The sequence below is a fragment of the Rhincodon typus genome, chromosome 39 (genome assembly GCF_021869965.1).
Source record: "Rhincodon typus isolate 14 chromosome 39, sRhiTyp1.1, whole genome shotgun sequence".
Classification (NCBI taxonomy): domain Eukaryota; kingdom Metazoa; phylum Chordata; class Chondrichthyes; order Orectolobiformes; family Rhincodontidae; genus Rhincodon; species Rhincodon typus.
The window spans coordinates 17,492,432-17,564,520 of NC_063370.1; the positions used below are offsets into that span (position 1 = coordinate 17,492,432).

General features: G+C 42.6%; 1 protein-coding gene across 1 annotated transcript; it reads right to left on the bottom strand.

The window, feature by feature from the left end:
• Nucleotides 1-20,789: 20,789 nt before the first annotated feature.
• LOC109914345 (complement C1s subcomponent) lies at nt 20,790-52,923 on the bottom strand. Its single transcript, XM_020513928.2, has 11 exons — nt 52,824-52,923; nt 51,728-51,944; nt 47,597-47,771; nt 42,911-43,030; nt 40,542-40,738; nt 36,730-36,877; nt 34,588-34,700; nt 29,540-29,627; nt 28,005-28,124; nt 22,826-22,903; nt 20,790-21,853 (listed from the first exon to the last, which is right to left on the bottom strand). Exons 1-11 carry the CDS (start codon nt 52,838-52,840, stop codon nt 21,096-21,098), a joined length of 2,031 nt encoding a protein of 676 aa, XP_020369517.1. The 5' UTR covers nt 52,841-52,923; the 3' UTR covers nt 20,790-21,095.
• Between the last annotated feature and the right edge of the window lie 19,166 nt (nt 52,924-72,089).

A 72,089-nucleotide genomic window follows, 5' to 3' on the forward strand; every position in this document is an offset into this window, starting at 1 on the left:
CTCAACAGGATGAAAGTATGAGCGATATCATTGACAGCTGCTTCTTGCTATCTTTGGGGTTTTTGTTGAGCTGCTCCGTTTCTCTTGAGTCGCTGTGAGCACTCCAGGCGCAGTAATAAACAGCCGAGTGATGCGCCTGCAGGCTGCGAGACTCCAGGTTAAAGTCAGAGCCACTCGTTCGCTTAGCGGTGAAACCGTCCGCAGCTCCTTCTTCATTCACATTTTCTGCAGCTGCAGAATAAAACATAAGCTGCAGCTCCTTTCCCGGGTATTGTCTGTACCGGTACATGTAACCGCTACTCTCACCCTCCATCGTGCATTTCAACTCGACTGCCTTCCCGAGGGACCTGGAGACACAGCTGGGCGTCTGTTTGACCCTCGCTGTCTTCACATCTGAGAAAGGGAACAGGTCAGTAAACAGGGCAATTGTTACCGAGAAGGAGAAAGAAAGTGTTTTTTTCTCTAAAAGAAAATAAAGCGTAAATGATGGCTGTTCCCTCAATTTATTGGATGAATAATCACTTACATTGAAATAACATCATGAGGCTCATTAAGAGATACATCTTTTTACGTTAAGCTTTTCCTGTCGTGGGGGACTAAACGTGAACAGCAGAGTCCAGCCTTGTTTGGAACTGGAACTACCTTTTTGCAAATCAATGAGAAACCTGAAGGATTCAGGAAATGACTTGTGTGTACACATGCCCCTCCCATCCGGACTGAAAGCCCCGCTCTCCCTGTGATTTGTTGTATGTGGAACCTCCGGTGGAACAGTGTCCAAAACACTGGCAGTTACAGCTTAAAAAAGTGGGAATCTGTTGATTTGTGCAATTGTGTTGTAGCAATTTCTGCTATTTTGTTGAATTTGTGAAGCAGCAGTTTCATTAGATAAAGAAAATATACAATCGTGACAGATGAGAAACATTTCACCGATCCCGAAACAGTTCTGTTTCAGAATGGGGGAGCCTGAGCGGCGGTTTTGGGTTTTGCCTGAAGTCATGGACTCGTTGGTGATAGTCTTTGATTATAATAAACTTATTCTATCCTCGGGCTGATGTAGAGTAACTCCTGGTCTTCTCCCAATTTAGATGGGGCCTCATTTCCTTGGACCCTCCCGTTTTTCTCTCAAAGATTCTTTCAATAGGTGAACTTGTGAAGTTCTCTACTACAGAAGACCGTGGAGGCCTAGTCACTGAATGTATTCAAGAAAGAGATAGTTTAATTTTAATTTCAAAGGCGTCAGGGTTTGGCGGCGGGTGGGGGGAGAAAGCAGGAATTTGGTATTGAAACAGAGGATCAGCCATGATGGTATTGAATCGCAGAATAGGCTTAAAGATCTGAATGGCGTACTCTATTCCTAGTAATTATATTTCTACGTTAAACCGTTAAAGCTAAACGAACCCCAGGTGAAGTTCATGTTGCTAGAACGCCCTCTGTTGCGCCAATAGAAAAATAATTTTAAATCTTCCTGGTATTTTCCCTTCCATTTTCTGTCAGTCGCTTATTTTCAATGCCTTGTTCCGAATCCATTCTGTGATTCTGCGAATTCCACATTCTTACTACTATCTCGGTAAAAAAAATGTTTCTGTTGACTTTTTCCAGTTGGATTTACTCTTAGAAAGGACTGCCGTGACTACGAGTTTAGAAGTTCCGCAGAGCCTAAACTATTGAACCCACTTCAGAATTTTAAACAGCTTCCGGCTTTTCAACCGATACGAACCTGTTCAAACTTTCTTGGTAGTTGAGAGCTTTATCGTTTTCAATTTCATATTCACCCTCAACGCTACCACACTACCAACAAGGATGTAGAGACTTTGAGAGGATGTGGAAATGATTCACTGGCCTGCTTTGGAGGGTATTGAACGTCGAAGGATGAAGGGCCATCTGATATAAGTTTACAAAATTGACAGGCATGAATAGAACGGATAGTTCTCCCCGGGCCAGAAATGTCAATCACTAGGGGGCATAAGTTTAAGGCAAAAGGGGTAAGTTTAAAGGAAATGTGAGAGGCAAGCTTTTTTATTTAAAACACAGGATGGTTAGTGCTGGAATGCGCTACTAGAGAACGTGGCGGAGGCGGATGCAACAGCAACTTTTGACAGTCATCTTGACGCATACACAAATAAGCAGGGGACAGAGGGGTACAGACGGCGTAGAGCAAAAGGTTTTAGCTATAAAGGCATCGAGTGTCGGCTCAGAATTGAAGGGCCTGTTCCTGTGCTGTACTGTTCTTTGTTCTGACAGTAGCTCTATACGTAATTACTTTCTATCCTCTTCCTTGTTGCCCATGATTCTACAAAACCAGGAAAAAAATGCGAAACCATCAGGTTTTGACGATAAAAGTTGCTTCTTGTCGCCTTTGGGGTTTTTGTTGAGCTGCTTCCTCTCTCCGAGTCACTGTGAAGACTCCAGGCGCAGTAATAGACTGCCGAATGATTCGCTCGGAGGCTGGGGGACCTGAGGTTGAATTCGGTGTTACTCGGTCGGTCGGCGGTGAAACCCTCCACCGGCTTCTGTGGATTCACGTATTGTGCTATACTGGAGTAAAACATCAGCTGTAGTTCTTTTCCGGGGGACTGTTTGTACCAGTACAAGTAGAGAGTACTACTGCTGCTCCCCACCACACTGCATTGCAGGTTCACACCCTCTTCGGGAAATTTGGAGACGGCGGCGGGGTTCTGGTGGATATACTGTGATTTCACATCTAAGGAAAAGATGGGGAGAGGAAGAGGTCAGGAAATGGGGACAAAGTCGAGAAAGAAAAAAGAAAGTAACAAATGAAAAAAGATGAATCTAGAGAAATAGAATGAGAGCAGGAGTGAAGGATAGCCAGTTGAAAGAAAATTAGAGGTTGAAATATAATTGTAAATTAGAAAGTCCCTTACGGTAAAATACGATGAACAGAACTAGTTGCAGATACATCTTCCACTTCAAGGTTCGCTTTTTAGCAATCTTTATCACTCGTGAGACAACATTCAAAATACAGTGCACCTCTGATTGAGAGCCTAGCCCTTACCCTTTACTCACATTGATAGCCCCGCCCCAACCAAATACCCTCCCTGCCCCTCACTCCCTGATTGGATGCTGCCGGCAGTCCGAAGTTGCCAAGATACCTTGAAGGTTGGTGGAGCTGACAATACAGTGGAGGGTGTAGAGCTGGATGAACATAGTAGGCCAAGCAGCGGAGGAGCAGGAAAGTTGACGTTTCGGGTCTGGATCCTTCTCCAGAAAAGTTTCAGAAAAATTTCTGAAGAAGGTTCTAGGCCCGAAACGTCAGCTTTCCTGCTCCTCTGATGGTGCTTGGCCTGCTGTGTTCATCCAGCTCTGCACCTTGTTATCTCAGATTCTCCAGCATCTGCAGTTCCTACTGTCTCTAATACAGTGGAGGGGTCGGCTCAAATTCACTAAAACAATAACCGAAAGCCATGTAGGTAGAACTCAGGAATAGGAAGGGTGCAATCACTTAGATGGGATTGTACTACATACCTCTCAATAGCTAGCGGGTGATAGAGGAACAGATATGTGGACAGATTGTGGAAAAAAGCGTGGTAACAGGATTGCTCTGGCGAGTGATTTTAACTTCTATATTGACTGGGACTGACTTAGTGCCGGGGCTTGGATTGGGGGGGGGGGGGGGGTGGGATTTGTTACGTGTAACCAGGATAGTTGTTTGAAACAACTAGGGAAGGGCCATGCTAAATCTGGTAATGAAGAATGACGCTGGCCATATGATTGAAAATTCAGTGGAGGAGCACTTTGGGAACAGTAACCCTCATTCTGTGAGTTTAAGTGGATATGGATAAGAATAGTTGTCAAGAGAAAGTACTAAATTGGGGGAAGGCTAATTACAACAATATAAGGCAGGAACTGGGGAATATACACTGAGGCAGCTGTTTGAAGGTAAATCTAGCAAATGGGAATCTTTTAAAGGTTATATCAAATAGAGTTCAGGACCAGCACGTTCCTGTGCAAATGAACAATAAGGGTGGTAAGTTTTAGGAACCTTAGATACAAGAGAAATTGAGGGATAAATCAAAGACCCCACAAAGAAGGGAAAGACAGCAAGAAAGAACACAAACAAGGAATTAAGAGGGGTAAAAGGGGCCATAAAATGTCTTTGGCAAACAGGATAAAGGAAAGTCCCAAGATGTTTTATACATATATAAGGAACAAGAGGGTAGCTAGAGTTAGAGTAGGTCCATTCAAGGACAAAGGAGGGAATTTATGTATGGAGCCTTATGTATGGAGCCAACAGAAGTGTGTGAGGTCCTTACCGAATGCTTTGCATTGGTATTCACAAAGGAGAAGCACATGGTGGATGGTGAGCCTCAAGAGGGGTATATTGATCTTCTGGGGCTTGTCAATATGTGTTTTAAAATGCATTAAGATAAACAAGTCCTCAGGACCTAATGGGTTCTATCCCAAATGCCGAGGGAGGCAGGTGAGGAAATTGTTGGGGCCTCGTATGAAATCTTTGTATACTGTTTAATCACAGGAGAGGTCCCAGGGGACTGAAGAATAGCCAGCATAATGTTCCTTTACGTAAGAAGGGCAATAGGGATAATCTGAAAAATTACAGGCCACTGAGCCTTACGTTAGTGACAGGGAAATTATTGGAGAAGATTCTTAGGCATAGGATTTTCTCATTTTGAAAAGTATGGACTTATTAGTGATGTATTTTGTCCTTTTTTGAGGAAAGGTTGAGACAGAGGTGTATAGCTGTCTGCTCAGAGCAAATAAAATAAACAGCTTGTGAGGCCTTGGGTTTTTTTTAAGTTGGAATAATAGAAGGAGCCTGAATATATGGGGTCAAGCTCCCATAGAACCAGGATTTTTAGTTCAGCTTTCAGTAGCTGTTGCTGGGGTCTTGAAACTGGATGTGGAAGATCTTATTCCTCTCTCTATTACAGCTAAAAGTTGGGGTTCTCTTCCTCTGTGAGAATTGCATGTGAGACAATCTATATTACTGAATTTGCCTTTGCAAGGATGTGTTTATGGTATGTTACTATATTGGAGCAGTTAATGAGTAGTTTATTATTTTGTTAAATATTTCAAAAAGTTACAGTTAAGCCAATTCTTTTATTTTATTTAGTCTGTATTTTAATTGTAGTCTATGTATAAAGTGTGTTTTGCTTCAAGCCCGAAGTCTTGACCGATCAAATTTCACCCAAAATACAATGCCTGCCCTTGCTTTTAAAATAAGAGAGTTAGGATCTAGGCTATCTCCTCGACATGTTTTCAGGAGGTTTAGTCTGGTCCGTAACAATAGGCAGCATGGATTTGTGCAGGGAAGTTTGTATCTCACAAATTAAGTTTTTTTGTAGAAGTGACAAAGGTGATTGATGAGTGCAGGGTGGTAGATGTTGTCTATATCGGGTTTAGCAAGATCTTTGATATGAGTTGGCAGGCTGAATCAAAAGGTGAAGTAATATGTGATCTGCATGAGCTGGTGAGAAGGTTACAGAACTGGCTTAGTCATAGCAGACAGAGAATAACAATGGAAGGGTATTTTTCTGGCTGGAAATTTGTTACCATGGTGTTCCACAGGAATCAATGCAGGGACCCCTGTTGTTTGTAATACATGTATAAATGATATGGAGGAAAATGCAGGTTGCCTGATTACTAAGTTTGTGGATCACACAAAGATTGAGGGAACTGTGGATAGGGAAAAGGATTGCTAGAGGATACAGCAGGATATAGATAGGCTGGAGACTTGGGCATTTGGAAAATGTGAGGTGATAGCATTTTGGAAGTTCTAATGCAGGAGGGAACAAAACAATAAATTGCAGAACTCTTAGTAACATCAACATAGAGGGATTTAGCCTTACAGGTCCACAGTTCCCTGAAAGTGGCAATATAAGTGGATAAGGTGGTCAAGAAGGATATGGCATGCTTGCCTTCATCGGTTAGGGCATTGATTATAAAAATTGGCAAGTCATGTTGCTGCTGTATAGAACTTCAGTTTGGCCACATTTTGAATATTGTATACAATTCTAGCCACCATAATACTAGAAGGATGTGAAGGCTTTGGAGAGAGTACAGGAACGGTTTACCAGGATGTTGGTTAGTTTCGACCATATTAACTATGAGGAGATATTGGACAAACTTAATTTGTTTGCACTTGAACAACGAGAGATGCGGTGTAACTTAGTAGAGGTTTACAAAATTGAGAGGTATACATAGTTGGAGTCTTTGATAGGAAAGCAAGCTGTAAATAAGAACTCAAACAGTCTGCAAATAGACAAAGGTAGGTGAAGTGGGTGAGGAAATATTTGGAAGGTAGAATGTGATGTGGAAAAATGTGAGATTTTGGATTTTGTCAAGATAAATAGTGTGGGAGCGACCCGACCAGGAGTAAATTTCAGGAGGATGCAGAGTTCTGGTTGCTAACCATTTTAACTCTCTCTCCCACTCCCTTAGTGACATGCCTGTTCTGGGCCTCCTCCAGTGCCACAACGATGCCACATGCAAACTGAAGGAACAGCACCTCATATTCTGCATCAGGAGCTTACAGCCTGATGGCCTAACCAAAGAATTCACCAGTTTCAAAATCTCCCCACCCCTGGCCTCATCGCATGTCCAACCCTCCCTCTCATCCCCACCTCCTTGACCTGACACTACCTGTCTATCTCCTTCCCCACCTATCTGCCCCACCATTCCCACTGACCAATCCCCATGACCCCTACCTGCATCCACCTTCCCCTAGCCCCACCCTTCTTCCCGTTATTTATTTCCCAGCTCCCTCTCCCTCCCCAGTCCTAATGAAGGCTCTAGGCCTGAAATGTTGACTCTCCTTACTCCTATGCTGCCTGACCTGCTGTGTTCCTCCAGCTCCACACTGTATCAACTGACTCCAGCATCTGCAGTTCTTATTCTTTCAGAGTTCAGGCACATAGCTATTTATTCAAGCATTTACCGCTACCATGCAGGGAGAGGCATTTGAGACATTCCAAACAGGGTTGTGTTGAATGCACTCTACCCTAGTGCAAGCAGATTCTCATTTTATACATTTTCCTTGTCCTGCCCTGAAACCACAGTGTACATCCCCTCCCCCTGTATACTAGTGGTCAATAGCATTGGGTTGTCCAACTGTGAGTGGATCCTTGGTACGTCATTCTATATCAACAAGTTGCTTGCTGCCATGTGTTGAACTGCCAATTAATTAGATTAGGAACTTTTAAATTTCTCATTACAGGGAATACAAAAGAATATTGATTTTGATCAGTTCCAGCAAAGTTGTGCAGTTACATCTAATGTTAGAATTCTTTAGCTAACAAGTTGTGCCTCAATGTGTTCATTCAATTCACATTACAATGTCTGATAATCTCTGTCCTCCCTGTAATGATAAGGGTGGGGGAGAGGGACACTTCTAACAGCTTGAAACTGCTTGAACCTTTTGCTGTAATGCTTTTAGTGACTTCTTTTTTGTATATATGTGGATCGAAAACTACATTGGAATCTACATCTATGATTATCTGAAGGATCTTAACTAAAACATACTCTTAATATTGTAACAGGTTTATTTAAGTAATTCAAGAAAACAACTAATTAGGATGAAACGTTCTTATTATGTATGCCACTGCAGGTGCACGTTCCATCCCAGCTAATAGCCTTGATTTTACAGACCTGCTATTGTTCCACACGTGGAAACTACATTAAGAAAATATTTGCAAAGCTCTCTAACTACTTTCAGCCATGTTCTGCAGAACTAGAGGGGCAGCTGTTGGCCATTTTGTGCTGCTCAGTCATGGGCAGCCCTAACAAATAGAAAAGCAGAATAGTATTAGAGAGACTGAAAAATGCTGCAACACAAATTGTTTTGGGTCTCCTCATGCATGAACATGATCACAAATATCAAAGATTGTATTGTGGGATAACAAGTATTTAAGAAGGCAAATGGAATGTTGCCCTTTATTGTAAGGGATACAAAGTTTAAAGTAGAAAAGTTTTGCTGCAACTGTATAGGACATTGATGAACCCACATCTAGAATATTGTGTGTAGTTTCTCTTCCATTATTTAAGGATGGACGTACTTGATTGGAGAGAAATTGCACTGGGTTGATTCCTGGGATGGCAGAGCTGCATTATGAGGAAAGCTTAGTAGGTTGGTTCTATAACCATTGGAGTTGCAAACAATGAGAGGTGATCTTATTGAAATGTCTAAGATTCTGCAGGGGCTTGAGAGGATGGATACATAGAACACATGTTACCCCTCACCAAGGAATCTAGAACTGGGGGACAGTTTCAAAATAAGGCATGCCTCATTGAGACGAGGACTTGTTTTTTGTCTCTCAGTCATTAAACTTTGGATTCATTTCCCCTGAGAGCAATGATGGCTATCTCATTGAATAGATTTGAGGCTGTCTTGGATATTGGATTCGCAAGGGAGTCAAGGATTATGAGGGCATAGAGGAAACTGGAATTAAAGCCTGACTGATGAAAAACAATGTCTCTATAAATGCTATTGATGCGTCATGGAATGCCAAAAAATTACCGCAAGCAGTTCACCCCTTAAGTGCCATAGCCAAGGGAAAGCAAAGCAGTTTTTGCAAACTGTTTCAGGATTTAATCGTTTATCATAGAAACATAATGACTAGGAGCAGGAGTATGCCATTCAGAACTTTGAACCTGCTCTGCCATTCAATATTCTCATGGCTGATCCTTTCTCTCAATGCCCAATTCCTGGTTTCTCTCTAGAACACTGATGCCTTTAGAATTTAAAAAAAAAATTCTTTCTTGACTATATTAAGTGAGTTAATTTCCACAGCTTTCTGTGGAGAGAACTGTTTGATTTGCTGATTGGTGGGAAGGGGACCCTAGCAGATACAAGAAATGATTATTAGGAATAAACAAAGGCCCATGTGCTGCAGGGTTGTTGTAATGACCTCTCTGAAAAGGTTGATTAGAAAATGTCTTGGGTCAGGCCAGGACAGGATAAGCTTCCACAATGCTGAGCCTCCCAGTGTAACTTGGTATTCTGCACGCTGTCAGACAGAATGAAATTCCTAATGAGTATATTGCTCTCTGTAATCACCTTGAATGCATATTTTTCCAGGGCCCACTTCCCCTTAATTAAGATAACCTATTAGGCTATTCTCCTGCTGAGATTGAAGAACACCTTTATTACAATACATCTTCTAGTCACAAAGACATTACAAGAAATCACATATTTGCTCACCAATCAACTTCCTTCATTTGTACCTTCCAGCACCCGATCAGCTGCCTCAAATCAAAGCATCAAATCAAATAATTATTTACAACAATTTTAAAATCTTTCTTTTCAAATGGTCAGAAGACTTTGCCCTATCTAAATTCACTTCACATTACAAAAATTACATTGATAGCCACATCCCCGTAATCTAAATGTCCAGACCTGTAAACACACAATCAATGATGGACACTTCTATGGACAGCCCTAGATTCTCCCATGATCTCATGATGTTTACCAAGACACCTTTTTCATCTGTTCTTGGACCCTTATAAGGCATCCCACTAACTTACATTCCAATGCTAGCAGTTATACTCCTTCCCAGACATTTGTCAGCTGCATCTTTGCCAATAAATTGGAATCTTGCTTATTTCTAAGGACTCTTCAAGTTCTATTATTCTTAGCATTCCCTACTGTCCTTATTACAGGAGATACAAAAAGATGCTAATTTCTACTGATTGGAACTGATATTATGAATTTTATAACAATATAAAGTTGGTGACTTTCAGTGAGATGGCAGTGGAGAAGGACTCTCCAGCTGGAGCTCCTCCACTACACCTGTTGTTTTTCTTCTTTTTTTTTGGCCTCCCTTTCTTCTCCCTTCTTTCGATTTTGGACACCTGGTCCTGGCTTCTGAAGCAGAGTCATCATTTAGCGGCCCAGAGCAGAGACACCAGTGATCAGAGGCCGAAGGCGGGGATGCCAGCAACTAGTGGTCTGAAGAGAGGACACCAGCGACCAGTGGCCGAAGCGACCCAGTGTAGAGTGTGGCAGCAGTGGTCCAGTGCAGAGCATGGCGGCAGCCTATGGTCAGACCACATGGAGGCCCCCACACCATGGTCTTTGACAGCCCTTGGACAGAGACTCTGATGTTTGTCTTTTTAACCTATGGCTATATTATGTGTAGCTATAATTTAAGTTTTTCTTCATTTTCTCTATTCTGTAACTAAGGATTGTATTTAGGTATTCCGTACCTAAGATGGTACTGTAAGTGGTGACCTATAACCTTCCACTGCACTCATTTGAGTACATGTAATGATAAAGCTAATTCAGTTCAATTATATATAAAGTTACATGGTTAAATTTACTGTCCCTACTCCAAATATTTCTACATTAACTCCTTTTTTTTACTTAGTAAGACAACATCTATTCAAATTCCATCAATAAGACTGAAATTCAATCACTTTCACAACTCAAGAAGCTTGTTTAAATTCCTAAGGTTTTATTGTTTATTTCCCATTGTTTATTTGCCATTGTTTATTTCCTCAAAGTCAAGCTGATACCCTTTAGAGGTAGTAGGAACTGCCGAAGCTGGAGAATCTGAGACAACAAGGTATAGAGCTGGATGAACACAGCAGGCCAAGCAGCATCAGAGGAGCAGGGAAGCTGACGTTTCAGTTCTAGACCCACCCTTCTGAAGAAGAGTCTAGACCCGAAATGCCAGCTTTCCTGCTCCTCTGATAGTGCTTGGCCTGCTGTATTCATCCAGCTCTACACCCTTTAGAGGTTATCTGTTTTCCCCATTTGCCATTCAATTCCCCCTTGCTGATGGGATTGTGGCTCATCTCCACTATTTATAGCCCTTTGTTTGAAAGAATTCAGCCAAATTTCTCATTGTTAGTTGTAGATTGTATTTCCTAATTTCTCAATACTCACTTACCTAAAGAGTTTGTTGTGGGATCATACTTTTCTTTAAAATCTTGCAAACTTCAAACTTCCGGTTGTCTGTTCTCAATATCTCTTATCAGACGGACAATTACAAACTTCTGCAGCTGTAGGTTTTTACAGAACTATTTTTAGATTAATTTGTAAGATCCTTTGTTCTGTTTGGACTTTGTTACTTTGGAATTATCTATTCACAAAACTACAATTGTCCTGACTTATGATCTCACTTAATTACTGAACTGAACAAGCTATTTCTGTTGCTACAGCTAAAAATCTTCTCTGCCATCTTTAGTTAATTAATAATCCTGGGCCAATTAAGAATTTTGTGCCACCTCCAGCCATGGGCTGCTCTAACACTCTGCCTCCACACATAAATTCTGTCCTTTGTACTTGAGTGGACCTATCCTTTTCATAGTTACCCTCTAGCTCCTTGTGCACATGTAAAATGCTTTGGGATTCTCCTTAATCCTCATTGCCAATGACATTTAATGGCCCCTTCTAAACCTCTTAATTTCTTGATTAAATTCTTTTCTACTTCTTTTGTACTCCTTGAGCCTTGTTTGATTTAAGTTTCTTGCACCGTACAATTTCTTCCTTTTTCTTTTTGACTAAACTTTCAACATCTCTATTCATGAAAGATTTCTGAAAGATTCCTGAATCTTGCCATTCTTATCTCTCATCCTCACAGTAGCATGCTGGTCCTGAACTCTGATCAATTGACCTTTAAAAGATTCCCAGATATCAGACGTATATTTGCCCTCTTATCAGCTGCCCTGAATGTAATTTCTCTAGTTCCAGCCTCATACAGTTATAAAAACTGAAAGAAGTGTGGATGCTGTAAATCAGGAACAAAAACAGAAGTTGCTGGAAAAGCTCAGCAGAACAGTTCTGAGGAAGGGTCACTGGACCAGAAGTGTTATCTCCGATTTTTTGCTTCAGAGATGCTGCCAGACTTGCTGAGCTTTTCTAGCAACTTCTGTTTTTGTTCCTCATACAGTTATACTTAGCCTTCCCCCAATTTAGCACTTCCACCCAAAGACCAATCTTATCCTTCTCCATAACTATCTTAAAACTTACAGAATTATGGTCACTGTTCCCCAAATGCTTCCCCACTGAAACTTTGATCATCTGACCAGACACATCCTGCCATACAAGGTCTATTATGGCCCCTCCCTTCATTGGACTATATACATATTGTTTCAAGAAACCCTCCTGGATGCACCTAACAAATTCTGCCCCATCTCAGCCCTTGGCACCAAATGAGTCACAGTCGATACTGGAGAGATTAAAATCATCCACTACAAACAACCCTGTTATTTTTATCAGAGATAGTAGGAACTGCCGATGCTGGAGAATCTGAGATAACAAGGTGTAGAGCTGGATGAACACAGCAGGCCAGGCAACATCAGAGGAGCAGGAAAGCTGATGTTTCGGGTCTGGACCCTTCTTCAGAAATGGGGGAGGGGAAGGGGACTCTGAAATAAATAGAGAGAGGGAGGGAGGCGATGATGGAAGGTGGATAAAGGAGCAGATAAGTGGAGAGAAGACGGACAGGTCAAGGAGGCGGGGATGGAGCCAGTAAAGATGAGTGTAGGTGGGGAGTTGGGATGTCAGTTGGTCAGTTGAGGGAAGATGGACAGGTCAAGGAGGCGGGGATGAGGCTGGTAGGTAGGAGGTGGGTGAGAGGTTGGTCAGTGAGGAGGGAGAAGCGGATAGGTGGGAGAAAAGACAGGCAGGTCAAGGAGGCGGGGATAAGCTGGGCTGGTTTTGATATGAAGTTGGGGGTAGGGAGATTTTGAAGCTTGTGAAGTCCACATTGAGACTATTGGACTGAAGGGTTCCCAAGCAAAATATGAGATGCTGTTCCTGCAGCCTTCGGGTGGCATCGTTGTGGCACTGGAGGAGGACCAGGATGGACATGTCGTCCAAGGAGTGGGAGGGGGAGCTGAAGTGACAGGGAGGTGCAGTCATTTGTCACAAACTGAGCGTAGGTGTTCCACAAAGCAGTCTCCAAGCCTCCGCTTGATTTCCCTTGATGAGGAGGCCACATCGGGAACAGTGGATACAATGTACCACATTAGCAGATGTGCAGGTGAACATCTGTTTAATGTGCAAGATTTTCTTGGGGCCTGGGATGGGGGTGAGGGGGGAGGTGTAGGGCAGGTGTAGCACCTCCTGCGGTTGCAGGGGAAAGTGCCAGGGATGGTGGTACTAGTGGGGAGTGTGGACCGAACAAGGGAGTCACGGAAGGAGCGGTCCCTCTGGAAGGCAGATAAGGGTGGGGAGGGAAAATGTCCCTGGTAGTGGGGTCAGATTGCAGGTGGCGGAAGTGGCGAAGGATGATGCGTTGAATCTGAAGGTTGGTGGGGTGGTACGTGAGCACGAGAGGGATTCTGTCTTTGTTGTTATTGTGAGGAGGGAGTGTGAGGGATGAGTTGCGTGAAATGTGAGAGACGCGGTCAAGGGCGTTTTCGACCACCATGGCGGGGAAATTGCGGTCCTTGAAAAACAAGGACTTCTGGGATGTCCGGGAGTGGAATGCCTCAACTCAGGAGCAGATGCGGTGGAGGTGAAGGAACTGGGAATAGGAGATGGCATTCTTGCAGGAAGGTGGGTGAGAGGAGGTGTATTCTAGATAGCTGTGGGAGTCGGTAGGCTTGAAATAGATATCAATCTCCAGGTGGTTGCCAGAGATGGAAACAGAGGCCCAGGATGGAGACAGAGGTATCGGAGATGGTCCAGATGAACTTAAGATCGGGTTGGTAGGTGTTAGTAAAGTGGATGAACTGTTTGAGCTCCTCGTCAGAGCACAAGACAGTGCTGATACAGTCATCGATATAATGGAGGAAGAGGTGGGGGATGGGGCCAGTGTAGCTGTGGAAGAGGGATTGTTCCACGTATCCTACTAAGAGGCAGGCATAGCTTGGGCCCATGTGGGTACCCATGGCCACCCCCTTTGTCTGTAGAAAGTGGGAGGAGTTGAAGGAGAAGTTGTTGAGGCTGAGGACGAGTTCGGCTAAGCGGATAAGGGTGTCAATGGAGGGGGACTGGTCAGGCCTGCGGGACAGGAAGAAGCGGAGGGCCTTTAGGCATCTGAATGGGGAATGCAAGTATATATGGACTGGACATCCATGGTGAAGATTTTTATGTTTATATTTTTATATCTTTCCATGATCTGCTTACATATCTGTTCCTCTATCTGCTGCTGGCTATTGGGAGGTCTACAGTATAACCCCAGAATAGTGATTGCACCTTTCCTATTCCTAAATTCTCCAATATGGCCTCACTAGATGAACCATCCAAAATGTCCTGTCTTAGTACAGCTATGACATCCCTCTCTGTCTCGCGTGAAACATCTAAATCCTGGAACACTGAACTGCCAATCCTGCCCTTCTCTCAAAGTTTCTGTAATGGCTAACAATATCGTAATCCCATGTACTCCAGGCTTTAAGCTCATCTACCTTATCTGTTGTACTCCTTGTATTAAAATGAATACACTTCAGACCGCCAGTTCTGCCATGTTCTTTAACCTGGAAATGTGTGTTCTTCTGTTAGATTTACTTGACTTAACCTCTGCCTTCTTAATTACTCCACATACTGACCTACTGCTCTGGTCTGGATGCCCTATCATAATGGTCTGAGATCTTCCAAATGGCTCTAGCAAAACTACCTCCAAGGATATTGGTGCTCCTCCAGTTTAGGTGCAACCCATCCTTCTTGTACATCCCACGTTTTGGAATTTCCAGTTTTCAGGCTCTAACCACTTCCTCTTTACCATGCAAGCCCTCTATATGTCCATCCCCCACCAGGATGGTCTTGGAGGTCTCCGCTTCTTCCTGGAACAAAGGCCTGACTCATTCCCACGCACCACCACCACCCTCCTCTGCCAGGCCGAACTCATCCTCACCCTAAACAACTTCCCTTTTAGCTCCTCTCATTTCCTTCAGGTCAGAGGGGTGGCAATGGGTACCTGCATGGACCCTAGTTTTGCCTTTGTCTTTGTGGGGTACGTGTAACATTCCTTGTTGCAGACCTATTCCAGCTCCCACCCACAACTCTTTCTCCGATTATATTGATAATATCATCGATGCCGTTTCCCTCTCACATCCAGAATTGGAAAGGTTTTATCAATTTTCGCTTCCGATTTCCACCCCAGCCTCACTTTCACCTGGTCCATCTCCGACTCCTCCCCTCCCTTCCTCAACATTTCTGTTTCTATTTCTGGGGATCGACTTGCCACTAATATCCAGTACAAAACCACCAACTCCCGGTTACTTAGACTGTACATCCTTGCACCCTGCTTCCTTTAAAGACTTTATTCTATTCTCCCTGTTCCTTCTCTGGCACATATGTTCCGATGATACCAACTTTGACAAGAGAGCCTCTGAAATCTCCACCTTCTTCTTCAATCGAGCATTCCCCAGCATTGCTGTTGTCAGGGCCTTCAACTGGCTCTGACCTGTCTCCTACACTTTGGCCCTCACACCCTGTCCTCCCTCCTGCAACAGCAATAGGGTTCCCTTGGCCTTACCTACCATCCCACCAGCACCCACATCCAGAAGATCATTAGCTGCCATTTCTGCAACCTCCAAAAACAAATTCACCTCCCCTCCTTTTTCTGCTTTCCGTAGGGATCATTCCCTCCGGGACATCAGGTCCACTCTTCCTTCACTACTAACACTTCTCTGCAGCCCCTCAGCATCTTCCTCTGCAATTGCTGAAGGTGTAAAACCTGCCCATTTACCTCCTCCCTCTTCAGTATCCAAGTGCCCAAACATACCTTCCAGGTGAAGGAGTGTTTTACCTGCACTTCATACAATTAGTCTACTGCATTCACTGCTCACAATGTGGTCTCCTCTACATTGGGGAAACAAAGTGTAGACTGGGTGACTGTGCCCACAGAAATGACCCTGAGCTCCCAGTTGCCTGCCACTTCAACTCACCACCCTGTTCTTTGGCCAATATCTCTGTCTCAGGCTTGCTGCAGTGCTCCAGAGAAGCTCAGCACAAGCTGGGAAAACACCATTTTCTGCCTGGGGACCTTGCAGCCTCTTGGACCCAATATTGAGTTCAATAACTTTAGGGCTTGAACTCTCCTATGTCCTAGACCTTACGTCCACACACCAGACCTTGTTATCACATAGTTTGTTATTACACACAACCCATTGTTAGCCACTAACATTCTCCACAAATAGCTATTCACCCTGCTAGCCAGATCATTATGCACTCCTTTTTCTGTCCAACTGTTCTTCTCTCTCTTTGCGCTCTATCCCCACCTATCGGTTATTACTTATGCCCTCCCTCCACCCTATCTTCTGCATAAAAACTGACATTTTCCTAGCTACAATCAGTTTTGAGCAAGGGTTACCAGACCTGAAATATCAACTGTGATTTCTCTTCACAGAAGCAAAAGCTGAACTTTTCCAGCAATTTCTGTTTTTTATACAGGTTCCACTTGCCCTGGAAGACATCCCAATAATCCAGAGAGGAAACAAACAGGTCAAAGAGGCGAGGATGGAGCCAGAAAAGGTGAGTGTAGGTGGGGAGTTAGGGAGGGGATAGGTCAGTCCAGGGAGGACGGACAGGTCAAGGGGGCGGATGAGATTAGTAGGTAGAAGATGGGCGTGTGGCTTGAGGTGGGAGGAGGGGATAGGTGGGAGGAAGAACAGGTTAGGGAGGCGGGGACAAGCTGGGCTGGTTTTGGGATGCGGTAGGGGGAGGGGAGATTTTGAAGTTTTTGAAATCCACATTGATACCATTGGGCTGCAGGGTTCCCAAGTGGAATATGAGTGGCTGTTCCTGCAACCTTCGGGTGGCATCATTGTGAGGCCCAGGATGGACATGTTGTCTGAGGAATGGGAGGGGGAGTTGAAATGGTTCACGACTGGGAGGTGCAGTTGTTTATTGCGAACCAAACATAGGTGTTCTGCAAAGCGGTCCCTGAGCCTCCGCTTGGTTTCCCCGATGTAGAGGAGGCCACAATGAGTACAGCGGATGCAGTATACCATATTAGCAGATGTGCAGGTGAACATCTGCTTGATGTGGAAAGTCTTCTTGCGGCCTGGGATGGGGGTGAGGGAGGAGGTGTGGGGGCAGGTGTAGCACTTCCTGCGGTTGCAGGGAAAAGTGCCGGGTGTGGTGGGGCTGGAGAGGAGTGTGGAGCGGACAAGGGAGTCACGGAGAGAGTGGTCCCTCCGGAAAGCAGATAAGGGTGGGGAGGGAAAAATGTCTTTGGTGGTGGGGTCGGATTGCAGATGGTGGAAGTGTCGGAGGATGATGCGTTGGATCCGGAGGTTGGTGGGGTGGTACATGAGGACAAGAGGGATTCTTTTTTGGTTGTTATTGTGGGGACGGGGTGTGAGGGATTTGCTCTGTCTGCTTCGTTACATTTCTCTTCTTTTTCTTCTCTTTTCTTGTGCGTTTTTTATCTTTTACTTACTTCTTGGCAGTGGCAAGTGATTCCCATGTGAACCCGTGGCAGCGAAGCGTGAACCCAGCACGGTCTCCTGGAAACAGCACGTGACCCCAGCGCAGTCTCGTGGCAGCAACACATGACCCCAGCGCGGACTCATGGTGGCAGTATGTGACCACCGCGCAGACTTAAGTGAGACCCTTACTTTTCTGGGGAAAGCGCAGGACCTGGCATTGGAATCAGCGGCTGCTACATCAGCGGATATGACGTCAGCAAGATAGGCCCAGTGACAAGAGATGGCACCTGAGGATCGACAACTTTGTCATTGATTGGGTCCGGCATTGATGTTGGTGAAGCAGTGGCAGAATGGGCATCATGGTTACATTGATGAGGTGGGCCCAGTAGCAAGAGACAAGACTCCAACTTTGGTGGGTCCGGTGCATGCAGCAGTAAGGCGGTAGTGAAGGAGAATTAGCCCAGCGGCGAAAGGTGGTGCCTGGAGAGTGGCAACTTGAATATTGGTTGGGTCCGGTGTAGATAGCAGCGATGCGATGGAGGAGTAATGGCGACGCAGGCATTGTTGATGATAAGCTGGCTTAGGATGAACTCTATTCAAGCTACATCTTTCTTTTTCTTTTCACTTCCTTGTTCTCAAACTATTTCAAAATGGTGTTGGATCATGGTGACAGTGAAACTTCTCACTGTTTTTCTCACTATAAAATACATGTGACAATAAAATCATCATAAAATGAACTTAACCGTGATAAGTGATACACTAATGAAGAAATAACAAGATAAGGGAGTACTCAATGCATGGCAGGATACTAGGAAGCTCAGAGCAACAGAGAGATCTTGAGGTGCTTGTTTACAGATGCCTGTTGGCAGCAGATCACATTAATAAGGTAGTTAAGAAGGCATATGTGACACTTGCCTTTATCAGTCAAGGCACAGAGTATAAGAAGAAAGAGGTTATGTTGGAGTTGTACAGGACTTTTGCTAGGCCACAGCTGGAATAGTGTATGCAATTCTGGTCACTACGCTATAGGAAGAATGTAATTGCACTTGGGGCTGCAAAAAAGATTCACCAGGTTGTTGCCTGGAATGGAGCAGTTTAGCTGGTTAAGATGGGTTGTTGTATTTGGAACAGAGAAGGTTGACAGGGAACTTGACTGAGGTGTATAAGATTATGAGGGGCATTGGCAGGGTGGATAGAATGCAACTGTTACCCTTAATTAAAGGGGCAATAACAAGGGGGCATCGTTTTAAGGATAGGGAGTTTAAACAGGATTCGAAGAAAGGATTTATTATCTGGGATGGTGGGAATGTGGAATGCACTATCTGGGAGGGTAGTTGAGGTAGGAAACCTCACAACCTTTTAAAAAAAAATGGATAAGCTCTTAAAATATTGGAATATTCAATGCTATGGACCAGCTGCAGGAAAATGGGTCGAGTGTAAATCTAGAATAGTTTTTTTGTTGGTGAATCTCAATAGGCTGAAAGGCCTCTTCTGTACTATATGATTCTATAATCACAGCTAATCCTCTTGCACTTTATTCTCCTTTCAGCATCTTGCCTTGTTCCACCCTCCTCCACTCTTCTTCTCACTCTTCATTCTCTACTGCTCGGCCAGGTAGAATAAAAATTTTATCATAGAGGTATCTTCACTGTTTTCCTCACTCAGCTCCTGCACTAAGAAATTCTCATTCTCAGTGACTTGAAGCTCCAACTCATTATGTTTTCTGAGTTCCCTATCCTCCCTAAATCTCTCCCTCCATGTAAACTTTCCAATCCATATTGGGTTCTCCTTGTCATCTCAAACAGTCTCACTACTCTGTGTTTCAATCACAGATGAAGCCATCTCTGCTCAAACATTCATGCCATTCCCATTAACAATTCCCTTCTGCACCCCAACAATACCTTCTATATCTGTCACTGGAAAAATTATTATAATTTATTTACAACTCAGTGGCAGTACCGAATCTGGATATTACTGAAAAAATACATTTTGTTGACAGTTTTCTCCTGGCACTCATCAGGACAATTTGCAAGAAATACCAATAAAGCGGGAAACCAGAATTTATACTATATGAGAGGAAAATGCTCATTGTTTAGGAAGAGGACTCTGATTGAAGGAGCATTGCCATGGAGAATGCAGCAAATAATGTCATCTCTGCTGCAAATATCTTGCCAAAAGCCTGCATAGCCTAGTTTCTTTCATTGTTCTTCTTTGCCCTATTCCCAAACCCACGTCTTTGTTGTGTTTATCTTCTCTTATGCTCTGTTTGTTCATAAGAACTATTTCCTTTCCTGTTGATGCTGTTCCCATTAAATTGCTGATCATCCAATCTTCTCTCCTGGGTCGCCAATTTTATCTAATATAATAAATGGATTTCTCTCTTAAAGTGTTGCCCGTCTCTCCTTTAAATCTATCATCATCATCCCTCTTCTTCAAAATATCACACCTTGAGCTCTCTTTTCTTGCATATCCAATCTCCCATTCTTCTACAATGTTCTTCAACATACAATGTCTTCCAAATCCATTCTTGTCTTTCCTGGAGCTCCATTATTGAATTCATCCAATCAGGTTTGCCATGGTACAGAAACAATTCTTATCAATGTCATAACTGACACCTTACATTCGTGTGGCATAGGTAAACTTTCCCTCCTTGTGTTTCTCAACCTGTTTGCAGCTTTTGATCCAGTCAACTACATTATCCTCCTCCAGTGTCTCTCCTCTGTTGTCCAGTTAGGTGGGACTACTGTCACTTGGTTCTATTCTGAACTACTACTCATATCTATACATAACCTAGAAATCTTTTCGCCCCTGCACTGGAACCACTGCCACCTGAAGGCACAGTGTTCGTTTTCTCATGTATGCTGATGACATTCAGTTCTACCTCACCAACACCCCTCTTGACTCCTCCAATTTTGTAAATTTATCAGACTACTTATAAAACATTCAGTTCTGGATGAGCAGAAATTTCCTCCAATTGAATGTTAATGAGGATGAATTTATTGTTATCAGTCCCTTCTCTATTACCTGGGGACCAAATCTATCCTTGTCCCTGGTAACAGTCTGAGTCGAGCCAGTCTCTTTACAGTGTTGGTGGGACATTTGATCCTAAGATGAGTTTCTGACCTCAAATTCATGACATCTCAAAGACCACCTTTTTCCACTTTGGAAGCATTGTGCATCTTTGTCCATATCTTTCTCTCTAAATATCTATTTCTCTCCATCTGTCTTGTGTGCATCTCTTTCTCTGTCTTGTGTAGCTGTGTGTGTCTCTCATTCTCTGTCTTGCCTTCCAAATATGTCTCTATCCATACGTCTGTCTGTATATCTTTGTGTGAGAATCTGTGTCTCTATATGTTCCACTATATCCTTCTCTCTCTATATCTCTATCCTTCTATCTTTGACTGATTCTCTATGCCCCTCTGCCTCTCTCTCTGTCTCTCTTATTCTTGTCTCTTAAATCTTCAACAAATAAAAACATGCACATGCAAGAATGTGGTGTCACCATTTTAAATGGGAGGCAGAACTATTTCACAGTTCATTTCAATTAACTTTACATATGTAAAGGGAAAGAGAGAGAGAGAGATGAAGACAGACATTACGTGAGAAAGAAACTGAGAAATACAGAGAAGGGTATGACCTCCACAAAACATCTTGGTTCTTAGGGTGAGAAAAACAGGAACACACAGAGAGAGAGGAAAATGGGGAGAAAGAGGGGAATAGACAAATTCACCATTACACTTTATTGTGATTGATGGCATAATGTATTAATCCAGTTGTCTGTCCTCCTCATTGCTCTCTTATTTCTTCATGGTTGTCTCAATCCAGTCCAGATACTTCTCCACATGAGTGTACACCCCATTTAAACCACAGTTCTTGGGACCAAAAGACACAATGCCCCTGGTCTCATAACGATTCTGGTCCTGGGGTTCCTTGAACACATAGGGTCCCCCACTGTCACCCTGGCAGGAGTCGACACCTGGTTTTCCAGCACAGATCATGTTGGAGGTGAAAATTGGCTTTGGTTCCTCATAGTTTGAATGCTTGCAGTCCTCCATGCTGGCGATAGGTATCTGAGCATACTGCAGGAAAACAGCCTTGGTAACTCTTTCTGTCCTTCCCCACCCTGAAATGTAGCCCAATTTGCCACTCTGCAATGGTGATGCCTTTTCTGGGTTAGGCAGGCACACGGGGGACAAGTGTGAACTAAGTTTGACCTTCTGCCGGAGTTTAACCAGGGCAATGTCATGATTAAAGTTGGGTTGTCCAGTTTTCACTTGCTTCCTATAGTCCGGGTGCACGATGACCTTTTCCACAGGGAGCTGGTTTTGTGGTAACCTATTTCTCATGTCAACAATCCCACCGTAGATAATCACCTGAAGTGAGTTGTCAAAGAGGTGAGCAGCTGTCAGCACCCAACCATCAGATATCAGGGCTCCACCCCCGTAAGAAGTTCCACCAATGATCAAACGCAACTGCCAGGGAAAATCGCCCAGCTCAGCTGGTGTGCCACCAAAGATGCGCCCAGGTTTGGAGAAGAGTCGGCTAATCCCACAGACTGGGAAGAGATGAAAATCAGAGCAGTTGAAAAGTTCTTGCATCAGCCCAATTGCAAGACTTGCAAAAATCAATTACCCAATACCTAAGCCCTGGCAGATGTTTAACTTGGGGGCAGCACACAGTCAGATGGTATTGCACCAACAGTTGAACTACAATCCTCTCTACCCAATAGGTGTTGAATTAAAATGGAACCAAAGAACATTAACCACAAAATAAAACAAAGAACTGCACTTGCTGGAGATCTGAAACAACATCTACAATGTTGGCCAATGTACACAGCCATTCCTGTTTAATGATCTGATGACCTAGCAAAATCTCTGCTGAATCCTCTGGGAAGGAAGCAGCCCTGAAGGACTGATAACCTTTTCTGAAGTTACTGCTAAAATCTCAGCTGGCGAATGATGTCTCGTCCTGGGCTCGATGTTCAAAAGGATATCAAACTCTCTGAGACGGTGTGAAAACAGATTGAACAGTTTTGTGCCAAGGACAAGAGACTTACAGTTACTGCTGAGAGATTGGATAAGCTGGAATTGTTCTCCCTAGAGCTGAGAAAATGAAGCAGAGACTTCATATTGAAGTTCAATATTGAGGGATTTTGATAACTAAGGAGGGAATGTTTCTGCAGCAGAAGGTTTGGTAAATAGCTGAGCAGATATAGGATGTTGACAAAAGAACCTGGGGCAGCAGGAGGAATTTTTTGTTGATGGAAAGTTATTAAGATCGTAGCTGGTTGAACTGTCAGTGGAAGCAGATTCAATACTAACGATCAGGAGGAGATAGAGTACATATTTAGAAGGGAAATACTCTGTTGGATAATGGGGAATGGGCAGAGGAGAATGATGTTAATTCCACATACAGTTCCACATACAAGTTAGTAGAGCCACGACAGGGTGAATGGTGTCCTTGTGGGTGGTATTACTTAATGATTTCATGCTGCTTTTCTGTTCACGACTCTTTGTTAAATACTTACCTGGTTTACACTTTGGCAGGATATTCTGGCCACTCGTAACATCCACCCATTCAGCATCAGCTGAGCATTCAAAGACAGCTGGTGGAGAGAAGAATATAAACAGAGAGGGATATCAATTAGAGAGAAGGCTATGTACTGTTACACCCTTCATCCCAAATGGGCTAATGTGGTCATTGCCCCTGGTTCATCATGGCTGATCTTGATTTTAATGCACATCATTTATATCCTGTAACTAACTTCTACTTACCCTGTAGCATGTTACTGAACATGTCCCCCATTTTTTTCAGGAGACAATGCTATAGTTTCGGCCATGAGTTCTGTTGGTGTGGTTTGTGGGGACTCTCTTATTTTCTTAAATTGGCCTACTCGCACTCACTGCCTGTAAGGGTGGTAGAGGCAGAAACTTTCATAACATTGAAGGAGTATTTGGATGTATATTTGCATACACATACAAATCTATGGGCCAATTGTTGGCAGATATAGAATCATAGAATCCCTTCAGTGAGGAAGCAGGCCATTCAGCCATCAAGTCCACATTGACCCTCTGAAGAGCATCCAATCCAGACCCATCACCCCCCTACCTTATCCTGTAACGCCGCATTTGCCATGGCTGATCTACCTAACCTGCACATCCCTGGACACTATGGGCAATTTAGCATACCCAATTATACCCAGTTTTGTGGGGCTTCATAACCAGTTCCTTCCATTCTGCTTTGCATTGATGCTGACTCACTGCATATTCCTACCAGTCATAAATTCATAGAGTCATATAGCATGGAAACAGACCCTTCAGCCCAAGTCGTCCATATTGACCAGGTTTCCTAAACTGAACTGCTCCCATTTACCTGCAAATGTCTCATATCCCTCTAGACTTTTCCTATCCATGTACCTGTCCAAATGTCTTTTAAATAATTTAATTATTCACCTTTACCACTTCCTCTGGCAGCTTGTTCCATTTATGCACCATCATTTGTGTGAAAACATTGTCCGTCAGGTCCCTTTTAAATCTTTCCCTTCTCACCTTAACCCTATATCCTCTAGTTTTGGGCTGCCCTCCCCTGGAAAACAAAGACCTTGGCTATTCTCCTTATCTATGCACCTCATGATTGTATACACCTGTATAAGGTCACTCCTCAGCTTCCTATGCTCCAGAGAAACATGTCCCAGCCTACCTGCCTCTCTTTATAACTCAAACCCTCCAGTATCAGTAACTTTCCTGTAAATCCTTTTTACAGCCTTCCCAGTTTCAAACATCCTTCCTATAGCAAGGTGACCAGAATTGTAAGCAGCACTCCATATGTTGCCTTACCAATGTTTTTTTTAGCCGTAACATGACACCCCAACTCCCGTACTCAATGGTCTGGCCGATGAAGGCAAGCATGCCAAATGCCTTCTTCTATCTATGACGCTACTTTCAAAGAACTATGTACTTGCACTGCTGGATTTCTCTGTTTGACACCATTCACTAGGGCCCTACCATTAACTGTATAAGTCCTGCTCTGGCTTGTCTTACCAAAATGCAACACCTCGCATTTATCTAAATTTAGGTCCAACTGCCATTCCTCAGCCTACTAGCCCAGTCTTTCAAGGTCCTGTTAAACTCTTAGATAATCTTCTTCACTGTCCACTATACCACCAATACTGGTGTCATCTTCACACTTACTGAACATGCTTCCTACATTCTCATTCAAAATGTTTATATAAATAATGACAACAATGGACCTAGCACTGATCCTTGCGGTGAACAGCTGGTCATAGTCCTTCAGTCCCCTCTACTACAATGCTCTGTCTCCAACCATCAAGCCTCACTGGATCCCATGCGATCTAACCTTGCTAATCAGTCTATCATACAGAAGCTAGTTGAAGGCCTTGCTAAAGTCCATGTTGACAATGTCCCTTGCACTGGTTCCATCTATCTCTTCTAACAACTCAATCAAGTTTGTGAGACACAAATTCCCATGCACAAAGCCATGCTGACTGTTCCTAATCAGTGCTTGCTTTTACAAATGCATGTAGATCCTGTCTCTCAGAATCCCCTCCAATAAGGATTTATCCAACTTTATGCATTTTAAGATGTTCAGCACCTCCTCTTCTGTAATGTGGACTCTTTTCACGACATGATTATTTTCTCCCAAGTTCTCTAGCTTCCATGTCTTTTTCCACAGTAAACACTGACATGAAATATTTGTTTGGGATTTCACCCATTTTATGGCCATACATAGCCTCATTGATTTTTAAGGGGCCCTATTCTCTCCCTGGTTACTCTTTTGCCTTTAATATATACTTGTAGAATGTCTTTGGATTGACTTCACCTTATCAGCCAAAGTTATCTCATGTCCTCTTTTTGCCCTCCTGACTTCCCTCTCAAATGTACTCCTATACCCCCTATATTTGTCAAGAGATTCATTTGATCCTAGCTTTCTATACCCGACAAATGCCTCCTTCTTTTTCTTGACCAGAGCCTCAATATCTCTAGTAATCCAGTATTCCCTATTCTTGCCAGCCTTGCCCTTCACACTAGCAGGAACATGCTGTCCCTGATCTCTCATTATCTTGCTTTTGAAAGCCTCCCACTTGCCAGATGAACTTTACCTGCAAACAACCTCCCCCAACTTTTGAAAGTTCCTGCCTAATACCATCAAAATTGGACTTGCTCCAATTTAGAACTTTTAACTTGTGGACCAAGCCTATCCTTCTCCATAACTATTTTTAAACTAATAGAATTATGGTCACTGTTCCCAAAGTGTTCCCCCGCTGAGACCTCAGTCACTTGCCCTGCCTTGTTTCCCAAAGTGGTCAAGTTGCGCTTCTTCTCTGGTAGGTCCATTTACATATTGGTTGAGAAAGTTTTCTTTAACACACTTAACAAATTCCTCCACATCCAAGCCCTCAGCACTATGGCAGTCTAGTCTTTGTTTGGAAAATTAAATTCCCCATACTATTACACCTCTATTATTCTTACAGCTATATGTGATCTCCCTACCTAAGTGCTCCTCAATTTCTTGCTGACTATCAAGAGGTCCTATACTACAATCCCATCAAAGTTTTCGTCCCCTTCTTATTTCTCAGTTCCACCCATGTATCCATTGGAATATCCCCCAAGAATACTGCTGTGATGTTTTCCCTGATCAAAAACACCACTCCATCTCCTCTCTTGCCTCCCTTTCTATCCTTCCCAAAGCATCTATACCTCAGAGCTTTGAGCTGCCAGTCCTGTCCCTCCCTCAGCCATGGTTCTGTTATCTTTATGATATCCCAGTCCCAATCCCCATCCACTTCACAAGCCACTTCATGATACTGACTGTGTGACTGTTACTGACTGACCACAGGCCTTTTAGCGAGGGAGTTCCAGGATTTGGACCCAGTGACAGTGAAGGAAAGCTGATGTATTTCCAAGTCAGATGATGAGTATCCTGGAGAGGAACTTGCAGGTGGTGGTGTTGTCATGCATCTACTATCCTTGTCCCTCTAGGTGGTTGTGGGTTTGGAAGGTGCTATTAAAGGGTTCTTGTGAGTTGCTGTGGCGAATCCTGTAGACTGTACGTACTGCTGTTTTGTGCAGTAGGGGTGGAGGAAGTGGATGTTTAAATTGATGGATGGGATGCATGTTTTGACTGGGGATGGTGTTAGGCTGTGTTGATGTTAGATCTGCGCTCATTCAGACAAGTGGAGTGTATTGTAGCACACTCCTGACTTGTACTTTGTAGATGATGGATTCAATTTGTCCTGCTTTTTGTGGGACATTAATTGGTAGATTCCAGTGTTGTAATTGTACTAGGCAGCTTATCTTGCGGGTGTCACTAGATCTGGAGTACAAGTATTCCGTATTATTGGGGGAATGTTATCAATGCTCATGACCTTTGCAGAATCCAGTGCCTTCAGCCTTTTCTTGATATCATGTGAAATGAATCAAATTGTCCGAAGATTGGCATCTGTGGTGCTAGACACCTCGGGAGGGGGCCAAAATGGATCATCTACTTGGCAGTTCTGGCTGGAGATTGCTTAAACGCTTCAGCCTTGTCTTTTGCAGTGATGTACTGGGCTCCCCCATTAATGAATATGAGGATATTGCTTAACCCTGGCTATCACATATTATTTCCATTGTATTGTAGCTTCACCAAATTGACATTTCACTTTCAGGTATGCCTGGTACTACTCCTGGTATGCCCTCTTGCATTCTTCACTGTAGCTGGATCGTTCGCCTGAATCTATGGTAACGGTAGAATGCGAAATGTGCTTTGCCATGAAATTACCAATCGTGGTTAAATACAATTCTACTGCTGATGGCCCACTGCCCCTAATGAATGCCCAGTTCTGAGTTTCTAAATCTGTTTAAAGTCTGTCTTGGATTTGAATGTACTTAATGGCCCAGCCGTTAAGCTCAACAGCCCTCTGCAGTAAAGAATTCTACAGATTCACTACCCTCTGAAAGGAAAAATTCCTCCCCATCTCAATCTTAAATTGGCAATCCTTAATTCTGAGACTATGCCCTCTGGTCCTAAACTCTCCTGTCAGCCTTCTCATCCTCTCAGCATTTACCCTGTCAAGTCACTTAAGAATCCAACATGTTCATTGAGATCTCCTTCTTCTAAATTCAGAAGTCACACAACACCAGGTTTCAGTCCAACAGGTTTATTTAAAATCATAATCGAGTGATGAAGGAGCAGCACTCCGAAAACTTGTGATTTCAAATAAACCTGTTGGGCTATAACCTGGTGTTGTGTGACTTCTTTGTTCATGCCAGTCCAATACCGGCACCTCCATATCTTCTAAATTCCAATAAGTAGAGTCCCAACTTGTTTAACCTTTGCTTATAAGATAATCCCTCCACACCAGGGATCATCCTACTGAACCTTCTCTGAGCTGCCTCTAATGAAGTGATATCTTTCCTTAAATAAGGGAACCAAAACTGCTCTCAGTACTCCAGGTGTGGTCTCACAAGTACATTGTATACCTTGGAGTAAGACATTCCTACTCTTAGACTCCAACCCCCTTTAAATAAGGGCCAACATTCCATTAACCTTTCTGCTTACCTGTTGCACCTGTGTGCTACCTTTCTGTGTTTTGTGCACAAGCACTTGATGTTTCATGAACAACAAGCTATGGACCAAGTAAGTCTGAAAATATGATTTAGACTGAATGGATACTTGTTGGCTGCCATGAACACAATGGGTCTCACCGTTTCCTTCAAGTTTATAGTATGGTTCTTCACAGCTGTATGTATTCCGGTATCTGTAAACTGTGGATGTGAAGTTCTCATAGCCATTTGTCAATTTATTGGGAGGACCGCAGTTCACAGCTGTGATTGGGAGACAGTTGAGCAATAAGCCACAATCAAGCATGAGATACATCTTTCAAAATTCATAACTTCAGTAATAATTGTACTTACATATTTATTTATATTTGTTCAACTTACTGATTTAACCATTTTTCCAGTCTATTTTAACCAGCTCTGTCTTCATGCCGTTTTACAATTGTCTTTATTTAAGTTTAACAAACTTGTTTCAGGTGCCAGGTTTCTCAACCTCAAATGTAACATGAAATTCTTGCTCCTCATGATCACTCTTCTCTAGAGGAACTTCACTGAAAGATCATAAATTAATGCTGCTTAATTCATTATTACAAATTTTAAAATAGCCTGTTTTCTGGATTGTTCCACAATATGTTGTCATGTCATCAAGTCTATCTTTGCCTATTTGTTCATGCCAAGCAGTATGAAGATTAACCTACTCTGCTGGTACTTTCCTTACAAGCTCTGACTATTTCTTGATTTATACAAGTCTGGCAGTGTAGCTACAACTAAGGCATTATATGGGAAAATGGAGGCACAGTGGCAATGCCATTTAACCAGTAATCTGAAGGCCAGGCTCTTGAGATGTGGATTCAAATTCCACCATGGCATCTGCTGTAAATAAAAATCAGTAAATAAATCTTGAATTGAAAGTTAGTCCCAACAATGGATAATAACAATAAAAATTAAATTATAGTCAATTATGATTAAAACTTCTCTAGTTCACTCATGGCCTTTAGGGAGAGAAATCTAATCTATTTACCTGGTCTGGCATATCACTCCATACTCACAGCAATGTGGTTGACTCTTAACTGCCCTCTGAACTGGCTGAGGAGTTATTCAGTTCATGATGGGCAACATATGCTGGCTTTTTCAGCAACATTCACACCCAACCTCATCTTTTTCTTCATCTCATCTCTACACAAACTGATTTTCCACTTTAATCTTCTGAGCAACGATCAGCATGCTACCATTCTCACCTTTTATTAACAAAGAGCTGGTTCACTTTTCCTTCCTGTCCTGTTCTGTAAAAATGTCAAGTTCCCTTGTATTCAAGACACTTCATTAGTGTGTAAATCACAACAGCCTGCCACATGAGGAGATATTAGGACAGGCAAGCATAACAGTATTGAATACGGGAACATACTTGAAATTCAGAACAACTGACTCCTGTTGTTATGTTTCTTTATGAACAAATTTTTGATCAAAATGGTAGATATTTAATAATCAACCTGTTCAGAGATGTTATTACACGTCTCTGGAGTAGGCTGGGCCTTGGACCTGTGCCACTTTGTCTTGAGGTAGGGATACTACAGTGCACCAGAAGAGCCCCATTTGATCAACAAGGTAAGACTAGTTAATGGAGGAGAGGTGGTCAGAGGGCCTCCCCAGCCTATTGGGATAGATTGCATTAGTTCACTTACGTCTGCAGGAGTATGGCTCACTGTTCCAGGTCCCATCCTTCTGGCAATGCAGCACGGCGGAACTGATGTGCAGTTTTTGCTTTGAATCCTACAGGGAGTACAGTTAATGGAACTGTATTAAAGCAGTACCAAGGAATTCTTCTGCAAGTTCTCAGGAGTCAGGCATTGGCTGTGGCTCCACCAGAGAGGACACAGCAGGTCAGGCGGCATCAGAGGAGCAGGAAAGTCGACGTTTCGGGTTTACATCCTTCTTCAGGACTGACGACATTCAGTCTGATGAAAGGTGTAAACCTGAAATGTTGACCTTCCTGAGATAGCGGGAACTGCCGATGCTGGAGAATCAGAGATAACAAGGTGTAGAGCTGGATTAACACAGCAGGCCAAGCAGCATCATAGGAGCAGGAAAGCTTCTGAAGAAGGGTCTACACCCAAAACGTCAGCTTTCCTGCTCCTCTGATGCTGCTTGGCCTGCTGTGTTCATCCAACTCTACACCTTGTTATCTCATGTTGACTTTCCTGCTCCTCTGATGCTGTCTGACCTGCTGAGTTCCTCCAGCTCCACAGTATTGACTCTGACTCCAGCATCTACAGTTCTTGCTAGCTCCACCAGAGGGAGGTGGAGAGCAGTGTGAGTGAGTGCTGTGATGACAGAAAAGCCTTAATAATATGTATAGAATCATGGGATCAACAGAGCAGGGAATGGCAGAAAACTTTGAAATATTGTGAACTGGGAAGAGGATATCACAAACATCAAGAGGATTTAAACAGGTTTATGGAATAGGTGGACATATGGCTGCAGAAATTTAATGCAGAGATTTGTGAAATGATTTAATGCAGACAGTTCTGAGGAAGGGTCACCGGACCCAAAACGTTAACTCTGTTTTCTCCTTCACAGGTGCAGCCAGACCTGCTGAGCTTTTCCAGCAACTTGTTTTTGTTCCTGATTTACAGCATCCACAGTTCTTTTGGTTTTTAATGCAGACTAGTGTTTGGTATTAAAATCGGGAGAGACAGCACAAGTTAAAGACTGCAAGTCTAAATGTGAGGGCAGGAGCACAGGAACCTTGGAGTATATGTGCACAAATCATTTAACGTGGTAAGGCAGTTGAGACCGTGGTTAATTATGTATATAATTATATATACGGAACTCTGGGATTCATAAACAGGAGTCTACAGTACCAAAACAAGGACGCAAGAGGCGACATGGTGGCTCACTGGTTAGCACTGCTGTCTCACAGCGCCAGCGGTCTGGATGTGATTCCACCCTAGGGCGACTGTCTGTATGGAGTTTGCACATTCTCCCCGTGTTTGTGTGTGTTTCCTCAGGGTGCTCCGGTTTCCTCCCAAAGTCCAGAAATGCGCAGGCTTGGTGGATTGGCCATGCTAAATTGCCCATAGTGCTCAGAGTGGTAGATGAGTTCAGTGCTAGATGAGGTGGGTTATAGGGGAATGGGTTTGGGTGGAATGTTCTGTGGGTTGGTGTGGACTTGTTGGGCAGAAGGGCCTGTTTCCATACTGTAGGGATTCTATGATTCAATGATAAAACCTCTATAAATCAATAGTTCAACCTTGACTGGAGTGTTGTGACCAGTTCTGGGCACCACACTTTAGGAAAGGATGCGAAGGAATTCGAGATGAGTAGAAAATATTTGTCCTCTTGTCCTTGGAGTGAAGATTAAGAAGCGATCTGATTGAACTGTTCAAAATAATGAGTCGATCAGGAGAAGCTATTCGTATTGTAGAAGGAGCAGGAACTAGAGGAGTCTGGTTTTAAGGCGACTGACAAAGGAATAACAGCAGCATGAGAAAAAAAAACATTTTTCGCACAGTGAGTGGTTTGATCTGGGAGTACTTCCTGACAGAATGGTAAAGGCAGATTCAATTGAGGCCTTTAAAAAAGAATTAGATAATCATCTAATGAGAAAAAGAAACACGAGGCTACAAGGAAAAAGTGGGGAGTGGACCTACATGCTTTGCTCTTGCAGAGATCCAGATTGGACACGATGGGCCAATTGCCTGCCTTCTGTTACATAAACCAATCTATGATTCAGTTACACCATTCAGTCTGTAATGCATGTGTTGGCTGTTTGATAGAAGTGTCCAATTAACTTTACTTCTTACTTCCCTGCTGTTTTCACACTTACTTTAAATTCACTTATTTACCCAAGTTAGTTTGAAATACAAAAATGCATCTGTTCCAACGTTTTTTCTCATGCTGCTGTTATTCTTTCGTCAGTCACCTTAAAACCAGACTCCTCTAGTTCCTGCTTCTTCTACAACTATTTTGACCTTGAATTCCAGATCAAAACCATTCACTGTTTAAAAACAGTGGTTATTCATGTCACCTGTTGTTCTGTTGTCAATTAGCTTTAGTCTGTGTCTTCAGCCACGAGAAATAATTTCTCCTTCATACTCTCTTTAAACTCTTCATGATTTGGAAGACTTCTCTTACACTTCCCAGTACAAAAATAGAATAGTGCATATAATTCACTGACTGTAAAGTACTTTGAATTGTCCAGAGGTGGTGAAGGGTATATTTAATTCCAGTCTTTATTTCATTTCAAAGTGCTGGAGAAACTCAGCAGGTCTGGCAGCATCTGTGGTAAGAGACATGGGGTTAACATTTTGAGTATAAGATGATTTCCAAACAAGAAAGTTCAACATCAGAGTTCCAAACATGAGTCATATTGGAATCAAAATGTTAACTCCATTTTTTGTTCTCCTCAGCAGGAACCAAAAGACTTGGGATATATGCACACAAATCTTTGAAGGTTGCAGTTCAAGTGAAAAAATTAGACTGATCTCTGACTTTAATAATCAAGAGACTGTGTACAAAAGCATGGACAGTATGCTAAACTTTTATAATATGCTATTTGGCTCGCCTTACTAGCCTAACTACATTACCAAGGCCCTTCATCCCTGATGCAATTCTAATAAATGTCTCTGCAAAGCCTTGACTCCTTCCTACAGTATGATGCCCAGAATTAAAAGCAACACCCCAGTAAAGAGCCAAATAGCATATTATAAAAGTTTAGCATACTGTCCATGCTTTTGTACACAGTCTCTTGATTAATAAAGTCAGAGATCAGTCTAATTTTTTCACTTGAACTGCAACCTTCAAAGATTTGTGTGCATATATCCCAAGTCTTTTGGTTCCTGCTGAGGAGAACAAAAAATGGAGTTAACATTTTGATTCCAATATCACTCATGTTTGGAACTCTGATGTTGAACTTTCTTGTTTGGAAATCATCTTATACTCAAAATGTTAACCCCATGTCTCTTACCACAGATGCTGCCAGACCTGCTGAGTTTCTCCAGCACTTTGAAATGAAATAAAGACTGGAATTAAATATACCCTTCACCACCTCTGGACAATTCAAAGTACTTTACAGTCAGTGAATTATATGCACTATTCTATTGTAGGAAAGTGGCAGCCAAATTGCAAAGAGAATGCTCCCACAAAGAGAATTGGGATAATGACCACTTTTTTTTTGTGATCGGAATTGGAGAATAAACATTGGCCAGAATGTAGGGGAAAATATCCTTCCTCTTCCTCAAAATACTGATCATGGCATCTTTGCATCCTCTGAGAGAACTATAGGGCCTCCATTTCATGTCTGAAATACAGTACAGCACTCAATCAACACTACAGTGATGTTTTGAGTGAGATTCTTTCACTCATACCTCTTGTTATGGTCCCATGTAATAGTAGTATTAAACACATCAGATTCCCACAATGAAACATACCTTGATAGTTCATATGTTTAACTTTTGTGGTAGGTCACCCTGGTGGTCAGTCATTGAAACATATTCACATGAGGTGACAGATGTTCTTTAACAATAGAACATATGTTCATTATGCAAAAGAAAGAGAACCAAATAAAACAATATGTATACCAAGATAGTTAGAAAAACCTCAATGCAAACTGCAAAAAAAACTCAATGTTTCCCAACACTATCCTTTTATAGACATTCAATCCCAGAGAAATATCACTCCTATCTCAACTCTTTAATTTTTACTGACTCTTAGCAGTTTCTTTTCCTTGGACTGCTGAGCCAGTTTGTTGATTCTTTCCCAAGTTGATGGCATAATTTTTTCTTAATTCTAATGGCCTAAACGTTTTTTCAGTTCTAACAACTTGAAGACTTCAATACAAATGCTCCAAAATGAAACTTTACAAACTAAAACTTGGACAGCACGATGGCTCAGTGGTTAGCACTCTCCTCACAGTGCTAGGGACCTTGGTTCAAACCAGCCTCAGACAACTGTCTGTGTGGAGTTTGCACATTCTCCCTGTGTCTGCATGGGTTTCCTCCGGGCACTCCAGTTTCCTCCCACACTCCAAAGATGTGGAGGTTAGATGGATTGGCCATGTGAAATTGCCCATAATGTCCATGGATATGCAGGTGGGTTAACTGTGGGAAATGCAGGATTATAGGATAGGGGTGTAGGTCTGGGTGGGATGCTTTTTGGAAGTGTGGACTTTATGGGCTGAATGGCCTGCATTGTAGGGATTCTATTACTCTTTCCTGATTCTATGAATACACTTCAGATAGGGTGAGTGGGTCCCTGAACTTGATTCCCCTGCTAGGAGGAAACTGCTCTGTCTTCTGTACTAAACTGATTTGTAGGAACTGAAGTCAAAACCTAAAATAATGGCCTATGGTTTGTGCAAACTCAACAATACAAACATTCTGTCCATTGACATCGCAGGTGTATTGTCACACAATTGACTGAAGCCTGCTTGGCTATAACGTATTCAGGTCACTATTCTCAAATGACTTTCTGACCTTTTAAAAAATAACCTGAACAGAACTGAAACCACACATCCGCCTATATTTTAAAATCAAAATCCCAAATGGCAATAATGTGTATAGTACATAACTTTAACCATAATCCAGAGTGGGAATTGTGCCCATAACCTTCTGAATCAACATGAAAAGTTCATGCATTGAATATCAAAACAGGGTTGACCAGAGTTAGAAGAGCTTTCAATGTTCATGATTTTTTCTTTAAAGAGAATGCAATGTAATGAATAACAACTTACATAGAGCTCATACCCAGCATCACAGCTCAGTTGTACATGGTCCTTATAATCATACTCTGATTTATTTGGCTGAATAACATTATGCTCCAAGATATAAGTGGGACATTGTTTGGCTGCAGGCAAAACAAACAGGAAACCATATTAGAATTTAAACAAGTAATATTTTCACAGAAATCTAGCACAGAAATATGACAATCAACCTATCATGTCTCTGGGAACTGTTTGAAAGAGCATCTAATTATTCCCTCTTCCTATACGCTTGAAAATATTTTTCCCCTTGAAGTATTTATCCAATTCCCCTCTTGAATGTTCCTATTGAATCTTTCTCAGCTGCCCTTTGTGGCAGCATGTTCCAGATTATAGCAACCCACTTCATTAAAAGGATGCATTCTCTAAAGTTTTGGCAGCAACCTCAGGACGCATTCTCAAGTACCACTCTGGTTATTTCACCAATTGTCTTGAATTAGTCTCTCGTCACAGACCTACATTCTTTGGAACCAACAGTTTCTACTTTATCAAAATATGATGTTACATCTGCTCTATACATTTTAATGAAGTTACAAGATCACCAATAATATAGAAATTGTTTTCACAACTGGACTCTACTAACTACTGGGTCTGCTTCCCGTTTGCAGGGGTCATTGCAGTAGCCATGGGTCAGTGGCTATTATTCTTATTTAGAATTCATGATACCAAGGGTTCAAGTCCCATTCTCGAAGCTTGGAATTCAAGCTTATATTCCCAGTGAAGGAGTGCTGCATCATTGGAGGGTCAGGACAAGAGGGATTGCTTAATAAGGATCAGAAGATCCTTATTAAAGGAGCACTGCATGGTCAGAGGATCACTACTGATGGAGTTGAGAAAAAAATATCATTTTCAGGATGTGGGCTTTGCTGTCTAGGCCAGCATTTATTGCCCATACCTAATTGCCCAGGGGGCAATGAAGAGTCAACAACAGTGTTCAGATCATGTAGACCAGACCAGGGAAGTTCAGCAGTTTCCTTCACTAAAGGACATGAGTGAATCAGATGGTTTTTAGCCAACAATCAACAATGGTTTCATGGTAGTCATTAGAGGCTTAAATTGAATTCAAATTCCACCACCGGCCTTAGCAGGATTCAAACCCAGGTCTCCAGAACATCACTTGAATCTCTGAATCAGAGGTCTAGCACTAATACCACAAGGCCATTACCTTCCCAAGTACTGCCTTGTTGAATGATCAGTGTTAAAGGAATGCTGAACTTCCAAAGGACCAGTACTGAGAGAATGCTGTATGGTCAGAGAATCACTATTGAGGGAATGCCGTATGGTCAGAGGGTCAGGACTCAGGGAGTGCTGCACTGTCAGAGGGTCAATACTGAGTGAGGGATACATTGTCAAAAAGTCAGTACCGAGGGAGTGCTGCATGTTTGGAGAATCAGTTCTGAGGGAATGCTGCACTGTTTGTTGAACAGTTAGTACTGATGAAGTGCTGCACTTGTGGGGGGTTAGTACTGAGGCAGTACTGCACTAAGGGAACACAGCATTGTTGGAAGGTCAGTACACTGTTGGATATACCATGTTTCAGAATCAAATTTTAAACGTGTGTCCATAGAGAAACGAAAGAATTATGTGAAGATGCTGAAGAAGATTTTGAAAATAATTTACTAGGATGCTAGCTGAACTAAAGGATAAATAACAATTAGAAAAATTATTTTAAAAATATTTGTGGTTTTTTTCTTAAGAAGGTTGGGCAGTGGGGCTGTGATCTGAAAGATAACTTTAAAATTATAAGTTTCAACACAGTAGACTTGGGAAGGATGTTTCCACTTTTGGGGGAGACTAAAATTAGGGGACGACAGTGTTAGACAGTTACTCATAATGAGTAAATGTATTCAGAAATTTCTTTATCCCGAGAGTGGTGAGAATGCAGAACTCATTACTGCAGGGAGTAAGTTAAGGTGAATTTTAGAAATGGATTGAATGAAGAAACTGGATATAGACTTGAAGGAGAAAGGGAGAGATTGATCTGTTGTTGGGATGAAATGTAGAGAGGATGGGGGAGTGTGTGTTATGAAGCATAACCACTGGCATGGAGCAGACAGGATGCATGACCTCCTGTGCAGTAAAGTTCATGTTGTTTTGGCAAATACAGTATTTTACCAGTTGATTTGTACATTATTTTCCACCCTTTCCTCTCTCCTTGACCATCGGTGTGGAAGGTTATCTCCACCTCATTTGACAGAAGTTCACGAATAACCGGAGCGCTATCTCCACAGAAGGGGCCATATTCCTTTGCTCCAGATGTGACCTGGAATCAGGAGAATCAATATTAGTTGCAGAATCATGGAATAGCTTAGCACTGAAGGAGGCCAGTCAGCCCATCAAGATTGACCTGACTCTCTCGAGGAGCAATCCACTTAATTCCACAAAAACCGGTTTGTCCCTTAACCTTGCAATATTTTTTCTCGGTATGTATCCAATTTATTTTTAAACACCACAATTAATTTTACTTCCACCATCCTTACAGAGAGTGCATTCCAAATCCCAGTCGGTATTGCATAGACTGAAGGTTTTTCTTCTTTGGGCTTGTCCCTCAGGCTTCTTTTTTTAACTATTCATGCCATCCCTACTACCTGCCATGCAAGTTTACCTGTGCCATCAACAGCAATCTACATACCACCCCAGGCGGAAGTGAGGAATGCTCTGGATGAAATTTACACCAGTACAAATGCATTTGGGATGAAATTCTCAGAGGCCTTATTCATCATAGCTGGTGACTTCAACCAGGCCAACTTCAAGAGGGTATCATCATATATCATCAACGTGTCTCCTGTCCCACCAGGGGTCTGAACATCCTTGCCCATTGCTACATAACCATCAAAGATGCCTACCGCTTCATACCCCATCCGCACTTCGGAAAATCAGATCCTCCTCCCAGCAGAAGTTGAAACGTGAGCACCCAGCACAGAAAATAGTACAGTGCTGGTTTGAGGTAGTGGAAGACCTTCTGCAGGACTGCTTGGAATCGGTGGACTGATCCATATTCAAAAATTCTGCAGCCACCATCATTACGGACTCTTATCAGCAAGTTCGTAGAGGACTGCATGCTAAAGAAGTCAATCCACAAGTGCCCTAACTGGAAACTATAGATGAACCGGGTAATCCATTGCCTACTGAAGACCAGGAGTGTCAAGTCAGACAACCCAGATCTATATAGGAAATCCAGTTATGCTCTACACTAGGCCAAGAGGCAATACTGGACTAAGGTAGAGGCCCAAACTAACCCATGGACTCCCGCTGCTGTGGCAAGGCCTAAACAACATAATGGCATACAGAATGAGGTAGGACTGAATAGCAAACAAAAACACATCCCTCCCTGATGCGCTCAATGCTTTTTACACTCAGTTCAAGCAGAATGCCAGTTGAATGTGTCACCTTCCCCAATAGTCCCAGACACACCTGTTCCCTCAGTCACCATTGCAGACTTCAGATTGGCCTTCTTGAGAGTGAACCCAAGGAAAGTGTCTGGCCCAGATGGAGTCCTCGCTTGTGCACTCAGATCCTGTGCGGACCAACTGGCAGGAGCAATCGCTGACATCTTTAACCTCTCCTTGGTACAATCTGAAGTCCCCACCTGCTTCAAGAAGACCACCATCATCCCGGTACCAAAGAAAACACATACAACGTGCCTCAATGACTACTGCATGATCTCCATAATTATGAAGTGCTTTGAGAGGTGAGTCATGGCTCACATCATCTCTAGCCTCTCAGCTTGCCTCAATCCCTTGCAATTTGCCACCGGCACAACAGGCCCATGCAGACGCCATTTCCCTAGCCCAACGCTCATCCCTGGAACTTCTGGATAATAAGGATACTTATGTTAGGCTTCTACTCATCGACTACAGTTCTACCTTCAGCATTATAATCCCAACCAACCTAATCTCCAAACTCCATGACTAAGGTCTCTGCTCCACCTTCTGAAACTGGATCCTCAACACTGCAACCAGTGAAGTTAGACAACAGCACCTTCCTCTACGATAATCCTCAACACCAGCACCCCGCAAGGATGCACACTCAGCCCCCTACTGTATTCCCTACACAGTCATGACTCTGTGGCCAATTTTTTTCTGAATTCGATCTACAAGTCCCCTGAACACCACCATTGTAGGCTAGATAACAAACAATGACAAGACAGAATATAGGAAGGAGATAGAATGCTTGCCGCAAAGATAACAATCTCTCCATCAATGTCAACAATACTAAAGAGCTGATTATCGACTGCAGGAAGAAATGAGGAGGACATGCCCCTATCTACATCAATGGAGCTGAGGTGGAAAGGGTCAAGATCGTCAAGTTCCTGGGATGATGCTAACCAACAATCCGTCCTGGACTTCCCATGTAGATGCGACAGTCAAGAAGGTACAATGCCTCTTCTTCCTCAGGAGGCTAAAGAAATTCAACATGTCCACAAGGATCCTCACCAATTTTCACAGATGCACCATAGAAAGCATTCTATCTGGATGCATCACAGCTTGGTACAGCAACTGCTGTGCCCAGGACTGTAAGAAACTGCAGAAAGTTGTGAACACAGCCCAGGCCATCACACAAGCCAACCTCCCATCTAAAGACTCCAGGTACACTTCTTGTTGCCATGCAAAGGCTGCCAACATCATCAAAGACCCCTCCCACAGTGGTAATGCTCTCTTACAACCTCTTTTGTCAGGCAGAAGGTACAGAAACTTGAACACACGCACCAACATGTTCAAGAACAGCTTCTTCCATGCCATTATTAGACTGCTGAATGGATTCTCTAACTTCAAATAATGTTGATCTTGCTAATGTTGATCTTGCTTTGTGCACCTTCTGTGCAGTTGTAACCTGAATGCCTCGTTCTATCTAAGACCCTGTGATCTGTATGCCCTTGTATGCTATGATCTGCCTGTACTGCTTGCTAAACAAAGCTTTTCACTGTAATTAGGTACGTGACTACAATAAATCAAATCAAATCAAATCAGGTATATCAAATCAAATCAAATTAAAGCCATTAGAAACTACTTTTCCCTTTGTCTTCTATCATGATTTTGAGCATCTCCATCACATCCCTTCTTTGCTTTCTCTGCTTTAAAGGAAACCAACAACAGCATCTTTCGGTCTCTCCTCAGAACTTTCATTTCAAATCCTGGATCTGCTGAAAAAGTTAAGGTTTATATTAATTTGCCTTCAAACTCTGTCAATTAGAGATAGACTAATTGCAGGGCTGCTTAATGTCATGTTCTGAGCATCAATGCCAAAAGGTAGCCAGTCAAGTAAGTGGCTTGATAGGGGCTTAATGGTCTCCTCCTGTTCCTGTCTGGCAGACTCAAGATGGGCTGAATGGCCTTTCTGTTGCTCCGTGATAGGTTCAAGGAGCTTAATGTCCCCCCTTCCCTCAATTTGTGTGTAACAGGTTTCTGATAGTGCTGAATGTGTCTCTTGTTTCTGTGTAAAAGGCATGAAAATGGGTGAACGGGCCTCCTCATTATTCCAATACATTTGTATATGTGTTGTTTGTGATATAGAACCAATATTACCAGAGGAAATGGAATGCTCCTTTTTGTACTGTGCCTAATGGTCAAATTGATTACAGTATTAATGAATGAACTATTAGTGAGTCTCATCAAGAAGATTCATTTGTCTTGACAACAAAATTTAGTTTACTGCATGACAGCACAAATTACATGAGCTAGTGGATGATCAGGAGCTAGAGAAGATGTACTTGACCCCACTGGGTTCTTGTGTTAGAGTCTGGGTGCACCATAATCCAGCCTCCAACACTAACATTCCAAAACCACTACCAAATACAGTTCAAGAGACTGAATGGGCTTCCTCCTGTACCAGTGAAATAAGATGAAGAGGCTGAACAGGCCCAGTTCTGCCTTTAGGAACTTGCTGTAGGGATTAAGTGCCATGCCATTCATAAAATATAACCATACCTTCAGGATATCTGACATGCAACCAATTGAAGGATCCCCTTCCACCGCAAAATCCTTCGCGAATTGCAGGATCACCTCAAATCCTGGGTCGATCTGGATTCTGTAATGGCACTCGGAATTTTCTGCATAAACTTCGGGATAATTGGGGCTGGTGATGATACCCTTGAATTTTGTGAACACTTCTCCACTGCAGTTCACTTTTGGTGGAAGAACACAGGATGGATATCAGACTGACAGAATTACAATTGTAATCAGTGTTATTTCAAATGTAGTGTTACATCAGACAGAGAGGGTTTCTCTTTATCAGATTGGCATATATACCTTACATGGGCCTTAATACCATAAACCTCTGTTTGTATTCAGCAGATGTATTATAGGCAGCTATGTGGAATGTCATAGGATATTGTCTTCTATCCCTTCTTGCTGTTAAGAGGGGTATTATCATAAAATGTTTGCCTCCAATGGAAAATCAAGGGCGATGTAATATTGGAGCATATGGCTCACATTCTTTCTTCAATGGGATAATAAAGTTTAACTCTGTACACAAATGAGGTATAGGCACCAGTTTCACCCATCAGGGCCTCCTTCAGAAGATCATGTCCCGGTAAATGTGATTGCTGAGGATAGATTCAGGAAGATATAGTCACCAGTCCACGAGAAGTTCCAAGGTGCTTTATTTCTAATACATGACATGCTTGTTCTCCTCAGTGCCAATATTTAACCCTTAAAAAACTGATTCAGAACAGGAATTGAGCTGCTGGTTTTTCACATAGGATCTTGTTGTGCATGCTTTGGGAACCAAGTTACCTTGCATTATAGAAGGGAACATTTGTGCTTTTCACAGCTTTGTCCCATTTGAAAATACTTGCGACAGCACAGCTCTTCCTCAGCACTGCATTGGGAGCCCCAGCCTAAATTGTTGTTTAAAGTTTTCGAGAAGATTTGTAGCTCAGGTTGTGGATGAGGTTGTAGATATGCTTGCTGAGCCAGTGGGTTTGCTTGCAAATGTTTCATCACCCTGCTAGGTAACATTGTCAGTGTGCCTCCGGTGAAGCGTTGGTGTTCTGTCCTGCTTGTTATTTATATGCCTCGGTTTGTTGCTGTGATTGGTATTACTTCTGGTTCTGTTTCTCAGTGGCTTGTACACAGGGTCTAATTCAATGTGTTTGTTGATGGAGTTCCGGTTCGAATACCAGGCCTCCAGGAATTCCCTGGCATGTCTGTTTGGTTTGTGCGATTATTGAAGTGTTGTCCCAGTCGAATTCATGTCCCTTGTTGTCCGTGTGTAGTGAGAGAAGTGAGAATTGGTCATGTCTCTTGGTGGCTGTAGCTGTCGTAGGGTGGTTGTCGGTTTGTGGGCTACTCTAGTACCTAGTGGCCTGCATAGTCTTGTGGTCATCTCCGAAATGTCTTTGATGTAAGGGGAGGGTGATAAGTGATTCTGGTCATGTTGTGTCTTCCTGTTGTGGTCTGTCTCGGAGATAATGGCGGATACCCTACCATACATCAACCACCCTACGACATCCACCAGCAAACATAAAGGATCCCATACCCAAAACCAGCAAAATCGGGGTAATATACAAAATACCATGTGAGGACTGTGAGAAACACTACATAGGCCATACTGGAAGAAAATTGATTATACGTATACATGAACACCAACTAGCCACCAAGAGACACGACCAATTCTCACTTGTCTCACTACACACGGACAACGAGGGACATGAATTCGACTGGGACAACATATTGATAATTGCACAAGCCAAACAGAGACACGCCAGGGAATTCCTGGAGGCCTGGTATTCCAACCGGAACTCCATCAACAAACACATTGAATTAGACCCTGTACAAGCCACTGAGAAACAAAACTGGAAGTAATAACAATCACAGCAACAAACCAAGGCATTTAAGTAACAAGCAGGACAGAACACTGATGCTTCACCAGAGGCACACTTATGAGGTTACCTAGCAGGGTGACAAAACGTTTGTAACCAAACCCACTGGCTCAGCGAGCATGTCTACAAGCTAAATTGTTCTGCTTAGATCTCTGGAGTGGGATCTAACTCACAACTATTTTGAGCTCAGAAAAGAGTGCACCTCACTGTGAGCCAAGGCTGACATACAGATGAAAATTACTTTTTAAGAAGCAGTGAAATGTTGAGATCAAGAAAAGCAAGGAAGCGCCAGAAAAGAAACTGACATTGCAAAATTGTGGGGAAAGGGTGGAGGAGTGAGCTTAGCTGATTAGCTTATTCAATGTTCTGGGATGGACACAGTAAATCAAAATGGATCCTTTCAATGCTCTAACTCCAACTTTATGATGTAATCACACTATGAAAGAATTAAGTGAAAGATAGAAAACTTCTTACTCCCGCAGATTCTTTGGTTTTCTTGCAAGAAGTAGCCTGGGCGACAAGAGCAATGAAATCCTCCAATGTAGTTGTTGCAGTAATGGCTACAAGGATCCTCTTCCTTACATTCATCGACATCTGTGATGAAATGGAGACAGGTATATGTCACTTGTCAGTTTTATAGTTTCTTCCCTTGGGCTTTGTCAGATGCAGACCAAAATTGCCAGGGACAATTGGGTGGGTCAGGGAGGAGGAAAGAGACAGAATCAAGAATGGAAATATAGGAAACAATAACTTGGAGTTAGGCAATTGCCCAACTCTCAAACTCATCTCTGTTACAGAGGATTGCCTCTGTCCTCAGTGTTCTTATTCTTGGGAGTTATGGTTGTTATGGGAGTTAAGTTACACCAACAGCTGAGTTCAGGCTGATATCTTGACACTCAGACTGAAATGAGCAAATTGCCATATCAGGAAAGGCTGGACAGACTGGGCCTGTATCCTCTGGGTAAAACCAAAAGAACTGCAGATGCTGGAAATCAGAAAAATAAACAGAAATTGCTGGAATAGCTCAGCAGGTCTGGCAGCATCTGTGGAGAGAAATCAGAGTTAATGTTTCAGGTCCAGTGACCCTTCCTCAGAACTCCATTTGGCCCATCGTGCTCAGAGATGGAGCATCAAGTTAAGTATAATTTGTGCAGGGGGAAGACGATGATGGACACTGTCAGAGTGCCCACTGCTCAAAATGTCAATTATGCTGAAATTCGTTTCTTAGGTGCACAATGCAGTGGAAGGGACACATGTCAGTATGGTGGTGGTGATGGTGTTAGTGCATAAGAGAGTGGTGACAGCTGGTACAGGCACTGGTGTGTTAGTGAAGTTGAAGGATTGATTGTGCAAAGTTTGATAATTATATTTGAGGATACTGGCTTCAAACCACACATGGTCTCGCAGCGTGCCACGGCAGAAATGATTTTGATGTGAGCCACCATCGCCCAGCACTCATGATGTCCGGTGCTTGTTCACATGACTGCCATGATACTGCTCTGGCAGGGACTGAATTAGGAATCACAAATGGGGGCGAAAATCTTTTATTTAATTATTTAAAGCATGTGGACATTGCTGGATAGGACAGTATCAATCGTGCTGGAGAAAAGTGATGTGATGCCTTTGTGTACTGCTATATTCCAGATATTGTTGGGACTCAGTGCTGTTAGGAAGTACATTCCAGAACTTTTGTCTGGTGACATTGAAGGAATGGTGACAAAGTTCCAAATCAGGATATTGTGTGGCAGAAAGGAAAACGTTGAGGTGAGAGTGACTGGCCTTGACATCAAAGCCGCATTCAACCAAGTGTGGCATCAAGGAGCCTCAGCAAAACTGGAATCAGTAGGCATCAGGGGGCAAACTCACCAGTGGTTGGGGTTATAGCTGGCACATAGGAAGATGGTTGTGGTTGTTTGAGGCCAGCCATCTCAGCTCCAGGAAATCTCTGGAGGAGTCCTTCAGGATAGTGTCCTAGGCCCAACCATTTTCAGCTGCTTTATCAATAATTCCCTCTGTCATAAGGTCAGAAGTGGGGATGTTCGCCAATGAATGCACAATGTTTAGTACCATTTGTTACTCCTCGAATACTGAAGTAGTTCATATTCAAATGCAACAAAATCTGGACAATATCCAGACTTGGGCTGACAAGTGGCACATAACATTTACGCTGTACAAGTGCCAAGCAATGATCATCTGTAGTAAGAGACAATCTAATCACCACCCCTTGACATTCAATGATGTTACCATCACTGAATCCTTCACTATCAACATCTTTGGCATTACTATTGACCAGAAACTCAACTGGACCCACCACAGTGACTACAAGAGCAGGTCAGAGATTAGGAATACTGCAATGAATAACTCACCACCTGACTCCCCAAAGTGCCCAACATCTATAAGGCACAGGTCAAGGGTGTGATGGAATACTCTCCACTTGTTTGGATGGGTGCAGCTCCAACAACACTCAAGAAGCTTGACATTATCCAGGACAAAACAGCCTGCTTGACTGGCATCCCTCCACCAGCGACACTTAGTGGTAGCAGTTTATACTATTGACAAGACGCATTGCAGAAATTCATCAAAGATCTTCAGAAAGTGCCTTCCAAATGCAGGACCACTACCATTTAGAAGGACAAGGGCAGCAGATATGTGGGAACAACATCACCTGCAAGTTCCCCTCCAAGCCATTCACCATCCTGACTTGGAAATATATTGCCGTTCCTTCACTGTCACTAGGTCAATCCTAGAATTCCCTCCCTAAAGGCATTATGGGTCAACATACAGCATGTGGACTGTAGAGGTTCAAGAAGGCAGCTCACCACCACCTTCTCAAGGGCAATTAGGGATCAGCAATAAAATGATGGCCAGCCATTGATGTCCAGGTCCCATGAGTGAATAAAAGGAAACTTATAGAAGTGGTGTTCACCTGCATCGGCTGTTCTTGTTCTCAGTAATAGAGGTTGCAGACTTGGAAGATGCTGTTCAAGGACCCTTGACGAATTGTTGCAGAGCATTTTATAGATGGTGTACCATGTTGACATTGTGTCATTGGACAAGAGAGTAAATATTGAAGATGCTGGATATGGTGTCAGTAAAATGTGCTTCTTTGCCTTGCATAATATCAAGCTCCTTGCATATTGTTAGAACGGGACTCACCCAGGCAAGAAAGGCCTACTCCATCACATTGTGCTTTGTGGATGGTGGAGAAGGTTCAGGGAGTTAGGAGGTGAGTTACTCACTGCAGGCTTCCAAGCTCTTGTAGCCACTGCACTAGTCCAGTTCAGTTGTAGTCAATGGCTGCCTTGAAGATGTTGATAGTGGGTGATTCGGTGATGGTAATGCCATTGAATGTCAAGGGGAATGACTAGAATCTCCCTTGTTGGAGATGGACATTACCTGGTATGAGTTTACTTGGCACTTCTCAGCTCAAGCCTGAATATTGTTCAGGTCTTGATGCATTTTTAATGTAAATTCATTCTTTCGATGAGAGCATCACTGGTGGCACCTGCATTTATTACCTGTTCTGAGTTACTCTTGAGAAGGTAGTGGTAAGCTGCCTTCTTCAACAGCTGCAATCCATGTGCTTATGTTAGACCCATTTTGTCACTGGGGAGGGAATTTCAGGATTTTGTCCCTATGACAGTAAGGGAACGGTGGTGTATTTCCAAGCTAGGATGATGAATGGTTTCGGGGAAACTGCGGGTGCTTGTGTTTCCATGTATCTGCTGCCTTTGACCTTCCAGATGATTGTGATCATGGAATCGTTAGATACTATCTGAGGATCTTTGGTGGATCTTTGTGGTGATGCGGTGGCACAGTGGTTAGCACTGCTGTCTTACAGCCCTATTGACCTGGGTTCAATTCTAGTCTTGGGTGACTGCCTGTGTGGAGTTTGCACATTCTCCCCATGTCTGTGTGGGTTTCCACATTGCCCTCGGGGTTAAAGGAAAAGTAGGCTAGATGGATTAGCCATGGTGAATTCATGGTTATGGGTACTGGGTGGAGGGATGTGTCTGAGTGGGATGCTGTTCAGAGGGTCACTGCAGACTCGATGGGGCAACTAGCCCCTTTCTGCACTGTAGTGATTCTATGAATTTCAGCAGCGCACTTTATAGATAGAACACACTTCTTTTGCTGAGCGTTGGTAGTGGGATGACTGAATGTTTGTGGATGTGGTGCCAATCAAAAGGCTGCTTTATACTGGATTATGTCAAGGTTCTTGAGTGTTGTTGGAATTGCACTCATGCAGGCCAGTGGAGAGCAAACATCCACACTTCTGACCTGATAATGGAAAGAAAATGATGATGAAGTAGTTGAAGATGGTTGGGCCTCGGGCACTATACAGGGTAACTCCTGCAGAGACCTCCTCAAGTTGAGGTGACCAACCGCCAACAACCACAACCATCTACCTATCTGCAAGATTGACTCCAATCATTGGACAGTTTTCCCCCTGATTCTACTGATTCCAGGTTTGCTCACATGTTTAAATGCAGCCTTGATGTCAAGGGCTTTTACATTGTGATCCCTAGTTTATTGTCTGGATCCCTCGAATAATAGCCTAGTGACAATAATACTAGACCATCACTTGCCTTGGAAAACATACAACAAAAACATATACTTACAGAGACACATGAAAGAAAACACATAGCTAGAGACACAGTAAAATAGCACACATAGAAACACAAAAGCACACAAATACAGATTCATGGATATATGCTCAGACAAATGCAAATACACATGTACGTATACAATAAAAACACATACACTGTCACGCAAGCAATACAGACACATAAACATGGACACACACATAAGTACATACAGATTCAAACACACCCATCTACGTTCTCACACTTGCACACACTCATACACAGACTGGGACATACAAACAGATTGACACACATACACAAACTTCACATGACCACGACACACATGCACACACTTTCACACACACACATACACAAAGATTCATAAATACAGAAATGCTCAGAGGCGTACACATGACATACACCCTTTTTTAATGCACGGGGGAAACATGAATAGAAAGATGGAATGAAATGAAGAGAAAGGAGGAGGGGTCATGTTAGCATACACATCAGCACAAATTAGATGGCCCAAAGGACCTTCTGTGGTTCTGTACGTGAATTTCTAGTAACTTCTTACCAATGGCTGTATAATAGGCAGCAAATCCAGTATAACGTTCTTCATTGGAGAAATCTGATTTAAACGTGACTTTCATCCAATTTCCAGTGGTGTAGTACTCTTGGGGGAATTGGAAATCTTGCTTCTCTCTGCTACTGCCACAGATTGGAGGATGAAGAGCTTCATCACAAAAGATCTGTGGTACAATGGAATGACACAATAAAATTATCTTCATAATTTCAACTGTCAGACCCTCAAGTAGAGACCCACAATCAATTGAAATTGTTAGATAGAAAAATGGGGAGATTGAGATATAGATGCAGACATAGATACATAAGATAGATGTATAAAATATTAAGACAGACTGACAGATACATGACAGTTGGGAAGACATATAAAGAATTACAATTAAATAGACAGATAAAGACACATTATAGGTACATGAGGCAGATGATGGAAATGGCCGATGGATAGCCAGGCAGACAGATAAATCAAATAGATTTAAGTGGAAAATAATGTTCAAAATTATTGAATTAAAGCACTTCATGTAAAAGCACGCAACATTCGCAAAAGAAGTTCATGATTTGGACGTGCAAATAGGGGTAAATGGATATGTTTCAATTGCCATTACAGAGACTTGGAACTGAATATACAAGGATATTCTCCAATTATAGAGTTTGGACAAAATGAAAGGGAGGTAAGGTAGCACACCTGGTAAGGAATTACATCAGTAAATTGATATGGTAGGGCCTTTGAGATCAAGATGTAGAATCAGTTTGCATGGACCTACAAAGTCAGCAAGAGAAAACAAATATTGCTGGGAGTTGTTCATAGAATGCTAAAACATAGTTCTAATATTGGGCATGCTATAAATTAGGAAATTACAGATGCATGTAACATGAGTAACACAGCAATAATAGGCAATTTCAATTTGCATATAGACAGGGTTAAGCCAGTCAGCACAAACACTGTGTGGGATGAACCCCTGGAGTTGTGCAAGATGGTTTTCTGGAACAATATATTAAGGAGCCAGCTTGGGATTTTTATTTTGGATTTGATGTGGTGTAATGAGAAAGGGCTAATTAATAACCTCACTGTAAAGGAACCTTCGGGAAATAGTTGTCATAATACAGTAGAATTTTATATGAAGTTTGAATGCAAAATGGTTCTTTCTGAAAGTACAGCTTTAGGTCTGAGCAAACAAAATTATGAAGCTATGAGAAGCAAGTTGGGTGGGGTGGATTACGAAAATACTTTAAACTATTTTACAATAGACAGACAATGGCTAATATTTAAAGAAGTACTATACTGTCTATAACAGATATGCATTCCTAAGGCACATCTAACCAAAGGAGAACAAACGAATCAATCATGGTTAAGGAAATAAGTTAACTGTTTCATTAGATTGAAAGGGAATCATATATAAGATTGTCAGAAATAGTGGCAAGCATGAGAATTGGGAGAAATTTAGGACCAAACAAAGGAGAACCAAGAAACTTACAAGTAAAGTGAAAACAAATATGAATGCAATCTAGCAAGGAAAATTCATTCTGACTATAGAAGCTTCTACTGATGAAAGGAAAAATATTAGCAGGGATAAATGAGGGCTCTTTGCATGTGGAACTAAGTGAATTTATAGTGAAGATCTGGGAAATGTAGATAAACTAAAGTCACTTTGTGTCTGTCTATACAAAGAATACACAGAAAACCTCCCAGAACTGAGGCAACCAAGGGATTTGTATAACTTAAAAACTAAAAGACATTAGTATTAGTAAAGAGATCATAGTGGAAGAACGAAGAGTTTATAAACCTTTTGGACCAGTTGAAATTCATCCCAAAGTGTTCAAGGAATTAGCAACACAGATGGAGTCTTTGGTAGTTACCTTTCTTAATTCTATTAATTCTGCAAAGGTTCCTGCTGACAGATAAATATAACCCTAATATTTAAGAAGGGAGGAAGAGGCAGAGTGAGTGGAGAACCACAAACCTGTTAGCTTGCCACCTGTGGTGGAAAAAATGTTAGAATTATAAAACATGTGATATCTGAACAGTTAGAATGAATGGCAAGATTGGGCAGAATCAAAATCAATTTATGAAAGAGAATCATATTTGACACACTTGTTAGATTTTTTGAGGATGATATTTGTAACATAGTGTGTGGTGCATATGGACTTCCTGAAGGCTTTTGATAAGGTCCCGCTGGAGATTAGTAAATAAAATTAGAGCATATGGAATTAGGGAAATATACTAGAATGGATTGAAAATTAATTAACAGACAGAAAACAGAGATTAGGAATAAATGGAACATTCTTAGAATGGCAGGTTTTGCAAATGGGATACCACAATGGTTATGCATGATTTACAAGTTTTCACAATCCCTGTAAGAATGATTTGATTGTGGAGACCAACTGCAATATTTCCAAAAGTGCTAATGACATCAAGCTAGGTGTGAATGTAAGTTTTGAGGCAGGTGCAAGGTGGCTTCAAGAAGATTGGACAGTCTAATTGAATGGGTTAGAGCATGTAAGATGGAATACGTAAATAAATGTGAAGATTTTAGTTTAGAAGTAAAATGGGAAAGCAGAATTTTTCTTAAAAAAATAAGAGGTCCAGTAATGTGCATGTCCAAAAGGATACAGGAATCCTTGTGCATGTGTTTCTAAAAACTGCCATGCCTGTACAGCAAGCAAATAGAAAGCTAAATCATTTGTTGCCATTCATTTTAAAGGGAATTGAGAACAGAAGTAAAGATGTCTTATTGCAGTTGTAGAGTGCCTTGGTGAGACTGCATCTGGTGTATTGTGTACTGTTTTGATCTTATTTCAGGAAGAATGTATTTGCTGTAAAGGGAATGCAGTGGAGGTTTACCAGATTAATCCTTGGGATGGCAGGGTTGTTTTAGGAGGAGAGATTGAGGGAACTGGACATGTATTCTCTACAGTTTTGAAGAATGAGAAGTCATCTCATTGAAATTTACTAAGTTATTTCAGGACATAAGGGGATGAATGTAATTAGGATGTTTTCCCAGATGGTGGGTCTAGAATTGGGAGGCATAATCCCAGAACCAAGGGTAGGCCACTTAAGACTGAGTTAGGAAGGAATTTATTCACTCATAAGAGTGGTAAATCTTTAGGATTCTCTATTCTAAAGGGCTGTGGAAGCTTAATTATTAAACAGATTCAAGACAGAAATCAGTAGGTTTCTGGAAACTAATCATATCAAGCGATATGGAGATAGTCCAGCAATGCCTTTCAAAGGCATTGTGAAAATAAGGAGTTTTACTTAAAAGTATAGAAGGCACTAGTCATCCAACAAATGGAATACTGTGAATAGTTTTGGTTCCCATTTCGAAGGAAAGATATACTGACATTGGAGGAAGTCCAGAGAAGGTTCATTGAGCTGATCCTGTGTAAGGAAGGAAATTCTAATGAGGAGATGTTGAGTAGTTTGGGCTTGTACACATTTGAGTTAGAAGAGTGAGAGATTACATTATTGCAACACATAAGTTTCTTGGGGGATTTGATAACGTAGATACAGAGAGGTCGTTCTGCCTTGCTGGAAAGTCTGAGATTCGAGGGCATAATCTCAAAGTAAGGTGTTACCCTTTTAAAACAGAGATGAAGAGGATTTACTTTTCTCAGAGAGTGGTGAATTTGTGAAATTCTTTACCACATAGGACTGGGTATTAAATATATTCAATGCTGAGATTGACAGATTCCTAATCATTAAAGGGAATCATTTGTTATTGTGATAAAAGTAAAGTTGAGGATTATCTGATCACTCGTGATCTCATTGAACGGCAGAACAGGCCTTCTTTTGCTTCTACTTCTGGTTCTAAAGTGGAATTGAGAAGTTGATCAGCCATGATCTAGAACGGGTGGGGCAGGCTCAATGGCTTATTTGTCTACTCCCGTTCCCGTGCTCCTAAAGTAAAAGGATGTATGCTAGAAAAATGAAGAGAGATGTAGACATCAATTCTGAAATGAAAACATGGATAATGGATTTACTGATCATTACCAAAAATTTAGACTTGTAGCAGTGATAAATATAAAGATAGGCAAAGAAGTTATATTATTGCGAGGAGGAAAAGCTGACAACTAAATCCATGCTCATCACTTCAACTTGGACTGTATTAATAATTAGACACAAGACCTGCACATAGTCATAGGCACAGTTGGCTGATGGCTCGATGTCGATGTGGCTGAAGTAGAGTTTGATGCCATAGCCCCTTGGAACTTGGATATCCCAGCTCTGCTGCTCATCATTGGGGTAGCCTTGGGGGTAATTGAGAGATGTGAACTGGCCTTGGAAACCACGCAGGGAAATGCTGCAGAAAGCCAGACGCATGAGAAGGAGCAGCACAATGATCCTAAAGAAGCAGAGGAGAAAGAGAGAGAGAAAGGGATATAAACACACACACAAAGTGATTGTACTAAATGTTGAGTACACAAATATTCCTTCTTGTTGTCTATTGGTTACTACTCATTTGATGCTCTGTTCATATTAAGTCCCTGCGTGGTTTCCAAGGCCAGTTCACATCTCTCAATTACCCCCAAGGCTACCCCAATGATGAGCAGCAGAGCTGGGATATCCAAGTTCCAAGGGGCTATGGCATCAAACTCTACTTCAGCCACATCGACATCGAGCCATCAGCCAACTGTGCCTATGACTATGTGCAGGTCTTGTGTCTAATTATTAAATTATTAATTTAACTAACCATGTGCTAAATCAGTACTGCGGGAGTGCTGCACTGTCAGAGGGTCAGTACTGAGAGAATGCAACACTGTTGGTGAGTCAGTACTGAACTGTATGATGTGCTAACTTTTGGCTGAGGCATTAACCTGACACCAGATCTGTTCTTCATCCAGACATAAAAATCTCATGACACTATTTGAGGGCACAGAAGGAATTTTGCGCAGTGCCTTGTGGCTAATATTTATAACTAAATATAATCATGTGATAATACTGATTAGCTGGTCAGATTACATTTTCGACATAGCAGCAGTGATTAAGCATATTTTAAAAAAGTAAATCTGTATAGCCTGTTGGTTCAGTTAGAGGCATTGTAGAAATGCAAATATGTTTTATTCTATCTTTCATGTTTACTTTTACTCTCTCCCTTTTTCTTTCTGCCTTTTTTTCTCCCTATCATTCCTACTCAACACGTCCTTTATTCTATCCTTCATTTTAACTTTTACCCTCTCTCTTTTCCTTTCTGTCTCTTTTTCTCTCTATCGTTCTTACTCACCACATTTCCATTGGCATTTTAAAATACTCAATAGTGCAGGTATCTCAGCAAGTGTGTCTTCCTCACAGTGAAACAACATGAATTGATTTGCTTGTATGAGTTCAAAATGGACTCTTGTTCTCTGGGATCTAAGGTTGTTTGGCAGGCTCCTCGTGTACTCTGTAGATTGGTATTCTGCAGTTATTGAGCCAACCCTCACTCATCTGGCCCAGCTCTTAAAGACTGAGAAAATGGTAACAATTCTGACTGTAGCTTCATCCGTATGCCAAGGTTGTGTAGAGATAATTAAATTTCAAATTTTATATGTGGGACGCTAGTGTCCTCCAGATGAATTTATTTTAGGGCTCATTTAAGGTAGAGTGTGATTAAAAATTAACTGAGTTATCCCCAATCCCATCATGACTGTAAACAGAACTCATTTTCAGTAAATATTCCAAACCTCATCTTGACCGATTCCAGGGATAAATGCAGTCAAAGTATTGATCAGACATGAACAATTGAGCAAACAAAAACAAAAACTGTTGAGAGTGTGGGGTCACCTTCTTGATGGACAAACAAATACACAGACTGAGGGAGACCATATAAACTCAGAAAAAAGTTGATGTAAAAGTCAACTTTCAATTTCAGGCTGAACAAAAACATTGATTTTCATAAACCTCATGGAAAAGTTAACCCTGGCTTTACAGACACGTGTAATTGTGCAAATGTGCAATTACTTATCGGTAATCACCATGGTTCATTAATTTAAAGATGCCCAAATTCTAAAGACCGGTCAGTCTTACTTCTGTGGTGGGCAAATTATTGGAGAGGATTCTGAGAGATAGTATTTATGATTATTTGGAAAAGCACAGTTTGATTAGAAATAGTTAGCATGGCTTTGTGAGGGGCAGGTCATGCCTCACAAGCCTTACTGAATTCTTTGAGGATGTGACAAAACACATCAATGAAGGTAGAGCAGTGGATGTGGTGTATATGGATTTTGGCAAAGCACTCGATAAGATTCCACATGATAGGCTCATTCAGAAAGTAAGGAGCCATGGGATTCAGGAAAATTTGGCTGTCTGGATACAAAACTGGCTGCCCAATATAAGACAGAGGGTGGTAGTAGATGGAAGGTATTCAGCCTGGAGCTCGGTGACCAGTGGTGTTCCGCAGGGATCTGTTCAGGGACCTCTGCTCTTTGTGATATTTATAAATGACTTGGATAAGGAAGTGGAAGGATGGGTTATTAAGTTTGCTGATGACACAAAAGGTGGTGGAGTTGTGGACAGCGTGGAGGGCTGTTGAAGGTTGCAACGGGACATTGACAGGATGCAGAGCTGGGCAAAGAAGTGGCAGATGGAATTCAACCCAGAAAAGAGTGCAGTGATTCATTTTGGAAGGTCGAATTTGAATGCAGAATACAGGGTTAATGGAAGGATTCTTGGCAGTGTGGAGAAACAGAGGGCTTTTGGGGTCCACGTCCATAGATCCCTCAAAGTTGCTACCCAAGTTGATAGGGTTGTAAAGAAGGCCTATGGTGTGTTGGCTTTCATTGGCAGGGGATTGAGTTCAAGAGCCATGAGGTTTTGCTGCAGCTCTATAAAACTCTGGTTAGACCACACTTGGAATATTGTGTTCAGTTCTGGTCACTTCATTATAAGAAAGATGTGGAAGCTTTAGAGAGGGTGCAGAGGAGATTTACCAGGATGCTGCCTGTACTGGAGGGCAGGTCTTATGAAGAAAGGTTGAGGGATCTAGGGCATTTTTCATTGGGGCAAAGAAGGATGAGAGGTGTCTTGATAGAGATGTACAAGATGACGACAGGCATAGATAGAGTGGATAGTCAGACATTTTTTCCCAGAGCAGAAATGACTATTACGAAGGGGCATAATTTTAAGGTGACTGGAGGAAGGTATAGGGGAGATGTCAGAGGTAGGTTCTTCACACAGAGAGTGGTGGGTGTTTGGAATGTGCTGCCAGCTGTGGTAGTGGTGTCAGATACTTTAGAGACTTTTAAGTGACTCTTGGATCGGCACTTGGAGAATAGTAAAATGTAGGGTATGCAGGGTAGATTGATCTTAGCAGGATAATAGGTCGGCACAACATCGTGGGCAGAGGGGCCTGTGCTGTGCTGTACTGTTCTATGCTCTATGTTTTATACAGAGGTAGAAATTTCAGATTTTCCTTCTGCTAATTCTTGCAGTAATTTCCCAATCAACTGAGAAGACCAATGTGTACCACGTGATCTAACATGGGGCCTTTTTGAAAGAACAGCACATATGTAGCTCAATGTAAAATGGAAAGTAATTACAGAGTGGAGAAAGATATCCAACGAACTTAACAACAAAGCTACCAAGGAATAAATGCATCCACACAGGAGGAGCAAGGAAGTGGCTTCATCTGGGATGAAACATAACAGAATGGGTGAGTTGGCATTGGCCATACTGTCATCCACAGAACTCTGTGACTTCATACTCTCAGAGATATAAAGGAAGATGATATTCTAGAATGCAAGGCATGTACCAGTGGTGCACAAGTTTTACAAAAGACATGCTTTAGGACTTTTGTCAGTAAACAAAAAATTCACAGTCTGCCACATCAACTCAATGATAAAATCATCAGATTCTATTGTTTTCTCATCCAACATCAAAAGATGATTGTACAGTGATTGACCTGCATTGAAAATATGGAGGACCATTGATATACCAGAACACAAGGCTATTACCAAGATTTGCGAAAAATTCTTATCATGAAGATTAGGAAGATACATGGCTCTCAATGGTTCTCTTCTGGCAGATTAAAGTGTAAAGCTCCCGAGAGAGAAAGAAATGAATGAGAGCAGAAATGTCGATAATGGATTGGATGTGACAATCAAGGAATCCTCGATTGAGAGAGAAGTTACATTGGAAGCACTGGTGTGGAAGGTTTCACCATCATCAGAATCAGGGTAGGCCATTTAGGACTAGGATGAGGAGACATTTCACCCAGAGAGGGATGAGCCTGTGGAATTCTCTGCCACAGAAAGCAGTTTAGACCAAAACATTGAGTGTTTTCAAGAAGATATAGTTAGATATGGTTCTTAGGGCCACAGGGATAAAGGTATTGAGTTAGATGATCAGCCATGATCATATTGAATGAAACAGCAAGCTCAAAGGGCCAGATGGCCTACTCCAGCTCCTATTTTCTATGCTTCTATGTTTCTAGAACAAATGTGATGGAAATGGAGAAACAGGAAGAATGAATTAGTACCATTATAGGAAGCTGATTGTGAAGTGTGTTGTCTGTATCACTGCTTTCCATCAAACTTCTCCCTGTCTCTCTCCACTATTGACTGTGACATGGCTCACTGTACCTATCTGTGCATTGCAGCAGTAGTTCTTTCATTTCTCCATATCTCTGTCTGCCTATTTATCTATTGCAGGTCTGGCAGTTTCAGTGGATACAGCAGCAGGATTAACTTTTGAGGTGGTGACTTGTCACTGGAGAATCATTGACCTGAAACATGGGATTGGACTTCATGAACCACCCACAGACAAGAAAGCAGGCAGGTGACCCATCTACCTCTCTTAAGAACCTCATCCCTTTAACAGGCTGTGGGAGAGACCTGAAACCAACAGGTTGGACCATGTGTTCTGCTGATTAGTGAATGTGTGAGGGGTGACTCCTTTCCTGGTTCCCAGTGTCAATTGGATACCGCTCTGCCAACTTTCCCTCAAATGTCCAGTCTCTCCTTTTGTAATGTGCAACATGCCAAAACACCTCTCCCCGTCTCCCCCACCCCCCAAACAAAACTGCAGGGCTTGATAGTAACCTGGGAAATGTTAGGGGAATTAAAACCAACTCTAACACCTAAGTATCTATGAAACTGACTGCCTCCTCCATCCCCAATGACTCACTGCTGACTCCCAATTCCTTGCACTGATGGCCCCCTCCCAAACTCCTGATCTGATCCCACCCCCAGCCCTCAATAACAGACCTTGGGCTGATCTCAGATACCCAACCATCTCTCCCTAACCCTCTCCCCAAACATCCATCCACTCTTCCACTAACCACACAACACTTGACCAATCACCTGGACATCTGACCACCCTCTTACCACTCCTCCATCCAATGGAGGACACTCAATTACCCTCTCTCATTGATATATGAGTATCCTCAAAACTTAATCCACACTATCCCTTAACTCACCTGGCAGTTTACATCCCTCACCTACATCCCGCCCTATGATTGCACACATTCCCACTCCACCTTATACAACTGTCAGTAGCTGGAACCTTTCAAATTCAACTGACTGGAATATAAGAAAGGGATTCTGATTTCTGTGATTGTTCACTCCAACGTTGCCTGCATGGTTTGCTGGACTGTGCCTGTTGTAATGGATCCTACAAAGGACATCAGCTGGTAACATCCTGGAAAGGCAAATGACCAATCTTGACAGCTGTGAATAGCTGCCATATTGGCTTTGAGAAATTCCACATTGTGGCATCATGTCAACGTGAGAGCAAACCTTTCCCTTTACATTATCCTCCTGATTTCAAATTAAACATTTCTTTAATCCATTTGTTGCAAGCACCTTCAAATATTACTGAGGAAGAGTCACCGGACCTGAAACATTAACTCTGATTTTTTTTCACAGATGCTGCCACACCTGTTGAACTTTTCCAGCAACTTCTGGTATTTTTTTCCTGATTTACAGCATCCTCCGTTCTTTCGGTTTTTAATCAGATATTTAGCCTTTCTAATGAACATGGATGACAACACTTTCCTGAAATGTTAACCTGGCTTTTCTTTCTTCACCAAAGCTGCCTGACCTGTTATAGGCAAATGGACAAGGAGAGTAGTGAAAGAAATATTTCTGCAGGGATAGATATTATAATTAGACTGAGCCATTTACATAGACATGATTGGAAGGAGATAATGAGAAGTGGGATGGCGTGTAGCAATATAGACACATAGCTTCATTAAGGACTATACCATTTTCCCAGTTTCTCCCAAACTAGATGGTTGCCTCAGGCTCAAAACTTTGGAAGGGACACGTGGGAAGAAATCTGTATTCTAAACAATTCAGTGTCAGCCCCATATTTGGTCAAATGTCATCTCACTCTGACATCCTGAGGATCAGCAAACACTTTTATGCCAGACTTACGACATGTAACCCACAGACAGTGCAGCCTCCTGATCATTTCTGTCCTCTATCATGGAGGTCTTAGATATACGGCACAGGAGAGGCTGGATCAGCCATTATCTCAGGATGAGATAATGCAGATAATTCAAGGCCCTTGAATCCCTAGAAAAGAATAAACCTTCCAGAAGTGACACCTTACTGGCCAACTTGTATTCAGCTTTGTGGAACTTGTTTTGGTCAGGACCTGCTGACACGGTCCATGTTAGACCTCAAATTAAGTGGAAGGTATGCTTCTGGCAGGTAACATGTGCGAATCCAATTGGAAAAGCATCACATCTACAAGCGGAAAGGGGAGAGGGAGGAAATTAGAAATTGGCGACTAATTTCACTGCTGAATATAGACTACAAAATCCTATGTAAGATCATCACCAACTGAGTCAGGTCTGCCAACGGATCAGAGATTCACCCTGACCAAACCTGTGCTGTACCAGGCAGGATGATCTCTGAGAGACTTGTGCTCCTCGGGGATATAATCTCCTATGTGCAAGCCGTGGGGAGGGTGACGGTGGTGGCGATGATGGTCCTGCCTGCCTCATCAGCCTGGATCAGGAGAGCGCCTTTGACAGGATATCACACACCTGCATGTGGGATGTGCACTCCAAAATGGACTTTGGAGACGAAATCTGCAATTGGATCTGACGGCTCTACACAAACATCAGTAATGTGGTCTCAATCAATGGGTGAGAATCAGGAAGCTTCCTGATCAGAACTGGAGTTAGGTAGGGCTGCCCATTCTCTGCTGCCTTGTTTGTGTGTTGTATAGAGCGTTTTGCTGAGTCCATCAGGAAGGATGCGAGCCTGAGAGGGATGACTATTCTAGGCAGTGGAGGCTTGCAGGTCAAAGCCTCCCTCTACATGATTGACGTTGCCATTTTCTGTTCCGATCCGCTGCCAGTACGCAGACTCATGAGTATCTGTGACCAGTTTGAACTGGTCTCAAGAGCCAAGGTAAGTCGAGGCAAAAGCGAGGCCATGTTCTTTGGCAACTGGGCCAACCGATCCTTTATCCCATTCACCATTAGGTCAGATTTTCTGAAGTTGCTAGGAATATGTTTTGGAGGTGCCAGGGTGTACATAAAAACTTGGAAGGAACAAGGTGAGGCAGAAACTGGGCTTTTGGGAGCTGTACTCCCTCTCTATTGCCTGGTCATCAGGTGTGAGGTACTCGCTCTGTTGATATACGTGGCGCAGGTCTGACCCATTCTCCAAACTTGCGTTATTGCAGCCTCCCAAGCCACCTTCCACTTAACTTGAGATCTAAGATGGACCATGTCAGCAAGGACACCATGTGCAAAGCCCTGGATAAGGCAGGGGTGGTGGTGGGAAGAATGTACCTGGTGCTGCCCTCATCTTGATGGCCACTTTTGTGTGCGGCTACAGCAAGCAGTGCATAGACCCTCAGTGCACAAACGCCAAGTGCTGAGGTTCTACCTGACCGTGGTGTTGAGGAGGATGGGACTGGTCCCGTTGCCATGGAACGCTCCAAGCAGTTGTACCATTCCGTATCACCTGACCTTCATGGAGAAATCTGCAAATAAAAATGCCTTGGACTGGCACGGTGACTCAGTGGTTAGCACGACTGCCTCACATTGCCAGTGACCCGGGTTCGATTCCACCCTCAGGTGACTGTCTGTGCGGAGTTTGCACATTCTCCCTGTGTCTGCCTGGGTTTCCTCTGGGTACTTCAGTTTCCTCTCCCAGTCCAAAGATGTGCAGGCTAGGTGGATTGGCCATGCTAAATTGCCCACAGCGTCTAAGGATGTGCGGGTTAGGTAGGTTAGCCATGGGAAATGCAGGGCTAAAGGTGGGTCTGGGTGGAATGCTCTTCAGAGGGTTGGTGTGGACTTGATAGGCCCAATGGCCTGCTTCCACATCCTAGGGATTCTCTGAAGATTCACTGGATGACATGTCCATCAGGAAGTGGTCAGCCTGTAGCATCCTTAAGATCCCGTCAGAAAAGGAAAGTTTGGATCCTGTCGGGTTGTTCCCTGAGCAGACTGTCAAATTCATTCGGCAGAATGCCTCATCACCAAAACTTTCCGTGGCATCGCTAGGCTGGTAGTGAGAAGGAAGAGATCCTTCACGTACGCCCAGACTCTGTGCAGCCATTGAAGCCCACAGCGGGGGGGTTACAGACTGTCACGCATCTCGATTTGATTTATTTATTCATTGTCACATATATTTTGTTAGAAAATACGCTGAAAAGTAGCTCCATCTGGAATGTGTCTGGACAGAGATGGACTGGTTTTTGTCAAGGTTTGTCCTGAGCAGGATGCAGGACTCTGTGCTCTATGGTCTGTATCCTGGGACACACACCAAGACAAACATCGACTGCATCTGGAAGACCATCAACTCAGTGAAAGACACTCTTTGGTCTGCCCGAAACTTGTTGTTACTTCTAGAACAAGGAGTTGTCCTCAACCGAGTGTTGCAGACTGGCACATTCCAAGGTCCAGGACTACATGCTGAGGGACGTACTAATGCTTGGGGCAGCTGCTGCCATGGTGCAGTCAGGAAAGACCACTGCCTAAAGCTTTTCTGCCGAAGTGCAGTGGGGATCTGTGCAGTTATCGGACTCTCCTGGTGCCTCAAATATATGTAAATAAAATGTTGCGTAACAAAGAAATGCCTTTGGGTTATTGGAACAGTCAGGAGTCAAACTGCCAATGTTTGTTTGTTCTCAATATGCAAAGACTGCACAGGAACAAACTGCTGTAGTGATTATGTATGTATGTAAAGATTTTTTTTATGAGTAAAGTATATTTTTGAAAAAAAAAATGGATAATCAACAAATGCTGGCCTAGCCCTCGACACCCAAATCCTATGTATTAATAAAGAAAAGACTTCTGATCTGGTCAGGGATTTGTTTTTAAGGATTACTGCAAATCTTCTTGCATTACTTCTATAAATAACTGTCACTGGAAGTTAAATAGCAGAGCTTTAATTCACAGCCCCACTCATTCGTTGGGTGTGTTCATATAGCAGGGAATTTGAGTTCTCAACATAGAAGCAATAATCTATTACTTCACTTTGCGTGCAAAGTTGGATGTTGGCATTTCTCCAGCACAAAGATTATCTGTGCTGTGAAGGCTCATCTAGGATGGAAAATACCCTCGCACTGGCCTTGCTCATCATCCACTCCACCAGTCTCTCTATTCATTGGATCTTGCCTCATCATATATCTGCCACCTCCAGCTGTGCCACCATCAAAAACATTTCTCTTGGCCTCCTGTTCCTACAAAGGATTGTGCCTTCTTCATTACACAAACTTGCCAACTATACTAAGAGGATCAGTCACTCAATTAGTTGTGCTCTTTTATTTGAAGAAATGAAACAATATGCAACATCCAGGAGGTCAGTCTGATCTGATCTCCAGGACTGCACTAACCTGCTGTCCCATGTAATAATGTACATCACAATCTGACACACAGTAGTTTTAGATTTGCCACTTTGTGCCGCATTGTTTGTATGAGACACTTGCCAGGTGGTTTGGAGGCCTGAATTTCCATATAGGCAGGCTCTCTAGCCACATGATCATGCCTGAATTCAGAGTTTGACCATTAAAGCCAGCCTTTGCTGTTTTTGTGGGAAGTTGAGAAAGTGGTGGGTGGAATAGAGATGTGTTCTAAACTGTGTAATCGTCTTTCTTGAGGGAAACTGCTCATATAAATTATCAGCAGCTCTAGTCATATGATTTTGGAGGAATAGGTGTCCGAACCCTAAAGCATAAAAGTTAAACCTTGTAGGAGCAGATCTAAAGTTGAGAATTCTTTTGGATAGACAGGGTAACCTTTTGAAGTCAAAAGGGTATGATCCCAAGACACCTTTGGAAGAGATATGTGCTCTTTGGAAGAGGTCAGGTGTCTTTTGGGATTGTTAAAGTTGGACAGGAATGTGTGTAAAATTGCATGTCAAGATCTGTCAAAGCTGTCAAACAATTGTTGAGATGTCAATGAACCATTAAAGATCACTCAAGCTGTCAAAACCTGTTGGAAATGTTAACGCTATCCCTGTTGCACTTCTAAAACAGTACGGTATTAAAAAACAATTTTTGCCATTTAACCCATTGATAGAGTAATACAGCATGGAAACAGGCCCTTCAGCCCAAACTGATCCACGCTGACCATGGTGCCCATTCAGCTAGTTCCAATTGCTCGCATTTAGTCCATATCCCTCTAAACCCTTCCCATCCATGTACCTATCCAAATGTTTTTTATTTTAAATGTTGCTATTGTACCTGCCTCAACCACTTTCTCTGGCAGCCCACCCTCTGCATGAAGAAGTTGCCCCTAAGTTCCTTCTTAAATCTTTCCCCTCTCACCTAAAACCTATGCCCTCTAGTTTTCAATTCCCCATCCACAGGAAAAAGTCTGTATGCATTCATCCTATCTGTGCCCCTCATGATTTTGCACACCTCAATAAGGTCACTCCTTATTCTTCTATGTTCCAAGGAATAAAGTCCTATCCTGGCCAACCTCTCCTTATAACCCAGGCCTCATAGTCCAGGCAACATCCTCATAAATCTTGTTTGCACACTTTCCAGTTTAACTATGTCTTTTGTCTAACAGGGTGACCAAAACCAAACACAATACTCCAGGTGCTGCCTCACCAACGACTTATACAACTGTAGCATAATGTCCCAACTCCTATACTCAGTGCCTCGAATGCTGAAGGCCAGCATGCTAAATGCCTTCTTCACCACCCTCTCTACCTGTGACGTCACTTTCAAAGAACCATGTACTTGTACTCCTAGGTGCCTCTGTTCCACCACACTCCTCAGGACCTTACCATTTACTGTATAAATCCTATCTTTCTTTGACTTGCCAAAGTGCAACACCTCACACTTATTTGTAGTGAATTGTATTTGCCAATCCTCAGCCCACTTCCCCATTTGATCAAGATCCCTCTGTAATTTTTGATAACCTTCCTCGCTATCAATGATATTTCATAATTTTGTATCATTCGCAAACTTATAAATCAGATCATTTATGTAAATAACAAATACCAAAGGTCCCAGCACTGACCCCTGTGGCACACCGCTAGTTACAAGCCTCCAGTCTGAGAAACAACCTTCAACCATCACCCTTTTCTTCCTACCATCAAGCCAATTTTGAATCCAAATAGCTAGCTCTCCCTGGATCCCATGTGACCTAACCTTTATGACTAGTCTGCCATGCGGGACATTGTCAAAGGCCTTACTAAAGTCCATACAGACAGCATCCACTGCCCTTCCCTCATCTATCCTCTTGGTTACCTCTTTGAAAAACTCTAAAAAAATTGTCAGACATGACTTCCCGCGCACAAATCCATGTTGACTATCCCTAATCAGATCCTGACTATCCAAATGTTGGTTGATTCTGTCCCTCAATATCCTCTCCAATAACATGCCTACCACTGATGTCAGGCTCACTGGCCTGTGGTTCCCTGACTTGTCTTTGCTATCTTTTGTAAACAATGGAACAACATTACCCACCCTCCAGTCTTCTGGAACTCCACCAGTGGCTAAAGTTGAAGCAAAAATCTCTGCAAGGGCCTCGGCAATTTCTTCCCTAGCCTCCCACAACAGACTAAAATGGACTGCAGTATTGAATGTTTGCATGCTCAGAGTCAATATAATGTATATGTATTGTAGTGAAATAATAACATAAGACTAAACGTTTTTCATGGAATCCATAGAATTCTACAGTGTGGAAGCAGCCATTCAGCCCATCGAGTCCACATCCACCCTCTGAAGAGCATTCCACCTAAACCTACACCCCTACCCTATCCCCATAACACCATATTTCCCATACCTAATCCAACTGCCAGCACATCCCGGACACTATGTGCAATTTAACAAGGCCAATCCACCTAAACTGAACATCTTTGGACTGTGGGAGGAAACTGGAGCACCCAGAGAAAACCCATGCAGACAGTTTAAAAATGCAGCCATCTTTGCATATTGATGGTTCATTTTTTTCTTTTAAGGGGGGAGATGTTACAAGATGTGCCTTTAAGAAGGATTTATTCTGTCATGCTTCTTTTGAAAGCAAGTTTTGTAAACTTGGTGATGAGCTGTCTGCTCTGAGCCCAGCTAGCTTTTTTTTTACGTTGGAACAATAGAAGCAGCATGAAGGCGTGGGCTCAAGCTCCCATAGACCAGGATTTTAGTTCTAGCTTTTAGCAGTTGCTGGGATCTTGAAGCTGGATGTGGAAGCTGTTATTCCTCTTTCTGTTCCTCTAGCAATCTTCCTCACTATCCGCAACTCTCCCAATCTTTGTACCATCCACAAACGAATTAATCAGGCCACCTATAATTTCCTCCAAATCATTTATATGTATTACAAACAACAGCAGTCCCAGCAATGATCCCTGCAGAACATCACAGGTCACAGAAGCCACTCAGAACAACATGCCATTCAGTAGACATCCACCGAAAGTCCACCATCCATGCCATCTTTGAAAGGCTGCTGTACACCCTAGATGTGCACTGGCAATACAAAGCTGCCCTACTTGTCAAAGGACAGAGTTGGAATGTGGCAGAGAATGGGCAGCTGTCACTGGATCTCTGATAGAGGCTTGGAGGTCCTTGTGGACAGGTCATTTGGACGGGGCTTCCCTCTTTCCAGAGAACAGGCAGAGGAGGTTGCACCACCAGATGGTGCCAGCCAAGGTCACCGTTTAATGCCATTTCCAAGATGAATCCAGCAGTACAGAATGATGTTGAATGACCTTCTCCACTCCACCAGGCTATGTGTCATTCTCTTTTCTCTGCAAACTCACATTCAGTTTATCTTTGCCACTGCACTCATCTCCCTCCGAGGCTCATGCTGCTATGACATACAACGTTGTCCCTCAATGAATCACAACACCTCCCCATCCTCCCACACAACTAACCTTGCTTGCCCTTTATGCTGCCTCCCATTCCCTTGGAATAGCTCAACACATTCCTCCACATGTCCTGGCAATAACAGCTGTGCCACCCACTTTTATCTGACTCAATCCTCCCTTTCTATCTTTGCAGGAGAAAATAATCCATAACACAGTTGAGCAAGGATGTATGGATGGGCAGGTGCCTGACATTTGGCTCTTCATCCCCTATAAGGAGAGAATCCTAGCCCTCTGAGGAGAAGACCAGGAGTGCATTCCTGTGGGACAAATCCATGTCCTTTCAACCGAGTAAGCATTACCTGTCATTCCCACTACAAAACTGACATTAACCAGTTGGTGAGTGTCATTTATTACACACCAATTCTAACCATGGCCACGATACCTTCTCCCTCTTCTGTGTTAAAGGTACAGCCAGATTCTTTGTGATGTCTGCAGAGAAATGCCTGGCTCCTCCAGAAACCATGTTCTTGATCTCTGAGACTGACAGGACCGAGGCCTCAAAGGAAGCATTGGTAAAACTGCCTTCACTTTTTAAAATTCATTCGTGGGAAGAGGGCATCACTGGTAAGGACAGCATTTATTTCCCATTCCTAATTGCCCAGAGGACAGTTAAGAGTCAGCCACGTTACTGTGCGTCTGGAGTCACATGTAGGCCAGACGAGGTAAGGATGTAAGTTTCCAACTGTAAAGGGCATTAGTGTACCAGATGGGTTTTTCTGACAATTGACAATGGATTTGTGGCCATCATTAAATCATTAATTACAGATTGTTTTTTGAATTCAAATCCCACCCTCTGCCATGGCTGGATTCGAACCCTGGTCCCCAAAATATTACCTGATTAACAATCCAGCAATGATACTAGGCTGCTGCCTCCCTACTTGCATCCCCAGTTGTACAGATACAGACACCTCAGTGGGTCAGCTGTAGACAGTGTGGGATCACAAGCTGGTGAGCACCTGGCTGGCTCAGGAAGAAAAACCTCAATCCACTGGCACTCGGAGGACTGTCAGAGGTCAGGCACTTGCTTAGTCTCCAGGCAGGAGAGGACTGTGTGGTGTCAGCAATCCGGGGTTTCATCTAGATATACAGAGTGGAGCAGGAAAAACAACAGGCATCTGGGATACAATGGCACTCATTGACCAGAAGCCGAACCAATGAAACAAGGTTATGTGATAGACTGTCTGCCTCTACTGAACAGGTTGGTGGCTACCATGGAGAGCCCAGCCCAAGACTCTAGAAGGTGCTAGAGATGTGTATAAACTCTATTTCCATCACCTTGCCAATGGTCCTCAGGACTAAAGGCATGACAACACTGGGTAGAGAACCTTGACCCCCAAACCAGCTGCCCCTTCTTCACAAGAGGAGGTGATGTCTTAACAGTATTATCACTGGACTGTTAATCCAGAGACCCAGGTAATGTTCTGATGAAGAACATTCTCATTTCTGAAGAAGGGTTGAGGCCCGAAACGTCAGCTTTCCTGCTCCTCTGATGCTGCTTGGCCTGCTGTGTTCATCCAGCTCTACACCTTGTTATCTCTAATGTTCTGATGACACACGTTCAAATCACACTATAGCAGATGGTAGAATTTGAATTCATTAAATATGTGGAATTCAGAGTCTAATGACAACCATGAACACATTGTTGATTGTCATCTGGTTCAATAATATCCTTTAAGGAAGGAAACTGCCATCCTCCCTTGGTCTGGCCTATGTGTGACTCCAGACTCCTAACTGCCCTCTGTGCAATTAGGGATGGACAATAAATGCTTACCTAGCCAGCGATGCCCTTGTCCCTTGAATGAATTAAAAGAAACAGAATACAGGGCAGTGCCAGGAGACACCCAGCTGATTGAGGAACCACATATATGTCCCTTTCCACTCTGGACTATAGTGGTTGAGGCCTTGACATCCACCTCCACCCTGCTTGCTCCCTTCAGACCTTAGCGATTCACAGTGAGGAGGGTCTACTCAATTCTTTGGCATGTCTGACACATCAAAATGCTCCCTGGGTCTCCCCACCAAACCTTCAGGGTCAACAGGCTCGACTACTGAGCAGGCATCCTCCATCCCAAGAACCAGGGAATGCATAGAAATACAATGGGAGGCACAGGAGAAAGAAAACACTTTGAGTGCAATTCGGTGATACGGGTTACAATGACATGTATGTGACTCACAGGTTCTGTATAATTGTCTGTATTTGAACCATTTACCTGGTTTCTCTGTGTAGACTCAAAGTTCATTGTTACACCATCTGGCATCACAAGAAGGACAGAAGGGAGGTTTGATATAAGGAGGTCTGCATTGACAATCTACCACATCATCTGAAAGCAGGGTGTGTAATGTGTCTACATGGCATTGGTTCATGCCAACACGTTTGGTCCTCCTTGTGCAACGTGCCTACTGTTCAACTGTCACTGTTCATAACAATGTAGCACGCAATCAGTTGTTCAGTATTGATTTATTTATTTGATTTAAACTTTATTGTCACGTGTACTCGAGTGCAGAAGTACAGGAGTACAGTGAAAAGTGTACAATGTCACCCCACACGGCACTATCTTAGGACAAAGGTATCTAGGTACAAAACTTAGATTCAAGTAGTAAGTAGAAAGTTAACATTACAGTCCTTCCTAGTATTAAGTGGAAAAATAAAGAATAAAGGTAACATTTCAACAGTCTTTCTTAAGTGCACTGTCTGCAAGGGTTCGGTCTCCTGCAATTTGGCTCATTCTCTGAGAAACCTCAGACTTCCTGCTCTCGACGCTGCAGATACCGGGGGACTGACACTTTGGGCTCGCTCTAACTATGTTGGGCTCAATCACTTCTGCCCCATCGGACCTCCAGCCGGACACTGCTCTGGGCCCACAGCCACTCCATTCATCGGACCTCCAGCTGACACTGCTCTGGGCCCACAGCCACTCCATTCATCGGACCTCCAGCTGACACTGCTCGGGACCCAAGGCTGCTGCTATGCTCACCGTGATACCATTGCCTCTGCTGCACTCTCTCCAGAACTCCAGAAGGCAAGTAAAATAAGACAAGAAGGAGAGAAAAGAGAACAAGAAGAATGCAGCTGTCCTGGAATGGGCGGACCTACCGTACCAGTGCCACCATCTTGATAACTGGCTTGCTCTCCCCTCTGTACTGCCGGGTCCCACTCTCTCTCCCCCGCACTGCTGGGTCCCATTCTCTCTTGGTGCCGCTGGGCCCTCTCTCTCCTGTTGCCGCTGCCTTAAAAAGAAAAATTTTAAAAAAGCAAAAGTGCAATGGAAACAAAGAAAGCAGATGGAGGCAGACGAGCCCCAGACCAGAAGCTCTAATGCAGCTCTGCTATTCCACCACCGACACATTGCTGTCTCTGTGAGGCGTAATGTGAGTGTAGTTTGGTGATGCAGGTGACAATGATATGTATGTGACTCATAGATTCTGTATAATTGTCTGCATGTGAACCATTTACTTGGTTTCTCTGCATAGACCTAAAACTCATTGTTACACCATCTGGCATCTCTAGATGGACAGAGGGGAGGCTCAACAGAAGGAGTTCTGCGTTGACTGTCTACTGCACCATCTGAAAGCAGGATGAGTAATTGGCTGTGCCAAAGAGCTGTAACACACGGAGAGGCTTAATACTGCAGGATGGCCAGGGCAGCCTGTGTACCCATGCTCTGAACATCACATGATCTATGACCAAAGTTCTTTCCTTTAAAAAGCCCTAAAGTTTTTTTGTCCATGCCCCTCTCTCATAGATAGTAGGAACTGCAGATGCTGGAGAATCCGAGACAACAAGGTGCAGAGCTGGATGAACACAGCAGGCCAAGCAGCATCATAGGGGCAGAAAGGCTGACGTGAAACTGATATCTATTTCAAGCACTGACTCCCATAGCTACCTAGATTACACCTCCTCTTTTCTTTTATTCTTGACTGGAGCCTCAATATCTTTATTCATCCACTGTTCCTTAATCTTACCAGGCTTACCCTTCACTCTAACAGGAACAAAAAGCCTCAAAATGTCATCACACTCTTGAATGTTTCCCACCTGTCAGACGTCCTTTTACTTGTGAACAGTCTACTCCAACTAACTTTTGAAAGTTCTTGTCTCATACCATTAAATTTTGCTTTACTACAATTAAAAACTTTAACTTTTATGGAAGGCTTATCCTTTTCCATAACCATTTTGAAGCTATGATCGCTAGAACCAAAATGTTCCCCACTTTTACTTTAGTCACCTGCCCTGCCTTATTGCCGAAAAGAAGGTCCAGTTTTGCTCCTTTTCTAGTAAGAGCATCCACATATTGATAAAGAAAAAATTTTAAGCACATTTGACAAATTCTTCACCATCCAAACCTTTAACGCTATGATGCTCCCACTCAATGTTTGGAAAATTAAAATCTCCCATTATGACAACCTTATTATGCTTACATATATCTAAGATCTCCCTACATATTTGTTTCTCAATTTCTCTCTTACTATCAGGTATAGTACAATCCCGTCAAAGTGATCTTTCCTTTCTTATTTGTAATTTCTACCCATATATTTTCACTGGACAATTTTTCAGAAATATCTTCCCAATTTATAGCAGTAATGTATTCCTTAATCAAAAACGTCACCCCACGCCCCTTCTTTCTTGCCTCCTTTTCTATCCTTTCTATACCAACTAAAACACGGAACATTGAGTTGCCAGTCTTGTCCATCTCTCAGCCAAGTTTCTGTAATAACTATGACTTCCCAATCCCATGTTCTTAAACGTGTCCTGAGTTCATCAGCCTTACCTCTAAGACCCTTTGCACTGAAATAAATGCAATTTAGTTCTTCAGAGTTACTACATACTCTGACTCTCTCTTGTCTTTCTTTTTTAATTGATGTGCTCTCCTCAGATTGAGAACCTACCCCTTGTATCCTTCCATTTACACTGCTACTTATAATTCCTCCACTTGTCTTCTATATCTCCCCTAATAGAATGAACAAATCCTACTGCTAAATCCCCCAGTTTAGGTTAGACCCATCCTTTTTGAACAGGTCTTTTCTGTTCCAAAAGACATTCCAATCATCCAAAAACCTGAATCCCTGAACAATGCACCAGCTCTTCAGCCATTGATTTATCTCCTTGTAACATTTCTTTCTTTCCCTCATTTGAGTTTGGCATTGGGAGTAAACCAGAAATTATGACTTTTAAGGTTTTTTTTTTAATCTTCTACCTAACCTCTTAAATTAACTCTATATACTGCTTTAATCTTTTTCCTAAAAGTATCATTCCTACCAATGTGTAAAATAATTTCTGGCTTCTCAATCTCACCTTTAACAATACGCGCGAAATGTTTAGAAACATCCTTAATGCTAGAACCAGGAAAGCAACAAACCATCCTAAATTTACGCTCACTGCCACAGAATTGCCTGTGTATGCCCCTGACAGGAGAGTCCCCTATAACAGTAATTTTATTAAGTCATGTCAAACGCTGCCTAACATAAGAATCATTTCAAGTGTCCAATAACTGACTGGCCCTTCTATTTTCCTCGGAATGACTATCCCTTTCGACGGTTCCAAAAACTGAATATTGATTTGATGGAGGAATAGCCACTGGAGACTTTTTAACTACCTTCTTACCTTTCCTGACAGATACCCATCTATCTGGCTGATCCTGCTGGGTGATAACTTTTCTAAATCTACTAGCCATCTCACTCTGAACCTTATTTATGGCCTTAATAACATTAAGCCGAAAAAAAAAGAGGTTTCAGTAACACCTTATATATATAATGAACTACCTTGCATTACCTACATAAAATAATGTTAAAATTGAAAAAATATATATATATCTCAAAAATATAAAAATTAAATAAAATCAAACTTAGCTGATTAACTGAATAAAAATTATTCTCCTTCAATAAATTCCTCGAAGAAAAAATCTCCGGAGTTGACCACATGTAGGACCCTCCAGAAAGAAAACACAACTCCTTATTTAAAAAACCTGTTTGGTTTGTTGAAAAAAAACCTCTGCAATGTTTAAAAAAAATCTCTAAAAAATATAGACTTTTATAATTTCTGAATTAGGATTTTAAAAAACTCAGCCGTTCACTGTAGAACCTTAAAAGGACTGTTTAAAAAAAGTCAGTTTGAAAAAAAAAGTAATTTTTTTTGTTCGGTTTTTTGGGGTTTTTTTGAATGTTAATGAAACAAAATGGAAAAAATAAGTCTTATATCAGTAAACTATAATGTCTATAATAACTGTAAAATTGTTTAAAAAAATCTATAATAAATCTTTAACTAAGCCTGCAATCCCAGGAGAAGCTGTAAGATCCATGCTGCTCCAAGTCACTCCACTTGTCTCTGTTGAGAAATGGGGTGAACCTGAGGATTCTGTACTACAGAAGGTTGTGGATACCTCATTCTGTGAATATACTTAAGAAAGAAGCAGATAGATTTCTAGAGGCTGGAGGTCAAGGGGTATGGGGAGAAAGCAGGAGTATGATGTTGAGATAAAGAATCAGCTATGATCATGTTGATTCGAGGAGTGGGAGTGATGGGTCAAACTGTGTACACCTACTCCTATTTTCTATTCCCAGCATCACAGATGACAGCATTATGCCAATTCAATTTGCTTCCAGTCATATCAAAAAATGACTGAAAGCATTGAATTGTGCAAAGTCTATGCTACAGCACAGTGGCTGAGTAGTTAGCACTGTTGCCTCACAGTATCAGCGACCTGGGTTCAATTCCACCCTTGGGTGACAGCCCATGTGGAGTTTGCACATTTTCCCAGTGTCTGCGTGGGATTCCTCTGGGTGTTCTGGTTTCCTCCCACAGTCCAAAATTTGTAGGCTATGTGGATTAGCCATGGGAAAATGCAGGGTATACAGGGATAGAGTATGGGGGGGAGGGGTGGGCCTAGGCAGAATGGTCTTCAGAAGGTCAGTGTAGACTCAATGGGCCGAATGGCCTGCATCCACACTGCAGGGACTCTATGATTCTGTGATTGGCATTGACAACATTCTGGCAATAGTTCTGAAGATGTGCTCCTGAACTTGCTGCTCCTCTAGCTATACTGTTCCAGTACAGCTACAACACTGGCATTTCTGCTGCTATGTAGAACTTGAGGTCTTGTCCACAAAATGCAAGACGCATCCAAGCTGACCATCTCTACAGTCTACATCTAATCATGAGCAAAATGACGGTAAGGGTCACCAACAGGGTTATCTATTCAATGATACCAAATTTGGGTTCCATCTGGCCAAATCAG

Bases quoted from the DNA above. Each gene is read 5' to 3' on its own strand.
- LOC109914345 (XM_020513928.2), bottom strand. The intron at 29,628-34,587 runs GTAAGTTGTTAT...TACTCCCTGTAG, and splicing joins ATGCTGGGTATGAGCTCTAT to GATTCAAAGCAAAAACTGCA. The intron at 21,854-22,825 runs GTAAGTATTTAA...ATCTCTTCCCAG, and splicing joins CCTGCCAAAGTGTAAACCAG to TCTGTGGGATTAGCCGACTC.